The sequence below is a fragment of the Entelurus aequoreus genome, linkage group LG04, assembly GCF_033978785.1.
Source record: "Entelurus aequoreus isolate RoL-2023_Sb linkage group LG04, RoL_Eaeq_v1.1, whole genome shotgun sequence".
In the NCBI taxonomy this organism is placed as follows: Eukaryota; Metazoa; Chordata; class Actinopteri; order Syngnathiformes; family Syngnathidae; genus Entelurus; species Entelurus aequoreus.
The window spans coordinates 12,680,121-12,752,209 of NC_084734.1; the positions used below are offsets into that span (position 1 = coordinate 12,680,121).

Sequence of the window (72,089 nt, forward strand, 5' to 3'; positions counted from 1 at the left end):
ATGACAAACACATTTCGCACCGTAACACAACAGAAAAAATACAGAGAACCCCTTGCAGCACTAACTCTTCCGGGACGCTACAATATACACCCCCCCCCGCTACCTCCTACTCCCCACCTCAACCTCCTCATGCTCTCTTTTTTGCTGTTTTCCCATGTGTAGTGTTTTAGTTCTCAGTAAGTCTTTGCTGTCGTCCAGCATTCTGTTTTTTTTTACTTTGTAGCCAGTTAAATGTAAATAACAGCCATACAGGTCACACTGAAGGTGGCCGTATAAACAACTTTAGCACTGTTACAAATATGCGCCACACTGTCAACCCACACCAAACAAGAATGACAAACACATTTCGCACCGTAACACAACAGAAAAAATACCGAGAACCCCTTGCAGCACTAACTCTTCCGGGACGCTACAATGTACACCCCCCCCCCCCCCGCTACCTCCTACCCCCCACCTCAACCTCCTCATGCTCTCTTTTTTGCTGTTTTCCCATATGTAGTGTTTTAGTTTTCAGTAAGTCTTTGCTGTCGTCCAGCATTCTGTTTTTTTTTTTACTTTGTAGCCAGTTAAATGTAAATAACAGCCATACAGGTCCCACTGAAGGTGGCCGTACAAACAACTTTAGCACTGTTACAAATATGCGCCACACTGTCAACCCACACCAAACAAGAATGACAAACACATTTCGCACCGTAACACAACAGAAAATATACAGAGAACCCCTTGCAGCACTAACTCTTCCGGGACGCTACAATATACACCCCCCCCCCCCCCGCTACCTCCTACCCCCCACCTCAACCTCCTCATGCTCTCTTTTTTGCTGTTTTCCCATGTGTAGTGTTTTAGTTCTCAGTAAGTCTTTGCTGTCGTCCAGCATTCTGTTTTTTTTTTTTACTTTGTAGCCAGTTAAATGTAAATAAATGATAAATGGGTTATACTTGTATAGCGCTTTTCTACCTTCAAGGTACTCCAAGCGCTTTGACACTATTTCCACATTCACCCATTCACACACACATTCACACACTAATGGCGGGAGCTGCCACGCAAGTGACGTGTCTTGCCCCAAGGACACAACGGATGTGACTAAGTTGGTAGAAGGTGGGGATCGAACCAGGAACCCTCAGGTCGCTGGCACGGCCGCTCTCCCAAAATACGCCACGCCGTCCCTGAAAAACCTTGTCACATTGTTTAATGCATCACAACAACATTAGGCATAATAATGTGTTCATTCCACCACTGTATATATCTGTATCGGTTGATATCGGAATCGGTAATTAAGAGTTGGACAATATCGGAATATTGGCAAAAAAGCCATTATCGGACATCTCTAGTTGCCATGGCAACAGACGTACAACATGGCTACCTTTCTGTTATCCTTCTCGTGAAGTGACGCATCAACTTAGTGGATAAAGGGATCGTTATGGTGGTTAGTTTGCAGTGACCCCACATTTTGTGAGGAATTACCAAATGGTCATTTCTAAAAGGTTTTTTTTTTTGTTTTCTTTTGATACATTTTGGCTTGTAAAGCAAACGCCTATCTATCAGGGAGGTAAAAAAAAAAAAAAAAAAAAAAAAGGGGGCTTATGGACTGAAGCGAGATTTGAATTGGTCATTTTTGTACCCTCCACTCGTGCTGCGGTGTTGAGACTGAGGTGGGGGGGGGGGGGGGGGGGGGAGGTTTTTGGCTCAGAAGGCAGTCCAGAAGCCGCTTGATGCCCAGCTGTGCTGATCCATGTCGATCCTCGGGGGTGTCTCAACGAATGTGTGACGTTCACCTTGTTTGCACTTATGTACATATATGGCAAAATACTCCACATTTATTTTAAATGAATTGAGAGGAAAGAGTTGCTTAGAATGTCAAACCAGTGGATTGTTCATAATATGTCTGTTAAGCTTCATTTTTTTGGTTTGTTTTGCTTATAAAATGTTTTTTTTTGGGGTTAAAAAGCCATTTTTATTTCAGGAATGTGCACCAATGATGTCAAAGAAATATTATATGACTTAAAAACTATTGCATATACAGTCATTGTCCCCTTATTCTTTAGGGAAGCACTTCTGTTGGAAGTAGCGCCACTTGCTGACAGTGGAATGGCGCCCCCTGGTTGCCATCGAACATGGTGTTCCAAATAAAATGACATCGTTTCGTAGTCTAACAACTTAGACGGATCTTGTTCAAAAATACATGTTTGAACTAAAAAAAAACAACTTAAGTGTAAGTTTTAGAGCAAGGGTGTCCAAAGTGCTGCCTGCGGGGATTATTAGGGCCACAATAACAAGAGAAAAACTTCATTTCATAGTCTAATAACGTAGCCAGATCTCGCTCAAAAAGAGATGTTTTAACAAGATGTGTAAAAACTAACTTAAGTGTAAGTTTTAGAGCAAGAGTGTCCAAAGTGCTGCCTGCGGGGAATACTAGGGCCACCATAAAAAGAGAAAAACTTCATTTCATAGTCTAATAACATAGCTAAGTAACGCTCAAAAAGATACATTTTAACAAGATATGTAAAAACTAATTTAAGTGTAAGTTTTAGAGCGAGGGTGTCCAAAGTGCTGCCTGCGGGGAATATTAGGGCCACCATAAAAAGAGAAAAACTTCATTTCATAGTCTTATAACGTAGCTAAGCATCGCTCGAAAAGATACATTTTAACAAGATATGTAAAAACTAATTTAAGTGTAAGTTTTAGAGCGAGGGTGTCCAAAGTGCTGCCTGCGGGGAATATTAGGGCCACCATAAAAAGAGAAAAACTTAATTTCATAGTCTAATAACGTAGCTAAGTATCGCTCAAAAAGATATATTTTAACAAGATGTGTAAAAACTAACTTAAGTGTAAGTTTTAGAGCAAGGGTGTCCAAAGTGCTGCCTGCAGGGAATGTTAGGGCCACAATAAAAAGAGAAAAACTTCATTTCATAGTCTAATAACGTAGCTAAGCATCGCTCGAAAAGATACATTTTAACAAGATATGTAAAAACTAACTTAAGTGTAAGTTTTAGAGCGAGGGTGTCCAAAGTGCTGCCTGCGGGGAATATTAGGGCCACCATAAAAAGAGAAAAACTTCATTTCATAGTCTTATAACATAGCTAAGTATCGCTCAAAAAGATACATTTTAACAAGATGTGTAAAAACTAACTTAAGTGTAAGTTTTAGAGCAAGGGTGTCCAAAGTGCTGCCTGCAGGGAATATTCGACACATGAAATTAAACATTATTAATGGGGATTAGGGCCACGTTAAAAAGAGAAAAAATCAATAAATATTAAATGTTTGAACAAGATATCACACTAACAATAAAATTATTGGAATTTTTTTTTTACAACTTATCACATTTTAACCAATACTGGAGCGTTTTAGCCAGGAGAAATAAAATAAGGAAAAGTAAATAACACCATTAGTAGAGCTTTGTGGAGCTGGCGATACAATATTTGTCTGGTTTTGTTATTTGGTTGGAATGTTGATCAATAAATCTTAAATTTGTCAACATTCCTCCCTGGGTGAACAAAATAAATAGGTTTCAAATTGTTACAAAATAAAAAGGCTTCATATTGTTACAAAATAAATAGGCTTCATATTGTTACAAAATAAGTAGGCTTCAAATTGTTACAAAATAAATAGGCTTCAAATTGTTACAAAATAAATAGGCTTCATATTGTTACAAAATAAATAGGCTTCCTATTGTTACAAAATAAATAGGCATCAAATTGTTACAAAATAAATAAGTTTCATATTATTACAAAAAAAATAGGCTTCATATTGTTACAAAGTAAATAGGCTTCAAATTGTTACAAAGTAAATAGGCTTCAAATTGTTACAAATAAATAGGCTTCAAATTGTTACAAAATAAATAGGCTTCAAATTGTTACAAAATAAATAGGCTTCAAATTGTTACAAAATAAATAGGCTTCAAATTGCTACAAAATAAATAGGCTTCAAATTGTTACAAAATAAATAGGCTTCAAATTGTTACAAAATAAATAGGCTTCATATTGTTACAAAATAAATAGGCTTCAAATTGTTACAAAATAAATAGGCTTCATATTGTTACAAAATAAATAGGCTTTATATTGTTACAAAATAAAAAGGCTTCAAATTGTTACAAAATAAAAAGGCTTCAAAATGTTACAAAATAAATAAGTTTCATATTGTTACAAAAAAAATAGGCTTCATATTGTTACAAAGTAAATAGGCTTCAAATTGTTACAAAATAAATAGGCTTCAAATTGTTACAAAATAAATAGGCTTCAAATTGTTACAAAATAAATAGGCTTCAAATTGTTACAAAATAAATAGGCTTCATATTGTTACAAAATAAATAGGCTTCAAATTGTTACAAAATAAATAGGCTTCAAATTGTTACAAAATAAATAGGCTTCAAATTGTTACAAAATAAATAGGCTTCAAATTGTTACAAAATAAATAGGCTTCATATTGTTACAAAATAAATAGGCTTCAAATTGTTACAAAATAAATAGGCTTCAAATTGTTACAAAATAAATAGGCTTCCTATTGTTACAAAATAAATAGGCATCAAATTGTTACAAAATAAATAAGTTTCATATTGTTACAAAAAAATAGGCTTCATATTGTTACAAAGTAAATAGGCTTCAAATTGTTACAAAGTAAATAGGCTTCAAATTGTTACAAATAAATAGGCTTCAAATTGTTACAAAATAAATAGGCTTCAAATTGTTACAAAATAAATAGGCTTCAAATTGCTACAAAATAAATAGGCTTCAAATTGTTACAAAATAAATAGGCTTCAAATTGTTGCAAAATAAATAGGCTTCAAATTGTTACAAAATAAATAGGCTTAATATTGTTACAAAATAAATAGGCTTCAAATTGTTACAAAATAAATAGGCTTCATATTGTTACAAAATAAATAGGCTTTATATTGTTACAAAATAAAAAGGCTTCAAATTGTTACAAAATAAAAAGGCTTCAAAATGTTACAAAATAAATAGACTTCAAATTGTTACAAAATAAAAAAGCTTCAAATTATTACAAAATAAATAGGCTTCATATTGTTACAGACTAACTTAAAGTGGCTATAAAAAAACAAGTGAAAACTTGCTAAGCAGTGAAATATGTTTATTGGCTCCTTGGATGTATTTCACTTGGTTTTCGGACTATGCCGTGGTCTGGACCTTGGTCACCCTGGCCTTCCTTCTAGGAAATGATGTCATTAAAGTGTGGCCCCGTGTACGTGTGGACTCCATCCCAAACGCAGCTTGTCATTGTTGCACGTTGATGCTCTCCGGTTGTTGCTCCTACAGCCTGCCATGCTGTTGCCATGGCAGCGGTCCTCTCTGGCGTGAGTCATGCTGATCAACCAACTGCTCATAAAATAACCATCACCGGAGGATCAACAAACATGGCGGCTCCACTTTAACAACAAGCTAATGTTATTGTTTCAATGACAAAAAACTGTTGTAATCGTGCCTTTTATGCAAATATGATTTTCTGTTCATCCGTGTTTAATTTCATTTAAAAAAAAAAAAAAAAAGTTTTGTTGGTGAGCTTGAGGAAAAGCCATAATATGATAAACTCATGGAAAGAATCAAAAGTCTTTATTGTTTCTTTCCTTTTTCTTCTTGTAGTGCTTTCATGTGCTTTGTGCGACTTGCCAATTACTTTTCAGTGTATAGATAGCAGTATTATTACCAGTAAGGTACTGTGCCTATTATTCTGCAATTTATGTTTGACCTTTAATAAATACATCATTGTGATCTGGACTCTGGTCTTTTTCTCCATTGTTTACATTTTTTTTGTGTCCGGGTGTTGTTGATTTTTGGCGATTATTTTGTTTTATTTAGTTTTAAAAGATACACTTATTTTAAGTGCACAAAGTATGAATATCTACCGGTGCCAACAGGTTAAAATCCCCCAAAAAAGTATGTGTATTTCAGGCTGTAGCAGTTTTAAAAGATGCACTTATTTTAAGTGGACAAAGTGTGAATATATATTATTTTAAATTAGGTTATGGAAATTTCTAAAGTGTGAGTTTTTGTTTTAGATCTAAAGATGATATGTTTTGTCATTAAATGTGCGAGGTAAAATATAATGACACTGTGCTTTTATTGTGGAAAAAACATCCAGCCGGAAGTGACGGCGGAAGCTGGTTGTTGGCTCCCAGGAAATCGGTTAGGAAGCCAAATGGGTGTTTTTTACGCCATAAATTCTTCTCTTTGTCGTGTAACATTTCTTACTGGCGCCGACAGGTTAAAATCCCACAATTGTTTTATGTGTAACAGTTTTAAAAGATGCATTTATTTTAAGTGGACACAGTATGAATATATATTATTTTAAATTAGGTTATGGAAAAACCTAAGGTGTGAGTTTTGTTTTAGATCTAAAGATGATATGTTTTGTCATTAAACGTGTGAGGTAAAATATAATAACATTGTGCTTTTATTGTGGAAAAAACATCCAGCCGGAAGTGACGGCGGAAGCTGGCTGTGGGCTCCCAGGAAATCGGTTAGTAAGCCAAAAGTGTTTTTTACGCCATAAATTATTCTCTTTGTCTTGTAACATTTCTTACCGGTGCCAACATTTTAAAATCCAAAAATTGTTGTTTGTGTAACAGTTTTAAAAGATGCACTTATTTTAAGTGGACACAGTATGAATATATATCGCCAACAGGTTAAAATCCCACAATTGTTTAATGTGTAACAGTTTTAAAAGATGCATTTATTTTAAGTGGATACAGTATGAATATATATTATTTTAAATTAGATTATGGAAAAACCTCAAGTGTGACTTTTTGTTTTGTCATTAAATGTGCAAGGTAAAATATGATGACACTGTGCTTTTATTGTGGAAAAAACATCCAACCAGAAGTGACGGCGGAAGCTGGCCGTTGGCTCCCCAGGAAATCGGTTAGGATGCCAAATGGGTGTTTTTTACGCCATAAATTCTTCTCTTTGTCGTGTAACATTTCTTACCGGCGCCAACAGGTTAAAATCCAAAAATTGTTGTATGTGTAACAGTTTTAAAAGATGCACTTATTTTAAGTGGACACAGTATGAATATATATCGCCAACAGGTTAAAATCCCAAAATTGTTTTATGTGTAACAGTTTTAAAAGATGCACTTATTTTAAGTGGACACAGTATGAATATATATTATTTTAAATTAGGTAATGGAAAAACCTAAAGTGTGAGTTTTTGTTTTAGATCTAAAGATGATATGTTTTTTCCTTAAACGTGTGTGGTAAAATATAATAGCACTGTGCTTTTATTGCGGAAAAAACATGCAACCGGAAGTGACGGCGGAAGCTGGCCGATGGCTCCATAGATATATGGCTCCCCAAATGTGTGTTTTTTACGCCCTAAATTTCTTCTCTTTGTCGTGTAACATTTCTTACCGGCACCAACAGGTTAAAATCAAAAAATGGTTTTATGTGTAACAGTTTTAGAAAATGCACTTATTTTAAGTGGACACAGTATGAATATATATCGCCAACAGGTTAAAATCCCACAATTGTTTTGTAACAGTTTTAAAAGATGCACTTATTTTAAGTGGATACAGTATGAATATATATTATTTTAAATTAAGTTATGGAAAAACCTCAAGTGTGAGTTTTTGTTTTGTCATTAAATGTGCGAGGTAAAATATAATAACACTGTGCTTTTATTGTGGAAAAAAACATCCAACCGGAAGTTAGCCGTTGGCTCCCCAGGAAATCGGTTAGGAAGCCAAATTGGTGTTTTTTAACGCCATAAATCATTCTCCGTGTCTTGTAACATTTCTTAACCGGCGCCACTTTGCTCGTCGCTTGTTTTGAGATTAACTATTCTGCGGTATATCTACTGGCTGCGCGTCGATAGCACACACGGTGGTACCCCTGGCCGGAAACAGAAGCAGGCCCGGCCGGAAGTAGAAGTAGGCCCGGCCGGACAGCAGGAAGACAGGCAAGGCTGCGGTCGGCGACACTGGCGTGTGTTTATACGGGAATTAGTGTACTGCATGTCGGCTACATCTACTGCGTCACACCGTGTGTGTAACAAGAAGACATATTTTCCTAACTGTGTCCCGCTGCTTAATTAAGTCGGACCTTGGAAGTTTTAGCATGGCACTTAGCAACAGACCAGCTAGCTAACAGCGGATATCAACTTTTTACTAGCCGAGTTTTAACCTCATTTTGGCGGTGTGGCTGAAACAAATATGAGCGCCAGGGCCAATATTGTGAACGAATATATTTACTTTTAAGTCGCCCTCATTTGCTGTCACTTAAAAAAAAAAAAAGCGGTTAAATGTTTGGGGAGCGACTCTAGCGCGCTAGCAGTGTAGCGAAGCCTTTAGCTGCTAACGTTAGCAATGAAAGAATACAAAGTGGTGGTGTTGGGCAGCGGCGGCGTGGGCAAGTCCGCGCTCACCGTGCAGTTTGTCACCGGCACCTTCATCGAGAAGTACGACCCCACCATCGAGGACTTCTACCGGAAGGAGATCGAGGTGGACTCGTCGCCCTCCGTGCTGGAGATCCTGGACACGGCGGGCACGGAGCAGTTCGCCTCCATGAGAGACCTGTACATCAAGAACGGCCAGGGCTTCATCCTGGTCTACAGCCTGGTCAACCAGCAGTCTTTCCAGGTAAACAACACCTTGTCTGGGCTTCTTTTCTAAGTGTGGGCCTCCGCTTCTCAAAGACATCACAGCCCACGGGCCTGCCATGATCCTGAAAAACTGTTTGTGTGAAGTTTATGCCCACCAAAAACAATATTCACTCACTGGGTGAACTAAAAGTCCATTTATTAAAAGCAGCAGATTATTTTACTCAAGCTGCTGCACCGCCCATGAAGTCTTAGGCCCCGTTATCCAGGGTAAATCCCACCTAACCTTATCCGAGTCCACACCCAACAATGCCACCATTTAAAGGCCTACTGAAATGCAATTTTCTTACTTAAACGGGGATAGCAGGTCCATTCTATGTGTCATACTTGATCATTTTGCGATATTGACATATTTTTGCTGAAAGGATTTAGTAGAGAACAACGACGATAAAGTTCGCAACTTTTGGTCGCTGATAAAAAAGCCTTGCCTGTACCGCAAGTAGCAGACGATGTGCGCGTGACGTCACCGGTTGCGGAGCTCCTCACATCTGCACATTGTTTACAATCGTGGCCACCAGCAGCGAGAGCGATTCGGACCGAGAAAGTGACGATTTCCCCATTAATTTGAGCGAGGGTGAAATATTCGTGGATGAGGAAAGTGAGAGTGAAGGACTGGAGGGCAGTGGAAGCGATTCAGATAGGGAAGATGCTGTGAGAGGCGGGTGGGACCTGATATTCAGCTGGGAATGACTACAACAGTAAATAAACACAAGACATATATATACTCTATTAGCCACAACACAACCAGGCTTATATTTAATATGCCACAAATTAATCCCGCATAACAAACACCTCCCCCCTCCCGTCCATATAACCCGCTAGGGCTGCAACAACTAATCGATTAAATCGATTATAAAAATAGTTGGCGATTAATTTAGTCATCGATTCGTTGGAACTATGCTATGCGCATGCGCGGAGGCTTTTTTAAATTTTATTTAAAAAAATTAAAAAATTTTAATTTTTTTTATAAACCTTTATTTATAAACTGCAACATTTACAAACAGCTGAGAAACAATAATCAAAATAAGTACAAAAACAGTACAAAACAGCGCCAGGACGGCGCTGAGGCTACGTCTCATGAGGTGGAGGTAAGCTAGCCAATGATGTGTCATGTACAGCTCACGTGACCACGCCGTCTGGAAACATTCGAAAAATGGCGCAGGAAAACACTACCGATAGTTTAGCGGAGAAACATCTTAAGGTTATTGCTTCAATGGAGAAAAGTGTACAACCTAAGTTGTCAAAAGTGTGGGAACACTTTACTTTAAAGACTTCAAAGAAGACCGTTTCCTGCAAAATGGCACGGAAGTACAACATTGCTTCAGGAGCACCTGCAAAAGGAAACATGTTGGAGCCATGGATGAAGGGAACAACTCACAGTACGTAACTTTTTAAGTCCATAGTGGCAACAAGCATTCATGAGTTCAGCTTTTTTGTAAGCAACTTTAACGTTATGCCTTTGTTGCAACGCGGGGCTGATAATGTGTCTCCGGCACATTTGACTCCGTTTTGAGAGAGAAAACGCACGGTTACCAATTTGGAAATAAACATAACGGACAGAAATATCTCAGGTTGGTTTCATAATGGATCAATGTAGCCGGCCTGATAAAGCTATATAAATATATTTAGATTTGAGTGACGCTTTAGTATAACTAAACGTTATGAAGGTGCTGGAATATTTCATGCTATTATTCAGAGGCAGCCGAAAATGAATCCTTCATTATTCACAACAGGAACGTGTACGATATCTGATTCAGTTCTGATGAGTTACATTTCTGTGTTATTATTTGTGTATGCTGCACCCCCAATGTCCACAACATGGTGCCAGTATGCTGTTTTTTTTCAATAAAATACTGGAAAGGATAGAAATGTAGTTTGTCTCTTTTATCCGATTATTAATCGATTAATCGAAATAATAATCGACAGATTAATCGATTATCAAATTAATCGTTAGTTGCAGCCCTATAACCCGCCAATACAAATCAAACACCCGCACAACACACTCAATCCCACAGCCCAAAGTACCGTTCACCTCCCCAAAGTTCATACAGCACATATATTTCCCCAAAGTTACGTACGTGACATGCACATAGCGGCACGCACGTACGGGCAAGCGATCAAATGTTTGGAAGCCGCAGCTGCGTGCTCACGGTACCGCGTCTGCGTATCCAACTCAAAGTCCTCCTGTTAAGAGTCTCTGTTGTCCCAGTTCTCCACAAGCCTAAGGTAAAGCTTGACTGTCATCTTTCGGGAATGTAAACAATGAAACATCGGCTGTGTTTGTGTTGCTGCAGCCGGCCGAAATACACCGCTTCCCACCTACAGCGTTCTTCCTTGCTGTCTCCATTGTTCATTGAACAAATTGCAAAAGATTCACCAACACAGATGTCCAGAATACTGTGGAATTTTGCGATGAAAACAGACGACTTAATAGCTGTCCCAAAATGTCCTCTACAATCCGTGACGTCACGCGCTGGCGTCATCATACCGAGACGTTTTCAGCAGGATATTTAAAAATTTAAAATTGCACTTTAGTAATCTAACCCGGCCGTATTGGCATGTGTTGCAATGTTAAGATTTCATCATTGATATATAAACTATCAGACTGCGTGGTCGGTAGTAGTGGCTTTCAGTAGGCCTTTTAAGACCCCCGCATGCGCGGAAAATGCGCACATCATAGTCACCTCCTGTGTTGCTTTTTGTGCGACTTCTTAAATGTAACTTGTCTGAACAATATCCAGTGTTGTGCTATTTCAATGAACTGGAATCCAGTGTGCTGTGGGGCCCTATTGTAGTGAATCACACCTGAGCCATTATAAATTAGCACATTTTTCGGAGTGTAAGTCGCTCCGGAGTATAAGTCGCACCGGCCGAAAATGCATAATAAAGAAGGGAAAAAAACATATAAGTCGCACTGGAGTATAAGTCGCATTTTTTGGGGAAATGTATTTGATAAAAGCCAACACCAAGAATAGACATTTGAAAGGCAATTTAAAATAAATCAAGAATAGTGAACAACAGGCTGAATAAGTGTATGTTATATGAGGCATAAATAACCAACTGAGAACGTGCCTGGTATGTTAACGTAACATATTATGGTAAGAGTCATTCAAATAACTATAACATATAGAACATGCTATACGTTTACCAAACAATCTGTCACTCCTAATGGCTAAATCCCATGAAATCTTATACGTCTAGTCTCTTACGTGAATGAGCTAAATAATATTATTTGATATTTTACGCTAATGTGTTAATAATTTCACACATAAGTCGCTCCTGAGTATAAGTCGCACCCCCGGCCAAACTATGAAAAAAACTGCGACTTATAATACTAAAAATAGGGTAATCACATCTTTATTAGACACGTAAACAATGTGATAAAGAACATTTTACATCAATCAAACTCGGGATCTAGATATCTGGTCAGGACACTCCTCACTCTTTACCTTCATTTTCCATTCGTTTTTGGTGACTATATATACCCTGGACCTAGACGTTGAGTCGGCGACATACATGGCGGACAATAACTGATAGTCTGCTTTGCCAGTCCAAATGCATTCGCCGTTTTCCTCGACGGCCAGGTAATACAAAGCACACGCTACCTTCTTTATCACATCCACGGGAGCCCGCATTCTCATTGATTCTCCTTGGACAAATGGACAAAGTTTTCCGCTAAGTAGAATACCAGCTGACCCGACCGGACATTGGAAAGTTCTCTTGACGTCTGAGAAGTGTTGTATCCCAAATAGCTGCAATGGCTTTCTCTTAAAGTATTCATGTGTGATTTCCACAAGCGTCTGCACATGTAGAAAAAGGAGAAACACGGGCATGTCTGGATGACTTGCCTACATATTTCCAGTGGTTAGCTCCGTGTTACGAAATCGCTTTATTATGAAGCTGACTGTGTGGCGGTCTTTCTGGCGACACTTCCTCTCCGAACTCAGTTTGTAAACTATCAATGAGTCCATACAAAGCGAAGTGCCGGAGATTCAAGAAATACACGGCTCCCTTACCCATGTAACAGTTGTCCGAGGAGGGTTACCTTAAACGCTGGTTTAGTGTGGCTGAAAGGGGCTTAGGATAAACAATTATTAATTTAAGGGGTTAAACGACTTAGTGTAGACATGGCCTTATGCCCCGTTTACACTAAGCCAGATAAGGTTATCCAGGGTAAATCCCACCTAACCTTATCCTTGTCCACACACACACAATGGTCGTTTAAGACCCCCTCCCCCCTCTGTCTGCCGGCACAACACGACCTAATACGCATGCGCGGAAAATGCGAACGTCATTGTCACCTCCTGTGTTGCTTTGTGTGCAACTTCTTATATGTAACTTATCTGAACAATATCCAGTGTTGTGCTATTTCAATGAACTGGAATCCAGTGTGCTGTGTGGCCCTATTGTAGTGAATCACACCTGAGACATCATAAATTAATCAAATCTTTATCAGACACGTAAAAATCCGTCCGGACATTGGAAAGTTCTCTTGCCGTCTGAGAAGTGTTGTATCCCAAATAGCTGCAATGGCTTTCTCTTAAGGTATTCATGTGTGATTTCCACAAGCGTCTGTACATGTAGAAGAAGGAGAAACACGGGCATGTCTGGATGACTCACCTCCATATTTCCAGTGGTTACCTCCGAGTTACGAAACCGCTTTATTATGAAACTGACTGTGGCGCGGTCTTTCTGACGTCACTTCCTGTGTGGGGCGCGGTCTTTCTGACTTCACTTCCTCTCCGAACTTAGTTTGAAAACGATCAATGAGTCCGTACACAGCTAAGAGCCGGAGATTCAAGAAATACACGGCTCACTTACCCGTATAAAAAATTGTCCGAGGAGGGAGACCTTAAACGCTGGTTTAGTGTGGCTGAAACGGGGCATAGGCTAAATAATTATTCCTTTAAGGAGTAACATGGCCTTAACCACCTAACATTTTGTAAACCCCATTTTTGTATAAAAAGTTAAAGTCCCAACGATAGTCACACACACACACACTAGGTGTGGTTAAATTACACTCTGCATTTGACCCATCCCCATGTTCACCCCCTGGGAGGTGAGGGGAGCAGTGAGCAGCAACGTGGCCGCGCTCCGGAATTATTTTGGTGATTTAACCCCCAATTCAAACCCTTGATGCTGAGTGCCAAGCAGGGAGGCAATGGCTCCCATTTTTTTAAAATTGTCTTTGGTATGACTCGGCCGGGGTTTGAATTCACGACCTTCCAGTCTCAGGGCGGACATTCTAACCACAAGGCCACTGAGCAGATAAGGACACCTTATCTACTCTAAAAATCATCTTTTGGTATATTTTTAAAAAACATTGCAAACATCCATCCATTTTCTATCGCTTGTCCCTTTCGGCGTCGCGGGGGGTGCTGGAGCCTATGTCAGCTGCATTCGGGTGGAAGGCGGGGTACACCCTGGACAAGTCGCCATCTCATCACAGGGCCAACACAGATCGACAACATTCACACTCACACACTAGGGACCAATTAGTGTTGCCAATCAAGCTAATCATTGCAACCATTCCTGTTGGAATTTGATAGAATGACTTCCTTGGCAGATAGGCTTCAGCACCCCCCCACCCCCCACCCCCCCCCCCCCACCCCACCCCGCGGCCCCAAAAGGGACAAGCGGTAGAAAATGGATGGATGGACGGACTTCCTTGGCAGTATACCTACGTCTTTATATGTGCATAACTGCTTTGGAAATGGAATAATATGGGCTATACTGATTCAATTTAACGATTCGATTCAGAATTTTAGTTTGCCGTTACGATTCATGGGAGATATGTTCTTTTTACAACGTTATGACCAAAAACTATTCTGTGAGTTGAAATCAATTGAGTAACCTTTTAGAAAAAAACATCAACCAGTGTGACTGTGGAATAAACACTGGATACCTGACACTGCAGGTGAAGTCTTCGTTATATTGTGCTTGGTTTTTGTTCGGAAATTAGGTATAAATGAATTATAGATACAAACAAGTAAACAATGAATGATCAATACATTCACATCTTGTTTGAATAAAGTGCAACCAACACTGTAGGTTGAATTAACAAGAGGAAACATTTTCTGTTCACATTTTCAATATTCAAGACATGTTCAATAAAAGTACAGTCACCAACATTTTACAGTAGATTTAACTTCTGCTTTTGTTTTTCAACATAAAAAAAATACAATATTAACATAAAAAATAAAGTGCAATTAACAGTCGATTTCCCTGCTGATTTTACTGTTTTCGACCAAAATAATACAAATACAAAATTATATAAAATATTAATTGCAACCAAATCTCAGGTTAAACGAGCCGTGGTTTGACCTGCTACTGCTCTCATTTTAATAAACCGCTACGTTAGCAGAGAAGTCACAACAAATGCAAAAGCCACAACACAAAAACATAAAGCCACGACAACTATGAAAGAACACACAACAACATAAACACGTAACGGAATTGACTGTGCATACGTTTCGGCGACTTACTAAGGCGAGAAATTGAAAACGGTGTAGTGAACGAAGTAGGAAAAGTGTGACCTTTTTTTTTTTTCAGTCATTGATAACTTTTCCAATAATGCCAATATACCACGTCCGTTACACTGCTTTCAACCTTCCGTCGCCGTACCATTTTGTATGTCACGTTCTTTGTGGCTCAAAGTTGCGTTGTGGCTTTATATTATTGCGTTGTGGCTGTATATTATTGTGTTGTGGCTGTATATTATTGTGTTGTGGCTGTATAATATTGTGATATTATACTAGGGTTGTACGGTATACCGGTATAAGTATAGTACCATGATACTAATGAATCATATTCAGTACTATACCGCCTCTAAAAAAGTACCGGTCCCCTACAACCCCGACGTTGTCACGTCGTGACGTTGCTGGTTTTACGAGCAGAAGAGCATGTTGGGCAGCGCACACACACAGAGTACTTACAAGCAGACACAGTGTGTAGACAGAAAAGGGAGAATGGATGCATTTTGGTGTAAAAAGTAAAGATAAAGGTGAAGTTATAACACTGAAACACCCTCAGGAAGAGGTGCTTTATGACATGGCTAGCTAAAGTCCATCCACAGTCTGCAGTGTTTTAGCTACTTCTAAATCACGAATCCTCGTCTCCATGGCGACAAATAAAGTATGTTTCTTACATGTACCATTATCACTGGAGGACGAGGAATAGCTAAACATGCTTCACTACACACTATAGCTCACTGGCGTCACCGCTAATAGCGCCGTTCCTGAATGTAAACAAACGCCATTGGTGGATCTGCACCTAACAGCCACTGTAATGATACCAAGTACAAGAACGTATCTAGTCGATACTATGATACAAAATTTTGTTTCGGTTAAAAAAAATTCATATCATGTTTATAAACTCAGGAAATACGTCCCTGGACACAATGTAAACAAACGCCATGGGTGGATCTACACCTGACATCCACTGTAATGACACCAAGTGCAGGAGCGTATCTAGTCAATACTACTATGTTTTGAATATGACCAATGTATGATCCTGTAACTACTTGGTATCGGATCGATACCTAAATGTGTGGTATCATCCAAAACTAATGTAAAGTATGAAAGAACAGAAGAGTAAGTGATTATTACATTTTAACAGAAGTGTAGATAGAACATGTTAAAACAGAAAATAAGCAGATATTAACAAGTAGATTAATAATAATTTTTTACAGTTTGTACCTCGTAATGTAGACGAAATAATAGGTACCGGTAGATAAATGACACAATATGTTACTGCATACGTCAGCAGACTAATTAGGAGTCTTTGTTTGTTTACTTACTACTAAAAGACAAGTTGTCTAGTATGTTCAGTATTTTATTTAAGGACTAAATTGCAATAATAAACATATGTTTCATGTACCTTAAAATGTTTTGTTAAAATAAAGCCAATAATGCCGTTTTTATGTGGTCCCCTTTATTTAGAAAAGTATCGAAATACATTTTGGTACCGGTACCCGTACCAAAATATTGGTATCGGGGCAACCCTACATCCTACTCTTAGGTGTCATATAAAGGTAAAAGTTAATGCTTCATGTACCCTAAGATTTTTTGTTAAAATAAAGCCAATAATGCTATTTTTTTGTGTAACCCTTTATTTAGAAAAGTATCTAATAGTATTGAGATACATTTTGGTACCGGTAACGGTACCAAAATATTGGTATCGGGACAACCCTAAACGATACCTATCTTCCGGAAGGCAAACTTACAAAGCACAGACCGATGTGGTTCAATCTAAAATGTCTTAGATTTCTACAGACAATATGTCCATTCATGCAAGATATAAAAGAGTGGAGACACTATTCTCTCTCTCCTATAATCTGGAGCTATTTTCCCAAGCTCCGCCATACAGCTTGTTTTTTAAAAAACTGACATTAACGACATGTCCATTTGTCATTATCATTGTTCTATGCACTATTTTAATCTTTTTAAAATAACACACACGATATTGACTCTAACAAAATGTTTGAATGTCTTTCATTAGGATATCAGACCCATGCGAGACCAAATAGTGCGAGTGAAGCGTTTTGAGAAGGTCCCGCTGATCCTGGTGGGCAACAAAGTGGACCTGGAGTCGGAGCGCGAGGTCGCCGGCTCGGACGGTCGGGCGCTGGCTCAGGAGTGGGGCTGCCCCTTCATCGAAACGTCTGCCAAGAGCAAGACCATGGTGGACGAGCTGTTCGCCGAGATCGTGCGTCAGATGAACTATTCCACGCTGCCGGAGAAGCAGGAGCCCTGCTGCACGGCCTGCGTGGTCCAGTGAAGAAGAGGTACGGGGGTTCATTTGTTCCTTTTCACATCAAGCCAGGACCCAGCCCCTTTTTGCTGTGAATATGCCTCACAAGTTTGGGGGAAATGTGACACTTTGGTGTGTGCGTGTGTGTGTGCAATCGATTTAGGTGAAAGTGTGAAGGATGCGTGTGGGCGGTGCGGCGCAGTGCAAAAGCATGATGTTCTAATATGTCCTACACAGCACCGTAAAGAACGCCGCAGTTAGACCAAGCAGACCGTACAAAGGAAAAACGCGACATCCTGGAAAAGAAATTATGTTTGAAAACAGGAAGTGAGATTGTCATTGTCAGAGAAGTTGCCCTCTGTTGCAGAAACCTACACAGCCACACTTTTAAAGCCTGCTTGCGGTTGTTGCTGTTTTTATACAACGCTGTAAGTCGCTTACATTGCATAGCAGCACAACTACAGTAGGGCACTGCCTCTAAGGGCGCACTCATGGTTTAGGTCAGGGGTCGGCAACCCGCGGCTCCGGAGCCGCTTGCGGCTCCTTGACCACTCTGATGCGGCTCAGCTACATACATGCCGACCCCCCCGATTTTCCCAGGAGACTTATGGATCTCAGTGTCTCTCATAGACAACTCCCAGGGAAAATATAATCCTATTTACACTCGAATTACTAAATAAAGGGCGTGCCCTAATTGCACTGCAGTAATTGTCCTCTAGAGCATTTACATACAGCGTGCCAGTCCAGCCACATGTTGCATGTTGTTATTACTTGCACACACAGGAGACAGCAAAGCATACTTACTCATCAGCCACACAGCTTACACTGACGGTAGCCGTATCAAACAACTTTAACATTGTTACGTTACAAATATGCGCCACACTGTGAACCCACACCAAAAAAGAATGAAAAACACATTTCTGCAGAACATCCCACCGTAACACAACATAAACACAACACAATCATTACCCAGAATCCCATGCAGCCCTAACTCTTCCGGTCTACATTATACACCCCCGCTACCACCAAATCCCCCCACACATCAACACCCCCCCCCCCCTCTCCGTGCGTTGGTTGAGCGGAAGAGTTAGGGCTGCATGGGATTCTGGGTATTGGTACCGTCAGTGTAAGATGTGTGGCTGCTGAGTTAGTACGCCTTGCTGTCTCTTACGTGAGCAAGCTGAAACTGCATTCTACATGTGGTCGAGCAGGTACACTGTCAGGGCAGACTGTAGAGGGCGCCAAATGCAGTGTCATCACGCTCTGATATTCGGGAGTCCCCCGGGAAAAATGAGAGGGTTGGCAAGTATGACGCTATCAAGCGCCATTCATTCAGAACTCGCGGGCTGCACTAACATCAAATTTCCACATTAAAGTGCGTGCCGGTGCGTGTGTCGGAGACCACTGGTTAACATAGCACAAAGCATTTAAACTTTGTATGCGGGGTTTTTCATTTTAAATTTAAAACATTTTTTTGTGGCTCCCATTACTTTCTTTAATTTGTGAAACTTGCCAAAATGGCTCTTTGAGTGGTAAAGGTTGCAGACCCCTGGTTTAGGTCAAGGGGCAAACCATCGGTTTAGGTCAAACCCATGGTTTGAACTAAACCATGGGTGTCAAACTCTGGCCCGCCGTGTAGTTTCACTTGGCCCTTGAGGCGATATCATATTAAAACAAGAGCTGGCCCGCCGATTATATACAGCGGCGGTGCCGCGGTAACACCGCATTCACAGATAATTCTCATACTTGCCAACCCTCCCAACTTTCTGTGCCCCTCCCTCGAAAACCATCAAGTCTGCTTTTCATCCAGTCCAACAAGTGCTAGCCTAGTCACATATGTGCGGCTGCTGCACGCACACACACGTGAATGCAACACATACTTTATCAACAGCGATACAGGTCACACTGAGGGTGCCCGTAAAAAACAACTTTAACCCTTTTAGAAATATACGCCACACTGTGAACCCACACTAAACAAGAATGACAAACATATTTCGGGAGAACATCCGCACTGTAACACAACATAAACACAACAGAACAAATACCCAGAACCCTTTGCAGCACTGTTGTGTTTATGTTGTGTTACGGTGCGGATGTTCTCCCGAAATGTGTTTGTCATTCTTGTTTAGTGTGGGTTCACAGTGTGGCGTATATTTCTAAAAGTGTTAAAGTTGTTTTTTACGGGCACCCTCAGTGTAACCTGTATCGCTGTTGATCAAGTATGCGTTGCATTCACGTGTGTGTGCGTGCAGCAGCCGCACACATCTTGTGACTGGGCCGGCACGTTGTCAGAATGGATGAAAAGCGGACGTGACGACAGCTCTTAGAGGACGTTAAATTAAGGCAGTGCCTTTTAAGGCACGCCCCCAAGACTGTGGTCCGGGTGGACCACGAAAGTGGTCCCCAACAACCAGTCCGCGGACCGATTGGTACAGGGCCGAACAACAAATAAAACAAAAATGTTTTTTTTGTTTTTTTTAAATTAAATCAACATAAAAAACACAATATATACATTATATATCAATATAGATCAATACAGTCTGCAGGGATACAGTCCGTAAGCACACATGATTGTATTTCTTTATGAAAAAAATATGAAATAAAAATACCCCACCCCCACCCCAGGTCCGTGGGACAAATTTTCAAGCGTTGACCTGTCCGCAGCTACAAACAGGTTGGGGACCACTGGACTACGAGATATAATGACTGATGAACACCTTCGTTGGATAATGAAGGTTGCCTCAGCTCAAAGCCTGAGCCCCGACATTAATGAACTAGCATCCAAGAAAAGATGGCAGGTATCTGGCTTGGGCACATCAGATTAGATCAGTGTGTCGCAAACTGAGCAGTTTAAAGTCCAGAATGGTTGGTTTATTCATTGTTATTTTATTTTCAAATGTATTAGCCTGTGGAAAAAGTTAATGTTGATATTTACCTCAGAAGGCTGCAAATAGAAAAGAGGCATTCAATTTTTATTTAAATTGTATTTGATATGCCATTGATATTTTTTAATTATTATTATTTGAAACTGGATTTTGCGTGTCACTATAAAGTTATATAAGCCTTGCTTGGTCAATATTCAATGCAAAACTTGTTTGGGTCCCTATTAAAAGGTTAACTTGTTCAACCTTGGCCCGCGGCTTTGTTCAGTTTTAAATTTTGGCCCACTCTGTATTTGAGTTTGACACCCCTGACCTAAACTAAAAGTGTGCTACTAGGGGTGTAACGGTACGTGTATTTGTATTGAACGTTTTCGGTACGGGGGTTCTGGTTCGGTTCGGAGGTGTACCAAACGAGTCTCCACACGGACATATTAAGTAGCGTAACGCACGTTGTATAAACAATGCACACCGAGGCACAACACACGGCATGCTAGCAGCTAACGGGCTAGGATAGACTGCCCATATGTCCTCTTTTCACCGGACATGTCTTCTTTTGCGGAGCTGTCAGGGCGGAGTTTCTTAAATGCCTCAAATGTCCGGCATTTTGAGTTAGGGTTGCGTGTATTTTCAATGTACGTTCAGGGTTAAGAAGGGGTTGAAAACAAAACAAATTGTGCGCGCAGCAGCATTGGTGAGGGAGGGGCAGAGACAGAGAGAGTTATGATAAACGCGCATGCGTCGCCAGGCTCTGCTTTTTATCCATAGATTTATCAGATTTAATTTTTTATTATCTATAGCAGGGGTGTCAAAAGTGTGCCCCGGAGGCCATTTGCAGCCCACAGCTAATGTTTTAAAGGCCCACGGCACATTCTAAAAATACTATTAAAATAAACAAAAACGTAACAAAAGTGAAATAAAAAAGCTTAAAGGTTAAATGTAATTTAGAAAAAGTTGCAATGTTGACTAATAAAACAAAGCTGTTTTTTTTCTTTCAAACTGTCATTGCTCAAAACATAATATTGAATCGAAATCAATGTTATTATGAATTATTGACCTATCCAAGGTTCCCATTACTTCACATCAAATATTCCACTAAAAAATATATTTTTAGTGGAAGATTTTGCAAATTTGGTAAATAAATAACCCAAAAATGTATATTTTATTGTTTTCTTACTGTACCGAAAATGAACCAAACCGTGACCTCTAAACTGAGGTACGTACCGAACCGAAATTTTTGTGTACCGTTACACCCCTATGTGCTACACTGAATAACAGCCAGGTGCTCCATGCTTATTCTCTTTGGCCGCAATTGAAAGAGTTGGTCTAGGTCAGAGCTGGGCAAATATTTTGACTTTGAGAGAAAAAATGTGTCTGGGGCACATTTAGCTGTAAAAATCTGCTGTACAGTACGTGTGTTTGGGTCCCTTTTTTTCAGGAACACTAATACCAAAAGTCACAATGAACTGATAGAGTTCTAAAAACAGACCACCTCAAAAACGGGATGGGATTTTACAGTTTTTTACTGAATGGGACACCCAAAATGTACATGAAAATAAAGGAAGTGGGATCCATCCATCCATCCATTTTCTTCCGCTTATCCGAGGTGGGGTCGCGGGGGCAGCAGCCTAAGCAGAAAAGCCCAGACTTCCCTCTCCCCAGCCACTTGGTCCAGCTCCTCCCGGGGGATCCAGAGGCGTTGCCAGGCCAGCCGGGAGACACAGTCTTCCCAACGTGTCCTGGGTCTTCCCCGTGGCCTCCTGCTGGTCGGACGTGCCCTAAACACCTCCCTAGGGAGGCATTCGGGTGGCATCCTGAGCAGATGCCCGAACCACCTCATCTGGCTCCTCTCCATGTGGAGGAGCAGTGGCTTTACTTTGAGTTCCTCCCGGCTGACAGAGCTTCTCACCCTATCTCTAAGGGAGAGCCCCGCCACCCGGCGGAGGAAACTCATTTCGGCCGCTTGTACCTGTGATCTTGTCCTTTCGGTCATAACCCAAAGCTCATGACCATAGGTGAGGATGGGAACGTAGATCGACCGGTAAATCGAGAGCTTTGCCTTCCGGCTCAGCTCCTTCTTCACCACAACGGATCGATAGAGCATCCGCATTACTGAAGACGCCGCACCGATCCGCCTATCGATCTCACCATCCACTCTTCCCTCACTCGTGAACAAGACTCCGAGGTACTTGAACTCCTCCACTTGGGGCAAGATCTCCTCCCCAACCCGGAGATGGCACTCCACCCTTTCCCGGGCGAGAACCATGGACTCGGACTTGGAGGTGCTGATTCTCATCCCAGTCGCTTCACACTCAGCTGCGAACCGATCTAGTGAGAGCTGAAGATCCTGGCCAGATGAAGCCATCAGGACCACATCATCTGCAGAAAGCAGAGACCTAATTCTGCAGCCACCAAACCGGATCCCCTCAACGCCTTGACTGCGCCTAGAAATTCTGTCCATAAAAGTTATGAACAGAATCGGTGACAAAGGGATATACAATATCGACTATGAACAATAAACAATAAAACCCTGAACATTAACGACACATGAACATATTTTACTTCTCAGACCAGCTCCTCCATAGACATCTTTTACAATCAAGCAAAACACAACAAAAATGCAACAAACAGCAAAATATGAATGCAAAGTGTAATAAACACCTACAATATGATATTTTATTACTTTTATGCAGAACTTTTGTCATAAACATTTGCTGACACACGCGTTTGGGGCTGAAAACAAACCCCGCCCACTCTGCATTGTTCCTGGTCTGAGCTGCTGTGACGTAGATTAGCGTAGTGCTATAGCGGGATCTTTCTGTGTGGAGTTTGCATGTTCTCCCCGTGACTGCGTGGGTTCCCTCCGGGTACTCCGGGCCTCCTCCCACCTCCAAAAACATGCACCTGGGGATAGGTTGATTGGCAACACTAAATGGTCCCTAGTGTGTGAATGTTGTCTGTCTATCTGTGTTGGCCCTGCGATGAGGTGGCGACTTGTCCAGGGTGTACACCGCCTTCCGCCCAAATGCAGCCGAGATAGGCTCCAGCGACCCCGAAAAAGGACAAGCGGTAGAAAATGGATGGATGGATGGATGCATTTAAAATAAGCGACAGAAGAATGTTAATTTGTAGTTTTTGCTTTTTGTGTATTTTACTGGTTGTCTTTCTTATGTCTTTTGAAGGTTCCTCATGCTAATGCTTAACCTCTTAAGGCCCAAGGTGTTTGTTTACATGCTTTTTTTTATTTCTCTTTGCTATTTGGGCTTATTGGACCCTAATTAGAATAAAAACTAAGAATCATCTTTTGATATGATGTACTTAGTCCATAAGTACACAAACGTGTACTTCATGTTTAGTGACATGCTAATTCTTATTTTTACACTTTTTTTTTCAAATTCCATTGTATGTTATACTCTTCTGACACCACCAGATGGCATAAGACCCCAATTCAGTATTGTACACAATATTGGAAATACAAACCCCGTTTCCATATAAGTTGGGAAATTGTGTTAGATGTAAATATAAACGGAATACAATGATTTGCAAATCCTTTTCAACCCATATTCAATTGAATGCACTACAAAGACAACATATTTGATGTTCAAACTCATAAACGTTATTTTTTTTTTGCAAATAATAATTAACTTAGAATTTCATGGCTGCAACACGTGCCAAAGTAGTTGGGAAAGGGCATGTTCACCACTGTGTTACATGGCCTTTCCTTTTAACAACACTCAGTAAACGTTTGGGAACTGAGGAGACACATTTTTGAAGCTTCTCAGGTGGAATTCTTTCCCATTCTTGCTTGATGTACAGCTTAAGTTGTTCAACAGTCCGGGGGTCTCCGTTGTGCTATTTTAGGCTTCATAATGCGCCACACATTTTCAATGGGAGACAGGTCTGGACTACAGGCAGGCCAGTCTAGTACCCGCACTCTTTTACTATGAAGCCACGTTGATTTTTTAACATGTGGCTTGCCGAAATAAGCAGGGGCATCCATGGTAACGTTGTTTGGATGGCAACATGTGTTGCTCCAAAACCTGTATGTACCTTTCAGCATTAATGGCGCCTTCACAGATGTGTAAGTTACCCATGTCTTGGGCACTAATACACCCCCATACCATCACAGATGCTGGCTTTTCAACTTTGCGCCTATAACAATCCGGATGGTTCTTTTCCTCTTTGGTCCGGAGGACACGACGTCCACAGTTTCCAAAAACAATTTGAAATGTGGACTCGTCAGACCACAGAACACTTTTCCACTTTGTATCAGTCCATCTTAGATGAGCTCAGGCCCAGCAAAGCTGACAGCGTTTCTGGGTGTTGTTGATAAACGGTTTTCGCCTTGCATAGGAGAGTTTTAACTTGCACTTACAGATGTAGCAACCAACTGTAGTTACTAACAGTGGGTTTCTAAAGTGTTCCCTAGCCCATGTGGTGATATCCTTTACACACTGATGTCGCTTGTTGATGCAGTACAGCCTGAGGGATCGAAGGTCACGGGCTTAGCTGCTTACGTGCAGTGATTTCTCCAGATTCTCTGAACCCTTTGATGATATTACGGAGCGTAGATGGTGAAATCCCTAAATTCCTTGCAATAGCTGGTTGAGAAATGTTTTTCTTAAACTGTTCAACAATTTGCTCACGCATTTGTTGACCAAGTGGTGACCCTCGCCCCATCCTTGTTTGTGAATGACTGAGCATTTCATGGAATCTACTTTTATACCCAATCATGGCACCCACCTGTTCCCAATTTGCCTGTTCACCTGTGGGATGTTCCAAATAAGTGTTTGATGAGCATTCCTCAACTTTATCAGTATTTATTGCCACCTTTCCCAACTTCTTTGTCACGTGTTGCTGGCATCAAATTCTAAAGTTAATGATTATTTGCAAAAAAAAAAAAAAGTATCAGTCTGAACGTCAAATATGTTGTCTTTGTAGCATATTCAACTGAATATGGGTTGAAAATGATTTGCAAATCATTGTAGTCCGTTTATATTTACATCTAACACAATTTCCCAACTCATATGGAAACGGGGTTTGTAAGAGCCAAAAGGTGCTGTCCACGCATGTGGCCACTAAACCTTTAGTTAATGGCCAAATATGCAAATGTATAGCACTGAAAATACATATTTGTACTAACATGCTGTTGTTTGTTTGTGTCCTCTTGCAGACACCGTCTGTTTGTTTTGGATCACCACAAGCATTTTTTTGATGGAGTGAGGGCCACCGGACTTTGCGACACAACCTGCCGCGCCCTGGTAACATTTCTGTCTTTAACAGAGCATCTGGCAGCCAAGATGTCAGTCCTATTTTTGATATCCTAACTGTTTTAAAGATGTTTTTGCTGCAACTTATAAAGCATTTTTGTGGCGTGAAGTGACGGGACGACAGACTCGGGCAGCCATCTCGGAATTGTATTCTTACGTTTTCTCTCCCCGCCTTCCTTTTAGTCAGAAACGGCACTCAAGTGCAATAAACAGGTGTTGGTGAGGTTGCAGCTTCTTTTTTAAAGCTGCTTTAATCCCTCTTCTAAACTTTATTACTTGTATTACGTCACCGTTTTGGAAATTTTGAACAAGTGTTTCATAGTATGGAAACATTTCATTTGAAGCATGCCTACTTTTAAGTTAACTGCTGTTGAGTTACGCTGCAAGTGTAATTCCTCATTCTATTTTTACAAGTTGGTCTAGACTTACAGTATGTGCTGAAAATGCAGCTTTTGCTTCAGGAAATGTCGACAGGGATGTTTGACTGTGGAACAAACTCTTATTTCGCAGCAGCCTGTTAGAGGACATTTTTAAAGCTACAAATTTGCCTGCTCAGAATTCGTGACAAGAGGGATTTGACTGCTTTGAGCCTGACTCTTAGATACGTGAGTGAGGTGCACAGGGCGTGGGTCAATCTCCATCTTTGAGGAGGGGGCAACACGGGGACCACCAAAGAAAGTGCACAGTTTGTTGGACGACACGACACGTGTTGCTTTAAAGCTGCAAAGAGTAGCAGAAGTGGTTATGCTATGGCACAGTTAAGCAGATTTAACATTGCTTTGATTTTTTTTTTAATAGTAACATATTTATTGCAAACTAATGGTGTGAGTAGCCAGTTATAAACATTTAATTTTATACTAGTTTAATGCTTTTGTGACTTCAGAAAACATGGTATTTGTGTTTTGTTTTTTTTTATTAAGCTGAGAATTTAACAGAGCCTTAAAATAATTTCTGGTGCATCCTGGTGTCCTGTTTGTTTTTTTTCTCATCAAAAGCTACCACAGTAAATAAAACCTGACTTTCTACTTTCATCTTGTATGGAAACATAAAACACTTTACTCTTTCTGCAAAGCAAGAGGCGCTTAAAATTGTGAGCTGAAAGCCTTCTTGTTTGATGTGTAATGAAATGTAAACCTTCAATATTCCATCCATCCATCATCTTCCGCTTATCCGAGGTGGGGTTGCGGGGGCAGCAGCCTAAGCAGAGAAGCCCAGACTTCCCTTTCCCCAGCCACTTGGTCCAGCTCTCTCCGGGGGATCCAGAGGCATTCCCAGGACATAGTCTTCCCAACGTGTCCTGGGTCTTCCCCGTGGCCTCTTACCGGTCGGACGTGCGCTAAACACCTCCCTAGGGAGGCGTTCGAGTGGCATCCTGACCAGATGCCCGGACCACCTCATCTGGCTCCTCTCCATGTGGAGGAGCAGCGGCTTTACTTTGAGTTCCTCCCGGATGGCAGAGCTTCTCACCCTATCTCTAAGGGAGAGACCCGCCACCCTTCATTATAACACTTATATAAGACTTTTAAAGTCATTTTGATAGTAGGCTATTATGGACACATCAGCGGTAGAAAATGGATGGATGGACATCATGTGTTGTCTTCATTATAACACTTATATAAGACTTTTAAAGTCATTTTGATAGTAGGCTTATATAGACACATCATGTGTTGCCTTCATTATAACACTTATATAAGACTTTTAAGGTCATTTTTGATAGTAGGCCAATATAGACACATAATGTGTTGCCTTCATTATAACACTTGTATAAGACTTTTAAAGTCATTTTTATAGTAGTCTAATATAGACACTTACATAATGTGTTGTCGCCATAACACTTATATAAGACTTTTAAAGTCATGTTGATAGTAGGCTAATTTAGACACTTACATCAAGTGTTGCCTTCATTATAACACTTAATATAAGACTTTTAAAGTCATTTTGATATTAGGCTAATGTAGACACGTCATGTGTTGCCTTCATTATAACACTTATATAAGACTTTTAAAGTCATTTTGATAGTAGGCTAATATGGACACATAATGTGTTGCCTTCATTATAACACATATAAGACTTTTAAAGTAATTTTGATAGTAGGCTAATATAGACACTTACATCATGTGTTGCTGTCATTATAACACTCATATAAGACTTTTAAAGTCATGTTAATAGTAGGCTAATATAGACACATCATGTGTTGCCTTCATTATAACACTTATATAAGACTTAAAGTCATGTTGATAGGCTAATATAGACACTTACGTCATGTGTTGCCTTCATTATAACACATATAAGACTTTTAAAGTCATTTTGATAGTAGGCTAATATAGACACTTACATCATGTGTTGCCTTCATTATAACACTTATATAAGACTTTTAAAGTCATTTTGATAGTAGGCTAATATGGACACATAATGTGTTGCCTTCATTATAACACTTATATAAGACTTTTAAAGTCATGTTGATAGTAGGCTAATATAGACACTTACGTCATGTGTTGCCTTCATTATAACACATATAAGACTTTTAAAGTCATTTTGATAGTAGGCTAATATGGACACATAATGTGTTGCCTTCATTATAACACTTATATAAGACTTTTAAAGTCATGTTAATAGTAGGCTAATATAGACACATCATGTGTTGCCTTCATTATAACACTTATATAAGACTTTTAAAGTCATTTTGATAGTAGGCTAATATAGACACATCATGTGTTGCCTTCATTATAACACTTATATAAGACTTTTAAAGTCATTTTGATAGTAGGCTAATATGGACACATAATGTGTTGCCTTCATTATAACACGTATATAAGACTTTTAAAGTCATGTTAATAGTAGGCTAATATAGACACATCATGTGTTGCCTTCATTATAACACTTATATAAGACTTTTAAAGTCATGTTAATAGTAGGCTAATATAGACACTTGCATCATGTGTTGTCTTCATTATTTGTGGCTCCAGTATGGCTCCTTCAACATTTTGTGTCGTCGACCCTTGTAGCAATCTGTAGAAACGTTGGCAGACTTTTTTTTTCCCCAAAACGTTGCAGTTCTCCTCCAGGCCACAAGAGGCGCCAAAAGCCCGTGGAGATAGTGACGTGACGCACTCAACCCGGAAGTGACTTGTCAGACGGCGGCTGTGGACCGCGTGTTTTTGGTGACTTAAGCCACTTTTATAAGTTTAATTTGAGCATTTATTCTCATGAGCGGCGATGAAGTCTGTGTTTGTTACCGTGGGAACTACCAGCTTTGACGAGCTTATCGAGAAAATAACGTCCGTCCATGCTGTTAAGGTGAGTGGAAAGAGGTTCGCCATTATGTTGTACGTCTAATGAATGTACCAAGCAATATATAAAGTGAGCATTATTGTGACACAGGCTCTAAAAGACCGCGGATATGAGCGGTTAGTCCTTCAGGTTGGACGAGGATCCTTTCTCCCAGACGCCCACACCTGTCCACACATCTACCTGGAGGTGTTTCCCTTTAAAGACTCCATAGCAGAGGACATGGAGCAGGCTGACCTGGTCATCAGCCACGCAGGCAAGTTGGCATCTCTTTCTATTGACATGCTTCCACCCTGCAACATATACGCTTCTAAGAGTCATTTGCTGTCCTTTTCATCAAAATTGGCAAACAGCCATAGACATCCACAATGTATCCCACCAGGCGTCAGAATCAGAATACTTTTATTGTCATTGTATGGAAACAACGAAATTGAACAGCAATCCAGCTCAGTGCTTTTTTAAAAAAAACCTACATAAAATAGTACAAACAATAATTTAAAAAATGTAACATAATAAAATGTTAAAAACATATTGCACAGCAGGGGCCGTATTTATCAAGCGTCGACTTAGAGTGCCATTTTACACTTAAAGGCCTACTGAAACCCACTACTACCGACCACGCAGTCTGATAGTTTATATATCAATGATGAAATCTTAACATTATAACACATGCCAATACGGCCGGGTTAACTTATAAAGTGACATTTTAAATTTGCCGCTAAACTTCCGGTTCGAAACGCCTCTGAGGATGACGTATGCGCGTGACGTAGCCCGGCGAACACGGGTATGCCTTCCACATTGAAGCCAATACGAAAAAGCTCTGTTTTCATTTCATAATTCCACAGTATTCTGGACATCTGTGTTCGTGAATCTGTTGCAATCATGTTCATTGCATTATGGAGAAGGAAGCTGAGCAAGCAAAGAAGAAAGTTGTCGGTGCGAAATGGACGTATTTTTTGAACGTAGTCAGCAACAACAGTACACAGCCGGCGCTTCTTTGTTTACATTCCCGAAAGATGCAGTCAAGATGGAAGAACTCGGATAACAGAGACTCTAACCAATAGGACTTTTGACTTCGATACACAGACGCCTGTAGAGAACTGGGACAACACAGACTCTTACCAGGATTACTTTGATTTGGATGACAAAGACGCAGACGTGCTACCGTGAGTATGCAGCTTTGGCTTCTAAACATTTGATCGCTTGACCGTATGTGCGCAACTTTTTTTTTGCGTATGTACGTAACTTTTTTAAAATATATAAGCTTTATGAACCTTGGGTTAGGTGAACGGTCTTTTGGGCTGAGTGATTGTGTGTGTTGATCAGGTGTTTGAATTGTATTGGCGTGTTCTATGGAGCTAGGAGCTAGCAGAGGAGCTAGGAGCTAGCATAACAAACACGTAGGTGTTTTTATGCAGGATTAATTTGTGGCATATTAAATATAAGCCTGGTTGTGTTGTGGCTAATAGAGTATATATATGTCTTGTGTTTATTTACTGTTGTAGTCATTCCCAGCTGAATATCAGGTCACCCCCGGCTCTCACAGCATCTTCCCTATCTGAATAGCTTCAACTCCCCACTAGTCCTTCACTTGCACTTTACTCATCCACAAATCTTTCATCCTCGCTCAAATTAATGGGGAAATCGTCGCTTTCTCGGTCCGAATCTCTCTCACTTCATGCGGCCATCATTGTAAACAATAGGGAACTTTGCGTATATGTTCAATTGACTACGTCACGCTACTTCCGGTAGGGGCAAGCCTTTTTTTATCAGATACCAAAAGTTGCGATCTTTATCGTCGTTCTATACTAAATCCTTTCAGCAAAAATATGGCAATATCGCGAAATGATCAAGTATGACACATAGAATAGATCTGCTATCCCCGTTTAAATAAAAACAATTCATTTCAGTAGGCCTTTAAGAGACCTTCAGAGGTGTCCTGCAGGCAGCTACAACCCTAAACTAACACCCTCCCCGGATTGCTAATAATCAAATGTAAATAATCAAATGCAGATACTTTTTCTTATGCCTTCTGATCTCTCTCTCTCTCTCTCTCCCCACTACTTGCTGTCCATATCCTACCCCCCCCTCCGCACCCCTGATTGTAAATAATTCAATGTGATTATCCTGTGTGATGACTGTATTATGATGATAGTATATATCTGTATCATGAATCAATTTAAAGGCCTACTGAAACCCACTACTACCAACCACGCAGTCTGATAGTTTATATATCAATGATGAAATCTTAACATTGCAACACATGCCAATACGGCCGGGTTAACTTATAAAGTGCAATTTTAAAATTCCCGCCACACTTCCGGTTGAAAAACTCCTTTGGATATGATTTATGCGTGTGACGTCACAAAAGTAACGGAAGTGGTTGGACCCCATCGGACCCCATAGAAAAGCCTCTTGTTTTCTTCGACAAAATTCCACAGTATTCTGGACATCTGTGTTGGTGAATCTTTTGCAATTTGTTTAATGAACAATGGAGACTGCAAAGAAGAACGTTGTAGGTGGGATCGATCGGTGTCTTAGCGGCTAAGTACAATACTGTAATATCTGTGATATTTGCATTAGTGTACTGTGTCTTTAAGGGTTTGGGGAACGCGCATGCGCGAGTGAGTTGGCGGAGAACTTGAGTGTGTGTGAGCGTGAGTTTTGGCTAACAGCAGCTCGTGTATGTGTGTGCGTTACTTTTTGAACTACAACCAGTTACCGCTTGTTAATAAAGCGATTGAGCAATTTGTTTAATGGACAATGGAGACTGCAAATAAGAAAGTTGTAGGTGCGATCGGTGGAGCGGCGGACTACAGCAACACCAACACCAGGAGGTTGTGTTGTGTTTTGAGCAGGATAACAGACGCACTACGGTGAGTCTAGCTTTTTTTGATCGCTTGCCCGTACGTGCGTGTCTATGTGCATGTGACGTACGTAACTTTGGGGAAATATATGTTTCTTGCCGACTGATGGCGGCCGGGGTGTCGTCAAAAGCGTACAATGCCCGCCGCCGCATCTAAGTTAGCTTCTGTTTTTTTAGCCTCACCAAGCGGAATATTATAATCGTGTATTTACATGTTCATGGTTTAATAGTATTATTGATCTTCTGTCTATCCATCCAGTCAGGTTTTTTTTAAAATTTAGTTTCTATCTGCATTTGAGACTGACGCTACCACGTTGGCTACGCAGCTAGGTTAGCTTCTGTTTTTTTAGCTTCGCCAAGCGGAATATTATTAATCGTGTATTTACATGTTCATGGTTTAATAGTATTATTGATCTTCTGTCTATCCATCCAGTCAGGGTTTTTTTAAATTTAGTTTCTATCTGCATTTGAGACTGACGCTATCACGTGGCTACGCAGCCAGGTTAGCTTCTGTTTTTTTTAGCTTCGCCAAGCGGAATATTATTAATTGTGTATTTACATGTTCATAGTTTAATAGTATTATTGATCTTCTGTCTATCCATCCAGTCAGGGTTTTTTTAAATTTAGTTTCTATCTGCATTTGAGACTGACGCTATCACGTTGGCTACGCAGCTAGGTTAGCTTCTGTTTTTTTAGCTTCGCCAAGCGGAATATTATTAATCGTGTATTTACATGTTCATGGTTTAATAGTATTATTGATCTTCTGTCTATCCATCCAGTCAGGTTTTTTTTAAATTTAGTTTCTATCTGCATTTGAGACTGATGCTATCACGTTGGCTACGTAGCTAGGTTAGCTTCTATTTTTTTAGCTTCGCAAAGCTGAATTATTAATCGTGTATTTACATGTTCAGTCACTGTGAATGTCCATTTCGCGTTCTCGACTCTCATTTTCAAGAGGATATAGTATCTGAGATCTACAATAGAAAAAGGAGAGAGTGTGGAATCCAATGAGCCAGCTTGTACCTAAGTTACGGTCAGAGCGAAAAAAGATACGTCCATCACTGCCTCTCAAGTCCTTCACTGTAACGTTCCTCATCTACGAATCTTTCATCCTCGCTCAAATTAATGGGGTAATCGTCACTTTCTCGGTCCGAATCTCTCTCGCTCCATTGTAAACAACGGGGAATTGTGAGCAGCACTACCGCTTGTGACGTCACGCTACTTCCGGTACAGGCAAGGCTATTTTTATCAGCGAGCAAAAGTTGCGAACTTTATCGTCGATTTTCTCTACTAAATCCTTTCAGCAAAAATATGGCAATATCGCGAAATGATCAAGTATGACACATAGAATGGATCTGCTATTCCCGTTTAAATAAAAAACATTTCATTTCAGTAGGCCTTTAAGTGGACCCCGACTTAAACAAGTTGAAAAACTTATTGGGGTGTTACCATTTAGTGGTCAATTGTACGGAATATGTACTTCACTGTGCAACCTACTAATAAAAGTCTCAATCAATCCTAAGTGGTTAGGAGTTGCCAGCGGGGGATGGCACTGAGGCGAGAGAGACATGCGCGAACGTTCAGGGAGCGGAAGGATGTCCTGGCTTTGTTTGATGACGAGCAGCTGATCAAACAGTATCGTTTAGACAGAGCGGGTATTATTTTTGTATATATATATATTATATATATAGAGCCACCAACACCAGTTTCAAATTAGTTGCCTAATTAATGAATTGGAAAGAAAAGGAAACATTTATTTTTGATTCATTGCCAATATTGTTTGTTTGTTTTGTATTATTTTGTAGTTTATTGTCAAAATATACACTCCCTTTGTCCACTTAAATATTTTTAAGATATTTCTTTATTCTTAGACAAGGGATTCCCTTCCGTGATTGGTCATTTCTATGGACACAGAAATGACGTCACCTAAAATTCAGTTTACGGCACATAGTAATGTCGTAATTCAGCTCTGAGTGTGACACTTAAGATTCAGTCCTACGCTGAAAGTGTGAGTAAGCCGCTCGATAACTAACTTTTAAGTGCAGCTTTCAGCGAAGAATTTCATTACTCATAAGTCAACTCTTAGCAGACTTCTTAGGAGTAATTCTAAGAAGCTTGATAAATACGGCCCCAGATCTCTATCAGGGGTAAGCAAGTTAATAAAGTGGTGAGTGTTCAGGTCTGTGCAGAGTTTAGGGCAGACCTGGGCATTGTGCGGCCCGCGGGCCGCATCCGGCCCTTTGTACGTCCCTGTCCGGCCCGCCTGAGGCCAATTATAAATTACAAAATAAATTTTAAAAAGCATCTATTTCGAGTGTGCAATACAACGGTGCTGCTTTTGTTTTGAAAAGCGTTATTTGTATTACTTCCGTGTGGACGTATGCTCGTGCGCGCAGCGGCAATCTCAAATTACAAAATAAATTTAAAAAAACATCTTTGTCGTGCGTGCAATACAACTGTGCTGCTTTTATTTTGAAAAGTGTTATATGTGCGTATGTCCTGTGAGGGAAGGCGCACAGCGACAAGTGATGCCCGGTTATCCCCGAGACGCTAAAAAGAGAAAAGTTGATGACGAATGGCGTGTTTTCAACAAGACATGGACTGCCAAGTAAAGGTAAAGCCGTGTGCTTATTTGTGGTACACACGTTGCTGTGTTTAAAGAATATAGTGTAACGACCTGCTGAAGTAAGATGTTGTCTTCTTGAGTTGCGTAAATGAGGAGTGAGGAGACATGCGTGTGGAAGGAACGAGATATGTTGAGCTGTGTTAGTATAGCTTGCTCAATAAAAGTTTAAAAAGAGCGTCAGACTTGATGTGCACTTCTTCTGGACGCTACAATTGGTGGCAGAAGTAAAACTTTGCGCATACTGCACTGTTTGTGTGCTACGTCATCGGGAGGTACGTGCCACGTGAGGAGCTCGCCGCAAAGAGAGAGAGAGAGAGAGAGAGAGAGAGAGAGAGTTTACAGGTGCAGCCATGCTGCTTGCCACGGGGGGAATTCCGCCCTCAATGAAGACTCCCAGGTTTGATGGCAAGGCGAACTGGGAGGCATTTCATCCCACTTCTGACACCAATTGTAGCATCCAGAAGAAGTGCACACCAAGTCTGATGCACTTTTTAAACTTTTATTGAGCATGCTATACTAACACAGCTCAACTTATCTCGTTCTTTCCAAAAGGAAAACCATTCCTCACTCCTCATTTCCGCAACAGCAACGCTTACTCCTTCTTCGCCAATCACCTTACAGGCGTGCTACGTTCACAACGTTTTCTTATCTGGTTAAATAAAGGTTCTACAACAAAGAGGATGCAGGATAAAGTGACAGAAATTGACATTTTTGTATTGTAATATACATCAGGAAGTGTTGTGTAAGAAAGTGTTAAAAACAAAACCATCAAAAGCCATCTGCTTTTGTATAAAGATAAGTTAGGTTAAATGAAAATATTATTATTATTATTATCTATCTTACGGTATATCAAAAATAATTTGAGGAAAATTTAATTGAAATATTGTCAGTGTGGCCCTCCAGCAGTGCTCGGGTTGCTCATGCGGCCCCCGGTAAAATTTAATTGCCCACCCCTGGTTTAGGGCAATAACAGCTGTAGGATAGAAACTGTTTTTCAATCTATTTGTCCTTGCTTTGATGGTCTTATAGCGCCTCCCTGAGGGCAAGAGTTAAAGCCAGTGGTGACCTGGGTGGGATGAGTCCCTGAGGATGCTGTTTGCTCTCCTGCTGCAGTGTCTCTTATACAGGTCCTCTAGAGATGTAAGAGGACATGCAGTGATCCTCTGGGCCGCGTTTATGACCCCCTGTAATTTCTTTCTCTCTGCCAGCGTGCAGCTAGAAAACCACACGGAGATACCGTAGGTCAGTATTGACTCAACAGAGCAGCGATAGAAGGACAGGAGCAGGTTATCAGCAAAATCTATTTTCCTCAGCCTTCTCAGAAAATACAGTCTTTGCTGACCTTTTTTTCTGGAGTGCAGTGGTGTTGCTTTTCCAGGTCATGTTGCTTGAGATGTTCACGCCCAGGAACTTGCACTCTGAGACCCTTCCCACCTCCTCTCCCATGATGTAGATGGGCTGGATGAGCTCAGTGATTTTTTTTTTTTCCTGAAATCAACAATCAGCTCCTTGGTCTTTGTGGGGTCGAGAATGAGGTTGTTTTTGGCATAGTGGTCTGACAGTGCCTTCACCTCTTCTCTATAGGCAGTCTCGTCCCCTTCTGTGATGAGCCCCACCACTGTAGTATCATCCGCACAGTTGATGATGGAATTGCTCGGATGGATGGGAATACAGTCATAGGTGTAAAGACTGAAAAGCGAGGGGCTCAAAACACAGCCCTGTGGGGCACCGGTGCTGAGGGTTGAGGAAAGAGGGTGTCCGACGTTCACTCTCTGAGGGCGGTCCGTTAGAAAGTCCTTGATCCAGTAACAGATCTGTTGAGACAGGCCTAACTCCAGCAGCCTGGAAATCAGTCTGCTCGACAGAATTGTGTTAAGGGCATCCAAATGATCAATCACCTACCGTATTTTCCGGACCATAGGGCGCACCGGATTATAAGGCGCACTGCCTGTGAGCGGGTCTAGTCAGGTCTATTTTCATACAAAACGCGCACCGGATTATAAGGCGCATTAAAGGAGTCATAAATAATGATAAATGGGTCGTACTTGTATAGTGCTTTTCTACCTTTAAGGTAGGGCTGGGCAATATATGGAATATATTCGATATATCGCGGGTTTGTCTCTGTGCGATATAGAAAATGACTATATAGTGATATTGGAGTATACGTTGTCACGCAGTTGCTTTTAGCTGCGGCATTACACTACAGGCTCTTCTCACTCTTTCTTGTCTCTCCTTCTCACAGAGATATAAAACAAGCGCACCTTCTTACATACGTCACATACTGTCGCGCGTGCAACATCATACGCCCTCGCCGAGCAGAGAGGTAGTGGCATGGGTAACGTTAGCTGTGGTGCTAGCGGTGCGGTGCGAGTGGTAATACTAGAGAAAGAAGGTGCGAATCTGGTAACAAATGAAGGAAGAAGAATTAATTCACAAGAAAAACAGCAGGGGGTCCATCGTCTGGCGGTGGTTTGGCTTCAAGCGGGAAGATGTCGAACAGACATCAGTAATATGTCAAGTATGCGGCAAAAGCGTTGCTACAAAAAGTAGCATTACTGCTAATGTGTAGCATCATTTGAAAAGTCACCCGCTAGAGAATGAAGAGTGCTTGAAACTCCGCATGTCAACATCTCGGCCGGTGCCACACCCACAAAATGCAGAAGCAACCATTTCCGCATCAACACCGTATGAAAAAATAGTCAACAACAGAAGGAGATAACGTCCGCAGGAACCTACCACATAGCGAAGGACATACACTATTTGATTTCCTATTACGCAGCTCATTTTTATTTGACACTTATTGAAATATCTTGTGTGACATCATGCACAAAAGTGCACTTTTTTTGTTTTAAACTATTGTAGTGGCGTTCTGTACAAAAAGTGCACTTTAATTTAGTGTTGTTTTAATATGTCATCTTAGTGACATGCACAAAAGTGCACTCATAGCTTGTTTTAAAATGTCTCTGACAATCTTGCACTTTCTGTTTTGGAAATGACATGAATGTTTGTGCCACTGCTTAATAACTGTTTAATAAATACACTTTTGCTAAATTGACTTAGTTGTGATTTCCCTCTCTGCATGAAAGTTTAAAAGTAGCATATATTAATGCAGTATGAAGAAGAATGTTTTAATGTAGACACATAGAATCATCATACTGCTGTGATTATATGCATCAAGTGTTCATTCAAGGCTAAGGCAAAAATATGGAGATATATATGGTGTATCGTGACATGGCCTAAAAATATTGAGATATTAATAAAGTGGGCATATTCAACTGAATATGGGTTGAAAATGATTTGCAAATCATTGTATTTCGTTTATATTTACATAATAATAATAATAATAATGGATTAGATTTTATATCGCGCTTTTCTATTATTAGATACTCAAAGCGCTCACAGAGAAGTGAGAACCCATCATTCATTCAGTGTTTCCCATAAACTACCAAGATACCTGTGGCGGTAGGGGCGTGGCTATGGGCGTGGTCACCATGACATCATCGAGTAATTTGCATAATTTACTACATGATATGATTTTCTCTAAAAAGGCTCAAAACATGTATACTTACTAATTAATAGTAACAGTTTTGTTTTAAACGTCCATCTATCCATCCATCCATCCATTTTACAATATAATTACAACACTTTATGTACATATTTATATACAGATTTGAACAATAAGTTATTCACTGAAATATATTTATTAATTGTGGTTCATACAAAAAATATATCTTATAAAAGCTAAAATGTCTCAAAGCTCTGCCCCTTTAATTAGTGCATACTAAATAATTTAACTTTAGCCTACTACTACAACCATATTATTTACCAGCAACATAAAGTGAAACAGAAGCAGAGGTGTCCTGCCACAGTCAGTAACAAATAAACAGAAAACAGTAGTGGTGGTAGATAGACACAGAGCTTCATCAAACATCTGATCCACTGAAAAAAGAGCTCCAAAAATCTTGAACTTTAGACTGCCATCAGTTTTACTCCCTACACTTAACCATGTGTTTCCTACTGCCTGCAGACTTTGCACCCTTTGTTATATACACATGTTGTGTTTCTAATATAAATACATTTAATAAAGTCAAATACAAATAAGGCAACAAGAGAAGTATCCTACACTTCTCTTTTGTAAAGTAAATCTGAACAGCCGATATGGGCATCTACATCAACTATATGATTTGCCTGAGAAGCTGGAGAGGACAAAAAAAAAAAAAAAAAAATTTTTTCTTTAAATTTTTTATTTTTTTATTTTTTTTATTTGTGGCGGATGTAATTCTTTCGTGGCGGGCCGCCACAAATAAATGAATGTGTTGGAAACCCTGATTCACACCTGGTGGTGATAAGCTACATTTGTAGCCACAGCTGCCCTGAGGTAGACTGACGGAAGCGAGGCTTACCATTTGCACCTACGGCCCCTCCGACCACCACCTATCATTCATTCAACATTCATTCACCAATGTGAGCGGCACCGGGGGCAAGGGTGAAGTGTCCTGCCCAAGGACACAACGGCAGCGATTTTGGATGTCAAGAGGCGGGGAGCGAACCTGCAACCCTCAGGTTTCTGGCACGGCCGCTCTACCCACTACGCCATGCCGCCCCTATATCGAGTATATTCCATATATCGCCCAGCCCTAAGCACCAGTTATCAACTCTGTGGCCTTCCGTGTTTTTAAAAGGAGTTCCAAACACTGGGTTGGTGGTAAGTGCAAACCAGAAGTTACCCCGTTGGTAATCTGCAACCTGGTCTCTCTCAGGGGCGGGAAGCTGCTTGGAGGCCCTGGGTGCTGGCAAAGCCTTGCTGGTGGTGGTCAATGACAAGCTGATGGACAACCACCAGCTGGAACTGGCCAGACAGCTGCACCTGGACTCCCACTTGCTCTACTGCACCTGCAGGTAAGTCTGTGGGCTGCACACTACGGTAGAACCAGAGACAAAAGAATGTTTGTTTGCCTCTCAGCACTCTGACGGAAACACTCCGGACCATGGATCTGTCCGTCCTTCAGCCTTTTGTGCCCGGTCAGCCAAAGAAGTTTGCGGACTTTATGAAAAGAGCTCTAGGTCTCCAGTAAAGCTTCATGTTGATGATAACGTCGATCGCGAGCTTCCAGTCCATGGCGGAGGGTGTGTCAGTCCATCCATTAAAAAAATAGACCTAAAAATGAGCGATCATCAATCTCCACCAAGACGTGACTTTGGTCACTTGATTGACATTCACGGCACCCGAGGGTCTTGTGAGATGACGCTGGCTGCTGCCAGATCATTAAGAAAAAATGACCGACAAGAAGGCGAGAAACACTTTTTATTTGAACAGACTCTCGCGCCGCCTTAGGACCGACTGACCCATGTTCATCTGCTGTTCACATGGAACCCTTCTCCACTTAGGCCTTCAAAGTTCTCGTTTTAATATTTGCTACTACCACCAAGATCTGCACCCGCGACGGCTCCACCTGGGCTCGCGCCCGAGGCTTCAGCGCGCACCGTGGCGGCCATCCTACTCGTCGCGGCCGGGTATGGGCCCGACGCTCCAGCGCCATCCATTTTTAGGGCTAGTTGATTCGGCAGGTGGGTTGTTACGCACTCCTTAGCGGGTTCCGACTTCCATGGCCACTGTCCTGCTGTCTATAGCAACCAACACCTTTTCTGGGGTCTGATGAGCGTCGGCATTAGGCGCCTCAACCCGGCGTTCGGTTCCTCCCGCAGCGCCAGTTCTGCCTACCAAAAGTTAAAGTTAAAGTACCAATGATTGTCACACACACACTAGGTGTGGTGAAATTTGTCCTCTGTATTTGACCTATCCCTTTGTTCACCCCCTGGGAGGAGAGGGGAGCAGTGGGCAGCAGTGGTGGCCGCGCCCGGGAATCATTTTGGTGGTTTAACCCCCAATTCCAACCCTTGATGCTGAGTGCCAAACAGGGAGGTAATGGCTCCCATTTTTATAGTCTTTGGTATGACTCGACCCATCTCAGGGCAGACACTCTAACCACTAGGCCACTGAGTAGTAGATAAAAGTGGCCCACTTTAATCTTGGCACAACCTAGAACGGGGGTCTCCAGCCTCGTTCAAGCCAGGCAGCAGTTCAGAAGATATGTTGCGGGTGTGAAACTACTGGATTTGACGGAACAAGCCTGAACTGCTGCCTGGCTTATTTTGACATGAACGATAATGATTGCAAGGCATCCTCACTGCACCTGCGCCCGGGCTTTGAACCTGCCGTCAAAACTCTAAAGACCAACCGCACAGTTCTTGTCTTCACAATAAAAGCGCTGCTTCACTTTGCCTGCGCTAACAAAATAAGAGTCTCAGAAAGCTGGCGCGCACGGAGTTTGCCCCCATTGTATTTCTTGTAAAGTGTATAATCAAACCCCGGCCGAGTCATACCAAAGACTATAAAAATGGGAGCCATTACCTCCCTGCTTGACACTCAGCATCAAGGGTTGGAATTGGGGGTTAAATCACCAAAATGATTCCCGGGTGCGGCACCTCCCAGAGGGTGATCAAGGGTGATGGGTCAAATGCAGAGAATAATAGAATAGAATAGAAAGTACTTTATTGATCCCTGGGGGAAATTCAGCACCACAGTTCGCTCACAATAGACAAACATTTAGATATTTTTACATGTGAATAATATAAATACCGTCTATTATACAGCATTATTCACATGTGAATAATGTAAATACAGTCTATTATACAGAATTATTCACATGTGAATAATATAAATACAGTCTATTATACAGCATTATTCACATGTGAATAATATAAATGCAGTCTATTATATAGCATTATTCACATGTGAATAATATAAATACAGTCTATTATACAGCATTATTCACATGTGAATAATGTAAATACAGTCTATTATATAGCATTATTCACATGTGAATAATATAAATACAGTCTATTATACAGCATTATTCACATGTGAATAACAAATACAGTCTCTTATTCAGCATTATTCACATGTGAATAATATAAATACAGTCTCTTATACAGCATTATTCACATGTGAATAATATAAATACAGTCTATTATACAGCATTATTCACATGTGAATAATATAAATACAGTCTATTATACAGCATTATTCACATGTGAATAATATAAATAGTCTATTATACAGCATTATTCACATGTGAATAACATAAATACAGTCTATTACACAGCATTATTCACATGTGAATAATATAAATACAGTCCATTATACAGCATTATTCACATGTGAATAACAAATACAGTCTCTTATTCAGCATTATTCACATGTGAATAATATAAATACAGTCTCTTATACAGCATTATTCACATGTGAATAATATAAATACAGTCTATTATACAGCATTATTCACATGTGAATAATATAAATACCGTCTATTGTACAGCATTATTCACATGTGAATAACATAAATACAGTCTATTACACAGCATTATTCACATGTGAATAATATAAATACAGTCTATTACACAGCATTATTCACATGTGAATAATATAAATACCGTCTATTATACAGCATTATTCACATGTGAATAATACAAATACAGTCTATTATACAGCATTATTCACACGTGAATAACATAAATACTCTATTATACAGCATTATTCACATGTGAATAACACAAATACAGTCCATTATACAGCATTATTCACATGTGAATAACACAAATACAGTCCATTATACAGCATTATTCACATGTGAATAATATAAATACAGTATTATTTCACCACACCTAGTGTGTGTGTGACAGTCATTGGTACTTTAACTTAACTTAAAAGGAGTATGGAAGCTGGACAAACAGGATGGCAAAAAGCAAGCACTTTTATGTGGTATTGGACAGAAAGGAGGACTTTTTTCCTCCTCCATTTGAAAATGTGGATGTTATCATCACTACTGTCTGATTCCAATCAATGCAAGTCATCACAATCAGGTTATACACCAACTTTTATTCTTGTCCTCATGAAAGAAAAGAATGTTAAACATGTTTGTGTTATCATTAAACACATTTAACTTGTTAACAAAAATGTCTCTTTCATAAATAAATCAATATAAATGATATATATGAATGATCCCCTCCACTTGGTCCATTAAAGAGTAGCTGACCACCCCTGATGTACAGTAAGATACTGGGCTGCATGAATGGTCAACAGGTAAAGTGACATTTTAATCACCTGGTCCACCTCAAGCAGGTCAAAGTCCAGTTTCAATTCACTTTGTATCAAAATAATCTCAAACTTGCACGCTGAGTAGACTTTGCTCCAACGAACGGGATTTCCCTCTGGCTGCAGTTCAAGTCATGTCAGGAAAATAGGTTTATATTTATGGTTTGAAGACTTTATACCGGGTAATAAGGAAGGCACCATTAAAATGTTGTTGTGATTATTCTAGCGACCATTGTGCAAGTGGCAGGCGGTTCAGAACACACTGGGATATTTGCATGGTAACCTGATAGTCAGCTGTGTGTCTCAAGGTTACACACACACACCTGTTGATACTGAATTCACTCAGGGTGTTGACTTAACCTTTTCACTTACTTTAAGCACTTTCATCACCAGTGGCTAGTTCATTGAGCTAATTAAGACTAGTATTTACCAACTAGGAACTTCTAATTACGGTCATACTTATTACATTAGGTCACTTTTAATCGTGTCAAATCCAATTTTTCGTCATTAACGTTGCGGTTTCTGCACGGTGCAAGTTCTTTGCCCTCTTCCTGCGCTCAACTTGTTGGGCACGGGGAAAAAAACGGGTCGGTCACACCCTGAAGTGCTCGTTGATGGGCTGTCATGGTGTGACCACAAGCCGATTGATACGCCTTCTTTGTGAGAGGGCGATTGCTTACCACCGAAGCAGCTCAACCTCAGCCACAGAGCCAGAGCATTAGCTTCTCCCCAAACTAAAGGTGTAAGTAACTAACACGAGTCATGATGTCAGCAGAGCTACTTTGTCCATGAGCGTCAAGCACACCTGTGAAGTGAAAACCATTTCAGGTGACTACCTCTTGAAGCCCGTCGAGAGCATGCCAAGAGTGTGCAAAACAGTAATCGGAGCAAAGGCTGGCTACTTTGAAGAAACTAGAAAATAAAACATTCTCTCCATTAGCTTCAAGAGGTAGTCACCTGAAATGGTTTTCACTTCACAGGTGTCATACTTTTATGCCTTCAGTGACAATCTACAATGTAAATAGTCTTAAAAATAAAGAAAACACATTGAAATGAGAAGGTGTGTCCAAACTTTCGGCCTGTAGTGTAGCTCGGCTCCCGGTTTCACGTTTACAGCGTTAGGTCACGCCGACCTCACTCTCTCGGCTTCCGTCTGCGCCGACATTTCACCTCGTCTCTTCGTGCTCGCTTCTCCAAACCCCGTTTCCATATGAGTTGGGAAATTGTGTTAGATGTAAATATAAATAAATACAATGATTTGCAAATCCTTTTCAACCCATATTCAATTGAATGCACTACAAAGACAAGATATTTGATGTTCAAACTCATAAACTTTATTTTTTTTTGCAAATACTAATTACCTTAGAATTTCATGGCTGCAACACGTGCCAAAGTAGTTGGGAAAGGGCATGTTCACCACTGTGTTACATGTCCTTTCCTTTTAACAACACTCAGTAAACGTTTGGGAACTGAGGAGACACATTTTTGAAGTGGAATTCTTTCCCATTCTTGCTTGATGTACAGCTTAAGTTGTTCAACAGTCCGGGGGTCTCCCTTGTGCTATTTTAGGCTTCATAATGCGCCACACATTTTCAATGGGAGACAGGTCTGGACTACAGGCAGGCCAGTCTAGTACCCGCACTCTTTTACTATGAAGCCACGTTGATGTAACACGTGGCTTGGCATTGTCTTGCTGAAATAAGCAGGGGCGTCCATGGTAACGTTGCTTGGATGGCAATATATGTTGCTCCAAAACCTGTATGTACCTTTCAGCATTAATGGCGCCTTCACAGATGTGTAAGTTACCCATGTCTTGGGCACTAATACACCCCCATACCATCACACATGCTGGCTTTTACACTTTGCGCCTATAACTTTGGTCTTTGGTCCGGAGGACACGACGTCCACAGTTTCCAAAAACAATTTGAAATGTAGACTTGTCAGACCACAGAACACTTTTCCACTGTGTATCAGTCCATCTTAGATGAGCTCAGGCCCAGCGAAGCCGACGGTGTTTCTGGGTGTTGTTGATAAACGGTTTCCGCCTTGCATAGAGTTTTAACTTGCACTTACAGATGTAGCGGCCAACTGTAGTTACTGACAGTGGGTTTCTGAAGTGTTCCTGAGCCCATGTGGTGATATCCTTTACACACTGATGTCACTTGTTGATGCAGTACAGCCTGAGGGATGGAAGGTCACGGGCTTAGCTGCTTACGTGCAGTGATTTCTCCAGATTCTCTGAACCCTTTGATGATATTACGGACCGTAAATGGTGAAATCCCTAAATTCCTTGCAATAGCTGGTTGAGAAAGGTTTTTCTTAAACTGTTCAACAATTTGCTCACGCATTTGTTGACAAAGTGGTGACCCTCGCCCCATCCTTGTTTGTGAATGACTGAGCATTTCATGGAATCTACTTGTATACCCAATCATGGCACCCACCTGTTCCCAAATTGCCTGTTCACCTGTGGGATGTTCCAAATAAGTGTTTGATGAGCATTCCTCAACTTTATCAGTATTTATTGCCACCTTTCCCAACTTCTTTGTCACGTGTTGCTGGCACCAAATTCTAAAGTTAATGATTATTTGCAAAAAAAAAAAAAGTTTATCAGTTTGAACTTAAAATATGTTGTCTTTGTAGCATATTCAACTGAATATGGGTTGAAAAAGATTTGCAAATCATTGTATTCCGTTTATATTTACATCTAACACAATTTCCCAACTCATATGGAAACGGGGTTTGTACTTCAGGTTGAGGGCTTTTCTTATATTTTTTTTATGTGAGATTAAAAATAGATTAATTACAGATCATGATTGATTAATTTCCTTAATGGCTTGACTGCACTAGTTTGAGCCAACTTAACTTAACTCAGTTGTTTCCAGCCAATATCTCCACGAGGCAGCAAAGTAGTGTCATTAACTTTGTCACGCAGGTGTAAAAAGAAGTTAACCACTGTATAATAAAAGTAAAATAAAATAAAACTACTCACCCTAGAACAGGATGTGTATGAATACAGTCATTTATAGTGGCCCTTTATGTATGATGCCAAATGCTGTCTCCTGTTTGTGGTTCTATGGTTATTGTCACATTTCCCCCACTCCCGCTTTTTTGATGACTCGTTTTTTTTTTTCCTGTGCATTTTTGTTTGAACTTGAAATTCTGCCAATTGCAAATCACGAACTACAAACTAAATTTATTTTGGCTAAAAAATAGCAATAAATAGCCCGTTAACACACAAAATAATATTTGTTGTGCTTTAATCTCCCTCCCCTTCGTGGCAGATACGTGACAGATGTTGGTGACCAACTGATTTGTAGAAGTCCTCTTTAGACCGGTTCTGCCAGCTTCTTCAATAGGATTCACATGACGTTTGCACAAACCCAGAGGTAATTTAATAGAGGTGGACACTGGTGTTTGTGTGGTGGTTGTTTTCCACTCTACACAGCTCTTTCTCCCAGCTCCGTTTTACAAACCGTCTTGTACAGAATTGCTTTCATTTCTCAAAATGTGTTCCTTTATTTTATTATTTTTTTGGCATACAGTCGCGATCAAAAGTGTACATACACCAGTAAAGAACATCATGTCATGGCTGTCTTTGGAGTTTCCAATCATTTCTACAATTCTTTTTTTTTTTGTGATAGAGTGATTGGAGCACACACTTGTTGGTCACAAAAAACATTCATGAAGTTTGCTTCTTTTATGAATTTATTATGGATCTACTGAAAATGTGAGCAAATGTGCTGGGTCAAAAGTATACATACAGCAATGTTAATATTTGCTTACATGTCCCTTGGCAAGTTTCACTGCAATAAGGCGCTTTTGGTAGCCATCCACAAGCTTCTGCTTGAATTTTTGACCACTCCTCTTGACAAAATTAGTGCAGTTCATCTAAATGTGTTGCTTTTCTGACATGGACTTGTTTCTTCAGCATTGTCCACACCTTTAAGTCAGGACTTTTGGAAGGCCATTCTAAAACCTTCATCCTAGCCTGATTTAGCCATTCCTTTACCACTTTTGAGGTGTGTTTGGGGTCATTGTCCTGTTGGAACACCCAACTGTGCCCAAGACCCAACCTCCGGGCTGATGATTTTAGCTTGTCCTGAAGACTTTGGAAGTCATTGTCCCATTTACTCTCTGTAAAGTCAATCAATCAATCAATGTTTATTTATATAGCCCTAAATCACTAGTGTCTCAAAGGGCTGCACATGTCGAGAGCCCAGATAATGGCAAGGAAAAACTCACAACCCCAATGGGACGTCGATGTGCATGACTATGAGAAACCTTGGAGAGCACCGTATATGTGGGTGACCCCCACTCTCTAGGGGAAACCGGATGCAATGGACGTCGAGTGGGTCTGACATAATATTGTGAAAGTCCAGTCCATAGTGGATCTAACATAATAGTGAGAGTCCAGTCCATAGTGGATCTAACATAATAGTGTGAAAGTCCGGTCCATAGTGGATCTAACATAATAGTGAGAGTCCAGTCCATAGTGGGGCCAGCAGGAGACCATCTCGAGCGGAGACAGGTCAGCAGCGCAGAGATGTCCCCAACGGATGCACAGGCAAGCGGTCCACCCCGGGTCCCGACTCTGGACAGCCAGCACTTCATCCAGGGCCACCGAGTTATTTAGTTAGGGTTAGGGTTATAATAAGGCCATGCCGAATAAGGCATTAATAAGTACTTAATAACGACTAGTTAAGAGCCAATATGTTACTAATTTGCATGTTAATAAACAACTAATTAATGGTGAATATGTTCCCCACACTAAAGTGTTACCATGTTTTTTTTACTGGTGCACAAAATTAACCGTGCATGGACATCACCTTGTTCAAACAACAAAACCAACACAGTGCATAAACTCACAACAAATTACACACCTGCAAATCAGTCAGCTGTTGCCGTATCCGTAATACGCCGATAGGGAGAAGTTTGTATTTACACGATGAGTCGGGTGTGTTTTGATCTCCGCCGAACCCCTGAGGCCGACTCACCGGACCCCTAGGGTTCGATCAAACCCAGGTTAAGAACCACTGATTTAAAGGCTAGAGTATACAAATGAGTTTTAAGATGGGACTTAAATGCTTCTACTGAGGTGACATCTCTTAACTGTTACCGGGAGGGCATTCCAGAGTACTGGAGCCCCAATAGATAAACGCTCTAAGACCACAGAAGGTCTTATCTTTGTCCATGTGATGTCAGATCAAACAAAAATGGAGCTGTTTGGCCACAATACCCAGCAATATGTTTGGAGGAGAAAAGGTGAGGCCTTTAATCCCAGGAACACCATACCTACTGTCAAGCATGGTGGTGGTAGTATTATGCTCTGGGCCTGTTTTGCTGCCAATCGAACTGCTGCTTTACAGAGAGTAAATGGGACAATGACCTCCAAATTCTTCAGGACAAGCTAAAATCATCAGCCCGGAGGTTGGGTCTTGGGCGCAGTTGGGTGTTCCAACAGGACAATGACCCCCAACACACGTCAAAAGAGGTAAAGGAATGGCTAAATCAGGCTAGGATGAAGGTTTTAGAACGGCCTTTCCAAAGTCCTGACTTAAAGGTTTGGACAATGCTAAAGAAACAAGTCCATGTCAGAAAAGCAACACATTTAGCTGAACTGCACCGATTTTGTGGTCCAAAATTCAAGCAGAAGCTTGTGGGTGGCTACCTAAAAGTGCCTTATTGCAGTGAAACTTGCCAAGGGACATGTAAGCAAATATTAACATTGCTGTATGTATACTTTTGACCCAGCACATTTGCTCACATTTTCAGTAGACCCATAATAAATTCATAAAAGAAGCAAACTTCATGAATGTTTTTTGTGACCAACAAGTATGTGCTCCTATAACTCTATCAAAAAAACAAAAAAGAGTTGTAGAAATGATGGAAACTCCAGACAGCCATGACATGATGTTCTTTACAAGTGCATGTACACTTTTGATCACCACTGTATACCATTTTTGTCACAGATCCCCTTGGGTGTAAAACATTACTTCACAATATTGACTGCATGTTTGAATAATGAGGACATGAATTGTACATTAGAGGTCACCAAGTCCTCCATGCCGCATGGAAAGTGCCCGATTTAAAAGCAAACTAAAGAACAATCCTGATATTGTCTTCCAAAAGGAGTGGACAGAGTGTGACCGTACAAAGAGTAACAACAACAACAACTAGGTCCAAATGTTGGCTGACCTGCCGTGCCACCACACCATTGCCAACTTTTTACTGTCCTGCCCTTTTACTTTCACATTGCAGGGATATAAATTATACAGGCCCGACTCATTCTCATCTGACCTCATATACAGCTCAGCGCTGTTAGATTTTTTTTCATTTTTCCTCTGTGGGTGTTTTGATACTTCCTCTTTCAAGACTATATTGTAAATAGAGCAATGTAGAACTGAAAACCTTACACTCATAAAGAAGCAAAACAATACAAAAGCAGTGAAGTTGTCACGTTGTGTAAATGGTAAATAAAAAGAGAATACAATGATCTGCAAATCCTTTTCAACTTATATTCAACTGAATAGACTGCAAAGACAAGATATTTCATGTTCACACTGAGAAACTTTATTTTTTTTGCAAATAATCCTTAATTTAGAATTTAATGGCAGCAACACATTGCAAAAAAGTTGTCAGAGGGGCATTTTTACCACTGTGTTACATGGCCTTTCCTTTTAACAACACTCAGTAAAGGTTTGGGAACTGAGGAGACACATTTTTGAAGTGGAATTATTTCCCATTCTTGCTTGATGTACAGCTTAAGTTGTTCAACAGTCTCCCTTTTAGCCTTCATATTGCACCACACATTTTCAATGTCTGGACTACAGGCAGGCCAGTCTAGTACCCGCACTCTTTTACTACGAAGCCACGCTGTTGTAACACGTGGCTTGGCATTGTCTTGCTGAAATAAGCAGGGGCGTCCATGATAACGTTGCTTGGATTGCTCCAAAAGCTGTATGTACCTTTCAGCATTAATGGTGCCTTCACAGATGTGTAAGTTACCCATGTCTTGGGCACTAATACACCCCCATACCATCACACATGCTGCCTTTTACACTTTGACCCTAGAACAATCCGAATGGATCTTTACCTCTTTGTTCCGGAGGACACGACGTCCACACTTTCCAAAAACAATTTGAAATGTGGACTCGTCAGACCACAGAACACTTTTCCACTTTGCATCAGTCCATCTTAGATGAGCTCGGGCCCAGCGAAGCCGGCGGCGTTTCTGGGTGTTGTTGATAAATGGCTTTGGCTTTGCATAGTAGAGTTTTAACTTGCACTTACAGATGTAGCGACCAACTGTAGTTACTGACAGTGGTTTTCTGAAGTGTTCCCGAGCCCATGTGGTGATATCCTTTACACACTGATGTGGCTTTTTGATGCAGTACCGCCTGAGGGATCCAAGGTCCGTAATATCATGGCTTACGTGCAGTGATTTCTCCAGATTCTCCGAACCTTTTGATGATATTACGAAGCGTAGATGGTGAAATCCCTAAATTTCTTGCAATAGCCGTTTGAGAAAGGTTGTCCTTAAACAATTTGCTCAGGCATTTGTTGACAAAGTGGTGACCCTCGCCCCGTCCTTGTTTGTGAACGACTGAGCATTTCATGGAAGCTGCTTTTATACCCAATCATGGCACCCACCTGTTCCCAATTAGCCTGTTCACCTGTGGGATGTTCCAAATAAGTCTTTGATGAGCATTCCTCAACATTCTCAGTCTTTTTTTGCCACATGTGCCAGCTTTTTTTAAACATTGTTGCAGGCATCATATTCAAATGAGCTAATATTTGCAAAAAAAGTGAGTTTCTCAGTGTGAACGTGAAATATTTTGTCTTTGCAGTCTATTCAATTGAATATAAGTTGAAAAGGATTTGCAAATCATTGTATTCTCTTTTTATTTACCATAGTAATTAGGGCTCTATTTGCCAGCTAGCAATTTGCAGACTAGTTACCAGCTAGCGATTAGCACTCTAGTTGTCAGCTAACGATTAGCGCACCAGTTGCCAGGGAGTGATTAGCACTCTCGTTGCCAGCTTGTGATTTGGGGACTAGTTGCCAGCTAGCGATTAGCACTGTAGTTGTCAGCTAGCGATTAACATTCTGGTTGTCAGCTAGCGATTAGCACTCCACCTGTCAGCTAATGATTAGCACACCAGTTGCCAGCTAGCAATTAGCACTAGTTGCTAGCTAGCGATTAACATTCTGGTATTCAGCTAGCGATAAGCACTGTAGTTGCCAGCTAACGATCAGCGCACCAGTTGCCAGAGAGTGATTATGGCTCCAGTTGCAAGCTTGTTATTTGGGGACTAGTTGCCAGCTAGCGATTAGCACTCTAGTTGCCAGCTAGTGATTAATATTCTGGTTGTCGGATAGGGATTAGTACTGTAGTTGTCAGCTAACGATTAGCGCACCAGTTGCCAGGGAGTAATTAGCAGTCTAGTTGCCAGCTTGTGATTTGGGAACTAGTTGCCAGCTAGTGATTAGCACTGTAGTTGCTAGCTAGCAATTTGGGGACTCGTTGCCAGCTAGCGATTAGCACTTTAGTTGCCAGCTAGCGATTAACATTCTGGTTGTCAGATAGGGATTAGCACTGTAGTTGTCAGCTAACGATTAGCGCACCAGTTGCCAGGGAGTAATTAGCACTCTAGTTGCCAGCTTGTGATTTGGGAACTAGTTGCCAGCTAGCGATTAGCACTCTAGATGTAGGCTAAAGATTAGCACACCCATTGCCAGGGAGTGATTAGCGCTCTAGTTGCCAGCTTGTGATTTGGGAACTAGTTGCCAGCTAGCGATTAGCACTGTAGTTGCTAGCTAGCAATTTGGGGACTCGTTGCCAGCTAGCGATTAGCACTTTAGTTGCCAGCTAGCGATTAACATTCTGGTTGTCAGATAGGGATTAGCACTGTAGTTGTCAGCTAACGATTAGCGCAACAGTTGCCAGGGAGTACTTAGCAGTCTAGTTGCCAGCTTGTGATTTGGGAACTAGTTGCCAGCTAGCGATTAGCACTGTAGTTGCTAGCTAGCAATTTGGGGACTCGTTGCCAGCTAGCGATTAACATTCTGGTTGTCAGATAGGGATTAGCACTGTAGTTGTCAGCTAACGATTAGCGCACCAGTTGCCAGGGAGTAATTAGCACTAGTTGCTAGCTAGCGATTAACATTATGGTTGTCAGATAGGGATTAGCACTGTAGTTGTCAGCTAACGACTAGCGCACCAGTTGCCAGGGAGTAATTAGCACTCTAGTTGCCAGCTAGTGATTTGGGAACTAGTTGCCAGCCAGCGATTAGCACTCTAGATGTAGGCTAAAGATTAGCACACCCGTTGCCATGGAGTGATTAGCGCTCTAGTTGCCAGCTTGTGATTTGGGAACTAGTTGCCAGCTAGCGATTAGCACTGTAGTTGCTAGCTAGCAATTTGGGGACTCGTTGCCAGCTAACGATTAACATTCTGGTTGTCAGATAGGGATTAGCACTGTAGTTGTCAGCTAACGATTAGCGCACCAGTTGCCAGGGAGTAATTAGCACTCTAGTTGCCAGCTAGTGATTTGGGAACTAGTTGCCAGCCAGCGATTAGCACTCTATATGTAGGCTAAAGATTAGCACACCCGTTGCCAGGGAGTGATTAGCGCTCTAGTTGCCAGCTTGTGATTTGGGAACTAGTTGCCAGCTAGCGATTAGCACTGTAGTTGCTAGCTAGCAATTTGGGGACTCGTTGCCAGCTAGCGATTAGCACCCTAGTTGCCAGCTAGTGATTAACATTCTGGTTGTCAGATAGGGATTAGCACTGTAGTTGTCAGCTAATGATTAGTGCACCAGTTGCCAGGGAGTAATTAGCACTCTAGTTGCCAGCTTGTGATTTGGGAACTAGTTGCAAGCTAGCGATTAGCACTCTAGATGTAGGCTAAAGATTAGCACACCCGTTGCCAGGGAGTGAATAGTGCTCTAGTTGCCAGCTTGTGATTTGGCAACTAGTTGCCAGCTAGCGATTAGCACTGTAGTTGCTAGCTAGCGATTTGGGGACTTGTTGCCAGCTAGCGATTAGCACTGTAGTTGCTAGCTAGGGATTTGGGGTCTCGTTGCCAGCTAGCGATTATCACTGTAGTTGCTAGCTAGCGATTTGGGGACTCGTTGCCAGCTAGCAATTTGTGGGCTAGTGATTAGACTAGCTACTAACGGCCCCACTGCTATTATTTTAATATCTTAGTATTGCACAATAACAAAGCGCCTTAATGAGCATTTTAATATACAACTTCTTACAAGGTATATAAGTCGGGAGTCCTTGGCCTGGACAACATTGAAGACCCCCCGACTTAAGCGATGGAATAAAACGATGTCTGTCAATTTTAAAGATGATTTTAAGAAGAATTAATACAAAATGGAAAAAACTATAATATAAACTCACATTAGTTTCATTTTTGGCTTTGTTGAGGTACCATTAATTCGTAACCATTGCATGCGTCATTTTCTACAATTTATTATACACAAAATAAAGTAAAAAGTAGGAGGGCTTGAAGTTTCCTCTGGTTGGAAATGGTTCATTTATTCATGTTTTTTTGTTTGTTGTTGCTTAATTTGATTCAATTGTATTTACATGTTTTAAAATGTGTGCTATGTATCATGTTCGAAGACAATAAGTAAATAAAATAAATATATATTTACACACCAGCTCCTTTGTGTTTCCCCACTGCACTTGTTTGCAGAGGTTTATTTCACACTTCCGCCCTGCGTCACCCAATCCCCGCCTCCCCCCTTCTCGTACTTCCGATGTCGGCCAAGCCCCGCCCCCCTCCGCGCTCTGATTGGTCCGCGCTGTTACCGGAGTTGTCAGCTATCGTGGTGGAAGATTCCTCCGCCACTTGCGAGGCAGTCTCGCTCCAGCGGCGGACGGCCTCCCGCTCGTCTCCACCGGCTGCCTTTTGTTCGCCCTGTCCCGGGAGAAAAGCACCGCCGCCGCGTCCACGTCCCCGTCAAGCGCACACTGGCTGGAAAATGATCATCTGTGCGAATAAGATGGAGTACCCGCTCAGAAGCCAATGCCAGGTAGGTCGCCGCCGAGCTAGGCTAACTAAATAACGGACTTCATTCATTTCACAAAGGGGGGACATTCCTCTTAAACATTCATTAAACGACCTCGTACATTTATATTTGACCTTTCTTACACTTACGTTGTCAATTTTAAACTAGTTCAAATGAAGCTAGCCAAACTTCATATCGCACTTGCTAACTTTGCTAACATGGCTATTTTTGTTACATTCGGACAGAAATAGACTATCAAAAGTAACTTTTATGAGAACTTGCTTTAAAGCCTTGATTTTTTTTTCCTCCTCCCTCCCTATAATCGTCATGAATACTTAAAAAAACAAAGTGTTGAATAGTCTAAACATGTTAGAAAATCATCAACATTAGATGTGCGGTAGATGGGCGATGACGTCACCAGGCGAGGATTCGGGCTAAAAAAGTGTGAAGTGAAGAAATGCAGCTTGCCCACATCAACATCAACACAACATTGTTGTTTTCATAGCGTCTACATGTCGAGCGGTTTGTTTTGCTAAGCCTTTTTTTTTCCTTCTGATTCCTGCGAGCTGAACTGGACTGCCAATCAAACTTGTTTTTCTCCTCTCGCCGCTGCTGTTCGCTGGGCAGCCGAGAGGGGGCGCCGTCTCCAGGAGTCCTCTGAGGTGTTTGCTGCAGACTCACAGGGAGGACCAGCATTGAAAAATATAGCATCACTCTGCTGGGGTTTATTGTTGTTATTTAACCAGGGAAAAAAAATCCCATTGAGAGGGGAAAAACCTCTATTTTTCAAGGGAGTCCTGGCCAAGAGGCAGCAGAGTTACACATAAAATGACGGGATGGACATCAAGTCAAACACTTACAGATAACTGAGGCTCCTTCAAATGCTCCCAGTTTACTAGGGCTGTGAATCTTTGGGTGTCCCACCATTCGATTCAATATCGATTCTTGGGGTCACGATTCAATCAATCAATGTTTATTTATATAGCCCTAAATCACAAGTGTCTCAAAGCCAGTTTACTAGGGCTGTGAATCTTTGGGTGTCCCACCATTCGATTCAATATCGATTCTTGGGGTCACGATTCGATTCAAATCAATCAATGTTTATTTATATAGCCCTAAATCACAAGTGTCAAAGGGCTGTACAAGCCACAACAACATCCTCGGTACAGAGCCCACATACGGGCAAGGAAAACTCACCCCAGTGGGACGTCAATGTGAATGACTATGAGAAACCTTGGAGAGGACCGCATATGTGGGTAACCCCCCCCCCCCCCCCTCTAGGGGAGACCGAAAGCAATGGATGTCGAGTGGGTCTGACATAATATTGTGAAAGTCCAGTCCACAGCGGATCCAACACATCAGCGAAAGTCCAGTCCATAGTGGGGCCAGCAGGAACCATCCCGAGCGGAGACGGGTCAGCAGCGTAGAGATGTCCCCAACCGATGCACAGGCTAGCGGTCCACCCCGGGTCCCGACTCTGGACAACCAGCACTTCATCCGTGGCCACCGGACCTGTGCAACTCCCCCTCCATAAGGGAGAGGGGAGGAGAAAAGAAAAGAAACGGCAGATCAACTGGTCTAAAAAGGGAGTCTATTTAAAGGCTAGAGTATACAAATGAGTTTTAAGATGGGACTTAAATGCTTCTACTGAGGTAGCATCTCTAACTTTTACCGGGGGGGCATTCCATAGTATTGGAGCCCGAATAGAAAACGCTCAATTCAAAATCGATTTTTTTTTTTTCAATTCAACACGATTCTCGATTCAAAAACGATTTTTTTCCCGATTCAAAAGGATTCTCTATCCATTCAATACATAGGATTTCAGCAGGATCTACCCCAGTCTGCTGCCATGCAAGCAGAGTAGTAGATGTTTGTCAATGTTTTATCAACTGATTGCCATCCATCCATTTTCTACCGCTTATTCCCTTTGGGGTCGCGGGGGGCGCCGGAGCCTATCTCAGCTACAATCGGGCGGCAGGCGGGGTACACCCTGGACAAGTCGCCACCTCATCACAGGGCCAACACGGATAGACAGACAACATTCACACACTAGGGCTAATTTAATGTAAATTTGTTTTAACTATTAAATGAACCAAAAATATGACTTACCGTATATTACCAAATAAACGCCCATGTCCTAATAGCCGCCCGGGGTCTGACCCCATTTTGTGAATTAACAGCCTCTTCCTAATAACCGCCTATGTCCAAATAGCCGCCCATGGGCTGTTATTTGCATAATTTAGATGAAAATACTACTGGGGTTGCGTTTGCTGCAGTATTATTGTTTTGATGGTTTTATAGAGTACTTGGTACCATAATTTTATTTTTCCTGTATGCTGCTTTATTTAAAACTTGGAGTACTGTAGCCTTTATTTTATTTAAGTGACAGAATTATTGTTCTGTTTTGATGGTGGGTTTTATACTTGAGTACTAGGTACCATAATTTAATTTTTCCCGGTAGGCTGCTTTATTTAAAAAGTTTATTTATTTTAGTATTGGTATTCTATTTGACAATTGTTGCACTACTGCCATGTTGAGGCCTTGTTGATCTCTTGTCTTTTGATAGCCTACCTCATGTTGGTCTATTGTTTTTTTGTTTGTATGTTTACAATAGCTTTTACATTTAAAGTTTTTTGTACGAAAAAAAAATACTGGTCAGTAACCATTGTAACCAAATAATGGCCTGGTGCAGGCTGGTGCAAAAATAAATAAAAGCCTTGTGCAAATAACCGCCCATGTCCTAATAGCCGCCCGGGGTCTGACCCCATTTTGTGAAATAAACGCCCGGGCTACTATTTGGTAATATACAGTATTTTATCTTTGTGAAAATATTGGACACAGTGTGTTGTCAAGCTTATGAGATGCGATGCAAGTGTAAGCCACTGTGACACTATTGTTCATTTTTATTTTATTTTATAAATGTCTAATGATAATGTCAATGAGGGATTTTTAATCACTGCTATGTTGAAATTGTAACTAATATTGATACTGTTGTTGATAATATTCATTTTTGTTTCACTACTTTTGGTTTGTTCTGTGTCGTGTTTGTGTCTCCTCAATTGCTCTGTTTATGGCAGTTCTGAGTGTTGCTGGGTCGGGTTTGGTTTTGGAATTGGATTGCATTGTTATGGTATTGCCGTGTGTTGTTTTGTTGGATTGATTAATTTAAAAAATAAATTAAAAAGATTTTTTAAAAATGAGAATCGCGATTCGAATACGAATCGATTTTTTTCCCACACCCTTACTGCAGACTCACAGGGAGGACCAGCATTGAAAAATATAGCGTTGCTGTGCTGTTTTTTTTTGTTTGTTTGTTATTTAACCTGGGAAAAAAAATCCCATTGAGAGGGGGAAAACCTCTTTTTTCAAGGGAGTCCTGGCCAAGAGGCAGCATACTTGCCAACCCTCCCGAATTTTCCGGTAGACTCCCGAATTTCAGTGCATCCCCCCGGGACAACCACTCTCCCGAAAATCTCCCGATTTCCAGCCGGACAACTATATTGGGGGCGTGCCTTAAAGGCACTGCCTTTAGCGTCGTCTTTCACCTGAAAAGGAGACTATTATATATGTCTCCGTTATCCTTAGGTTTATCTATAACCCATAAAGTAGTCAGGCACGGAGCTATTTCTCACCGTCTGTTTATTCCAGCCGGCACATTAACACACTGACACACAACATCCGGATTCCCATCATGCATTGCTTCAAAACTACGGCAATTTCCAGCCAGACAAACAATATTGGGGGCGTGCCTTAAAGGCGCTGCGTTTAGCGTCCTCTCACCTGAAAAGGAGACTATTATATATGTCTCCGTTATCCATAAGTTTATCTATAACCCATAACACGGTGGCCGAATGGATACAGTCACTCATGAACGGTCAGAGAAGCACAAGGCGGCGGCAACGCAGTATTATGGGCCACCTTGCAAGCAACATCCCGTTCTCATTTGCGGATGTTTTCAACAAATCCGTGAAGGATATGTTCCCGGATTCAGAGATCGCTCGCCTGTACTCAAATGGCAGAACTAAAGCTACTCAAATAGTGAAAGGTGTTATTTTTTTTTAAGCCAGCAGCAAGTACAGTACAGTTAGTAGAACAACTGTGTTTTCATTACTGTTTACTGTACTATATATATATATATATATATATATATATATATATATATTAGGGCTGCAACAACTAATCGATTAAAATCGGTTATAAAAATAGTTGGGGATTAATTTAGTCATCGATTCGTTGGATCTATGCTTGTGCATGCGCAGAGGCAATTATTATTTTTTAAATATTTTTATTTTAATTTTTTTTTTAATTTAAATTTTTTATAAACTGCAACATGTACAAACAGCTGAGAAACAATAATCAAAATAAGTAAGGTGCCAGTATGCTTTTTTTCCCCAATAAAATACTGGAAAGGATAGAAATGTCCGATTATTAATTGAAGTAATAATCAACAGATTAATCGATTATCAAATTAATCGTTGGTTGCAGCCCTAATATATATATATATAAATAAATATAAGAAATATTTTAATTTCAGTGAATTTTAGCTATAAATATACTCCTCCCTCTTTTCTGACATGGACTTGTTTCTTCAGCATTGTCCACACGTTTTAAGTCAGGACTTTGGGAAGGCCATTCTAAAACCTTCATCCTAGCCTGATTTAGCCATTCCTTTACCACTTTAGACGTGTGTTTGGAGTCATTGTCCTGTTGGAACACCCAACTGTGCCCAAGACCCAACCTCTGGGCTGATGATTTTAGCTTGTTTTTTGATTGATTGAAACTTTTATCAGTAGATTGCACAGTTTAGTACATATTCCGTACAATTGACCACTAAATGGTAACACCCGAATAACTTTTTCAACTTGTTTAAGTCGGGGTCCGCGTTAATCAATTCATGGTACAAATATATACTATCATCATAATACAGTCATCACACAAGTTAATCATCAGAGTATAAACATTGAATTATTTACATTATTTACAATCCGGGGTGTGGGATGATAACAGCACACTTCAGTCATCAACAATTGCATCATCAGAGAAATGGACATTGAAACAGTGTAGGTCTGACTTGGTAGGATATGTACAGCGAGCAGAGAACATAGTGAGTTCAGAAAGCATAAGAACAAGTATATACATTAGAAATACATTTGGTTATTTACAATCCGGGGAGGTGGGATGTGGAAGGGGGAGGGTGTTAGTCAAGGGTTGAATTTGCCTGGAGGTGTTGTTTTAGTGCGGTTTTGAAGGAGGATAGAGATGCACTTACTTTTACACCTGTTGGGAGTGTATTCCATATTGATGTGGCATAAAAGGAGAATGAGTTTAGACCTTTGTTAGATCGGAATCTGGGTTTAACGTGGTTTGTGTAACTCCTGGAGAATTTGGAGGTCATTGTCCCATTTACTCTCTGTAAAGCACCAGTTCCATTGGCAGCAAAACAGGCCCCAGTGTTTCCCACACATTCATTTATTTGTGGCGGCCCGCCACAAAAGAATTAAGGCCGCCACAAATAGATTTTTATTTTTTTAATTTTTATTTTATTTTATTTTTTATTTTTTGGTTGTCCTGTCCAGCTTCTCAGGCAAATCATATAGTTGATGTAGATGCCAATATCGACTGTTCAGATTTACTTTACAAAAGAGAAGTGTAGGATCAAGATTTTTGGAGCTCTTTGTTCAGTGGATCAGATGTTTGATGAAGCTTTGTGTCTATCTACCACCACTACTGTTCTCTGTTTATTTGTTACTGACTGTGGCAGGACACCTCTGCCTCTGTTTCACTTTATGTTGCTGGTAAATAATATGGTTGTAGTAGTAGGCTAAAGTTAAATTATTTAGTATGCACTCATTAAAGGGGCAGTGCTTTAAGAGACATTTTAGCTTTTATATTTTTATAAGATATATTTTTTGTAAGAACCACAATTAATAAATATATTTCAGTGAATAACTTATTGTTCAAATCTGTATATAAATATGTACATAAAGTGTTATATTGTAAAATGAATGGATGGACGTTTAAAAAAAACTTATTATTAATTAGTAAGTATACATTTTTTGAGCCTTTTTAGAGAAAATCATATCATTGTAGTAAATTATGCAAATTACTCGATGATGTCATGGTGACCACGCCTATAGCCACGCCCCCACCGCCACAGGTATCTTGGCAATTTATGGGAAACACTGGGCCCAGAGCATAATACTACCACCACCATGCTTGACGGTAGACATGGTGTTCCTGGGATTAAAGGCCTCACCTTTTCTCCTCCAAACATATTGCTGGGTACTGTGGCCAAACTGCTCCATTTTTGTTTTATCTGATCACAAAACTTCCCCCCCCCAGAAGGTCTTATCTTTGTCCATGTGATGGACAGTCCGGTCAATCCAATTTTTTTTTGACCCGATGCGGCCCCCGAATCAAAAAAAGTTTGGGGACCCCTGGCATAGACAAATGCTCCCCCCCCCCCCCCAGCTCAGTGCGAGCAAAAGGGACAGAGAGCAACAGCTGATTGTTTTGATTTTGTTTGTCTTGAATCGGGACAAACTTGGCAGTGTTTCTTTTGCAAAGGCATGTGGAATGTTTGCGCCAAAGCCAAAATGTAGAAGTGAAAGTCATGTTTATGTCCCCTAAAAGGTGAAATCAGTCATCCTGTGCAAGTTGTGTTTTCCCAGCCTGCAGCACAGAGTTGTGTTTGTCTTGCTGGTGTTCAGTCTGCACCCCTTCTTCTCCTCTTGCTGCTCCCTCAGTTCAGGTTGCAGAGCCAAAATCAGCCTTGCCTGCCTCTTGCTTGCTTCCGGGGATTTTTTTTTTTTGGGAGTGGGCTAGTAGAGTATTCCTGGATGGAAGTAATTGGAATGCAGATTGAATGTCCTTCTCATCTATCTGCAGCAGCAACACATGACCCACAAAAAGACCCACACATGTCACGCTGACACATTTACCTTCAGCGTCGTTTTTTAACGCTTCATCCATAGTCCTGCTCTTTGTCTCCTTTTACCTTTCAGTGACGTCGCTCCTGTTTTTCATGCCGCCTCAAGCCCGGCTTCCTGGTCAATAAGCAAACAGCCACTCCATGTGGGGATTTGTTTTTGACCGGCAAATCATGGGGCACATTTTTATTTATTTTTTTGTGCATTGTTTTCCACTCACAAGATGTTTGTATCTTCCACAGTCTGACCACAAGTGGGGATTTCAATACAATACATAATAGCTTCACATTTAAGGGGAATCGTTCAACAAAAGTCCTTTATCGCATTACATTGCAGTAGGGTTGTACGGTATACCGGTACTAGTATAGTACCACGACACTAATGAATCATATTCGGTACTATACCGCCTCTAAAAAGTACCGGTCATCCAAACCCCCGTCGTCATGTTGTCATTGCTGTTTTTTTAAGCGCAGAGGAGCATGTTTGGCAGCGCACACACACAGAGTACTTACAAGCAGACCCAGTGTGTAGTCGGAAAAGGGAGAATGGACGCATTTTGGTGTAAAAAGTAAAGATAAAGGTGAAGTTATAACACTGAAACACCCTCAGGAAGAGGTGCTTTAAGACATGGCTAGCTAGCTAGCCGCTAACATCCATCCACAGTGTTTTAGCTACTTCTTAATCACTAATCCTGGCCTCCATGGCGACAAATAAAGTATGTTTCTTACAAGGAGCATTATCACTGGAGGACGAGGACTAGCTAAACATGCTTCACTACACACCGTAGGCCAGGGGTGGGCAATTCATTTTTTACCGGGGGCCGCATGAGCAACCCGAGCACTGCTGGAGGGCCACATTGACAATATTTCAATTAAATTTTGCTCAATATTATTTTTTATATATACTGTAAGATAAATAATAATACTTTCATTTAACCTAACTTAACTTTATACAAAAAGCACTGCTTTGGAAATCATTTGTACCCATTTCAGAGATCACATTTAGTTCCCCTTAAACATCCCCATGTTGCACAATGAAATGTAAGCATAGGATGAAGTGTGCATTCCTGTAACTTTCTCTAGTAACAGCATTCCATGATTAATATCAATAAATTACCATTAATAATAAATGACAGTAAAATAAGCACACGTATGACTGAGGAGTCATAGTGTAACTTTGTGTGGTGTTTGAGTTGTCCGACTTTTTGTGTGGCCATAAACGCACCAGTGGTTTAGTGGTATGCGTGTTGGTGACAGATGACAAGTTGGTTTTGGCCTGGTTTGTACGGCAGAAAATGACTAGTTTTTCGAGATAGAATTGTTTTACTCATGTTTTTGGTGTGGTTATGGCCGAATATAAACAGTTTTGCTCAATAAAGTGATCGATATAATTCCTGTCCTCGAAGCATCTCGATAGACGTTACAATAATTGAACGGTGTTCAATTGAACGGTGTTGACGAACACCCTTAGGGCCGCTTGTTGTCACTGTCACTCAAAGTTGCATTGCAAAATTACACAGAATAAATGTGTTTATTTTGTTTAGAATTCAGGTGGGATTTGATTTGGTGCGCGGCATATATTTGCTGTGCGCAGAGGACGCTTGAGCAGTGCGCAATTGCGCAGGCGTGCACCTTAGAGGGAACATTGCTTGGCAGTCCATGTATTGTTGGAAACACGCCATCAACTTTTCTCTTTTTAGCGTCTCGGGTGTAAACCGTGCATCACTTGTCGCTGTGCACCTTCACTTACAGGTTACACACGGACACACGCCCATAAATAACACTTTTCAAAATAAAAGCAGCACAGTTGTATTGCGCGCACGACGTAGATGTTTTTTCAACTTTATTTTGTCATTTGTGATTGCAGCTGTTCACATGCACTCACAATCACGCACGCGCATACGTCCACACGGAAGTAATACAAATAACGCTTTTCAAAACAAAAGCAGCACAGTTGTATTGCACACTCGACATAGATGCTTTTTAAAATGTATTTTGTAATTTATGATTGGCCTCACGCAGGTCTGCCGTAGGAGGATACAATAGCTCACCGGCGTCACAATGTAAACAAACGCCATGGGTGGATCTACACCTGACATCCACTGTAATGATACCAAGTACAAGAGCGTATCTAGTCGATACTACTATGATTACATCGCTATTTTTTAGCATCACAAAATCTTTTTTTCGTTTAAAAAAAATGTATATTACCGTATTTTTCGGTGTATAAGTCGCTCCGGCCGAAAATGCATAATAAAGAAGGAAAAAAACATATATAAGTCGCACTGGAGTATGTCACATTTTTGGGGGAAATGTATTTGATAAAAGCCAACACCAAGAATAGACATTTGAAAGGCAATTTAAAATAAATCAAGAATAGTGAACAACAGGCTGAATAAGTGTACGTTATATGAGGCATAAATAACCAACTGAGAACGTGCCTGGTATGTTAACGTAACATATTATGGTAAGAGTCATTCAAATAACTATAACATATAGAACATGCTATACGTTTACCAAACAATCTGTCACTCCTAATGGCTAAATCCCATGAAATCTTATACGTCTAGTCTCTTACGTGAATGAGCTAAATAATATTATTTGATATTTTACGGTAATGTGTTAATTTCACACATAAGTCGCTCCTGAGTATAAGTCGCACCCCCGGCCAAACTATGAAAAAAAACTGCGACTTATAGTCCGACAAATACGGTAATAGTACAATTGTGTTATTTAGGACATTTCATATTGTTCCTAGTTGTTTTCTATGCTACCATTTTTTTCTGTGCTACTCAATGTTTTCATTGTGTAGCACCCTTAACAATTTTAGCCTCTTTTGCACGGAAATTCCTCAAAATTGGCACATGAAAGCCGTGACTGGCACGTATCCACTTGTGCTTTTCACGCAGAACCAGACCAAGCAGCAAAATGGCCATACCAGCCAGGCTTTTTAATGATCAGTTAATCAACTAACGGGCTATAATGCACTTCCCTCGTCGCACAGAAATAGGTTCTAGCGGGAAGGAAACGGCCCCGCACCTTTTTCATTGTTTTCATTTTCTATGCGTGAAATGTTTTCATCTTCCGTAGGGCAGTGTTTTTCAACCTTTTTTGAGCCAAGGCACATTTTTTACGTAGAAAACATGCGGAGGCACACCACCAGCAGAAATAATTAAAAAAACGAAACTCAGTTGACAGTAAAAAGTCGTTGTCACAATTGTTAGATATGACTTGTAAATGCACAACAAGTGCAGAGATGGCCTTGAAAATGTATTTTAAAAAATAATATATATATGTATAATAATAAAACAAAAAATATAATTAAAATACAATAAGTGCAAAAAATACATTCTTAAAAAAATCTGACTATACTATAGAACGATATCAATGTTTTTTTTGTTTTTTTTACATAGTTCATATTATATCAAAAAATAGTTTAAAAAACTACTTGGGAAATGTTTTTTTTTTTCACACCTTTTATAGTAACATTAACAAAAAATGGCGCCTCTGCTGGTTGCTGCCAAGTAGTGCACTCTTGATTAATATTTGTTTTTACAACATATTAATCGACTATGGTGTCTTAATTGTGTAAATGCACAACAAGTGCAGAGATGGCTTTGAAAATGTATTCAAAAAATAATATATATATGTATAATAATAAAATAAAAAATATAATTAAAATACAATAAGTGCAAAAAAATACATTCTTAAAAAAATCTGACTATACTAGAGAACGATATTAATGTTTTTTTTGTTATTTTTTTACATAGTTCATATTATATCAAAAAATAATTTTAAACTACTTGGGAATCTTTTTTTTTTTTACACCTTTTATAGTAATATTAACAAAAAATGGCGCCTCTGCTGGTTGCTGCCAAGTAGTGCACTCTTGATTAATATTTGTTTTTACGACACATTAATCGACTATGGTGTCTTAATTATGTAAATGCACAACAAGTGCGGAGATTGAAAATGTATTTAAAAAATAATACATATGTATAATAATAAAATTGAAATATAAATAAAAAATAGTAATTGGAAAAAAAATACATTCTTAAAAAGTCAGACTATACTAGAGAACATGATCAATGTTTATTTTTTAGATATCGAAAAATAGTTTAAACTACTTGGGAAATGGGTTTTTTTCACACCTTTATAGTAACATTAACAAAAAACAGCGCCTCTGCTGGTTGCTGCCAAGTAGTGCTCTCTTGATTAATATTTGTTTTTATAATATATTGATCAACTATGGTGTCTTAATTATGTAAATGCACAAGTGCGGAGATGGCCTTGAAAATGTATTTAAAAAAATATTTATATGTATAATAATAAAATAAAAAATATAATTAAAATACAATAGGTGCAAAAAAAATACATTCTTAAAAAAATCGGACTATACTAGAGAACGATATCAATGGTTTTTTTTGTGTGTTTTTTTTACATAGTTAATATTTAATAAAATAAAAAATATAATTAAAATACATTCTAAAAAAATCAGACTATACTAGAGAACATATCAATGCTTATTTTTTAGATATAGAAAAAGTGTTTAAACTACTTGGGATTTTTTCCCCCCACACCTTTATAGTAATATTAACAAACAACGGCGCCTCTGCTGGTTGCTGCCAGGTAGTGCACTCTTGATTAATGTATGTTTTTACGATATATTAATCAACTAGGGTGTCTTAATGATGTAAATGCACAACAAGTGCGGAGATGGCCTTGAAAATGAATTTAAAAAATAATGTATGTATAATAATAAAATAGAAATACATTCTTAAAAAAACTACAGAACACTATCAATGTTTTTGTGTTTTGTATTGAAAAATTGTTTAAACTACTTGGGAAATGTTTTTTCTGCACACCTTTATAGTAACATTAACAAAAAAGGGGTGCCTCTGCATTTTGCCGTCAAGAAGTACACTGATGATTAACAGCTATTTTGATCATCTACTTATCAACTAAATCATCACAATGGCCATCTGTAGTCTGGATATACGATGGATGACCTGTTATTTTACAGATGTGCAAAAAAACAAGCAAAAAAACCTCTCTATTGTCGATTCTTTTGTTCGTAGTTTGACTGCCAAATGACGGTGCAGCCTTTTTGCAAATGTTTCTGCATCTGCAACATGACCACAAATTCACCCCCCCCCCCCCCCCATTTATTTGTATTAACATTAATCCTTTGTTCCTCTCTGGCTTGAAGACTAGTGTTTATGTTGCTGCTAGTCATGCCCGCCATCAGACTGTTTACAGCACAGAACAAAAACATGCTTCATAATGGCGCTCATCGCCTCCTAAATCATCATTTATTCCTCTCGCCGCCCACACGTGCTGCAGTTTTTTTTCTCTCCTTTTCATGCGGGTGTTTTTTTTCCTCCTGTGGGTGGACAATAAGGAGTCTCTCCTTATCAAGAATGCTGCTGCTGTTTTGCACCTTTTGTTTGTTTTTAGGCAGACACATGAAGCAATGCCACCCCATCCCCCGGCCGCTATATTCATCACATGCATTGATTTCTTCTTCAATACATAACTCCATGACGTTATTGACTTAAGTTGCTATTTTATTATTGCTCCAACTCTTAATATTGCACACACATTTAAAGAAAAGAGTAAGTGGCTTTGTCTCTTTTGCTTTCGTACGAAACCTATATGAAACTGAATCCTTAACCACGGCGTCAACCTCGGTTCCCTTTTCAGTCAGACTTGTTCTGACATGCTTGTTGAGTCATGAAGTGACACATTTCTTCTTCGCTTTCTCCCAAAATGCTTGTAATGACGGAACTGATTATTTCTCACAATACTGCTAGTCATGCTTTGTTGTTGGTTGCAGGCTAAGTTAAGTTAAAAAAGTACCATTGATTGTCACACACACACTAGGTGTGGTGAAATGTGTCCTTTGCATTTGACCCATCCCCTTGTTCACCCCCTGGGAGGTGAGGGGAGCAGTGAGCAGCAGCGGTGGCTGCGCCCGGGAATCATTTTTGGTGATTTAACCCCCAATTCCAACCCTTGATGCTGAGTGCCAAGCAGGGAGGTAATGGCTCCCATTTTTATAGTCTTTGGTATGACTCGGCCGGGGTTTGAACTCACAACCTACCCATCTCAGGGCGGGCCCTCGAACCACTAGGCACTGGCGCAGTCATTCTTTCATATACGGCAAACTTATTTTAAGCTCAACGGAGAAAAATCCATTCCCAAGTGGGTCGGATTGGTAAAATCATGGCGTTATCACTGAAAAATAAAGACAACTTCAGATTTGTTTGTTGAAAAATAGACCAAGGACTAGGGTTGGTACCGGTACCAAAATGTATTTCTAAATAAAGGGGTCCACAAAAAATGTCATTATTGCCTTTATTTCAACAAAAAAAATGTTAGGGTACATGAAACATATGTTTATTATTGTAATTTAGTCCTTAAATAAAATAGTGAACATACTAGACAACTTGTCTTTTAGTAGTAAGTAAACAAACAAAGACTCCTAATTAGTCTGCTGACGTATGCAGTAACATATTTTGTCATTTATGTACCTATTATTTTGTCTACATTATGAAGGACAAACTGTAAAAAAGGATTATTAATCCACTTGTTCATTTACTGTTAATATCTGCTTATTTTCTGTTTTAACATGTTCCATCTACACTTCTGTTAAAATGTAATAATCACTTATTCTTCTCTTCTTTGATACTTTACATTAGTTTTGGATGATACCACACATTTAGGTATCGATGCGATACCAAGTAGATACATTTCTAAATAAAGGGGACCACAAAAAATGGCGATATTGTCTTTATTTGAACAAAAAAAATGTTAGTGTACATGAAACATATGTTTATTATTGTAATTTAGTCCTTAAATAAAATAGTGAACATACTAGACAACTTGTCTTTTAGTAGTAAGTAAACAAACATAGACTCCTAATTAGTCTGCTGACGTATGCAGTAACATATTGTGTCATTTATCTACCTATTATTTTGTACACATTATGAGGGACAAACTGTAAAAATGGATTATTAATCCACTTGTTCATTAACTGTTAATATCTGCTTATTTTCTGTTTGAACATGTTCTATCTACACTTCTGTTAAAATGTAATAATCACTTATTCTTCTCTTCTTTGATACTTTACATCAGTTTTGGATGATACCACACATATAAGTATCAATGCGATACCAAGTAGTTAGATACTTTTCTAAATAAAGGGGACCACAAAAAATGGCGATATTGTCTTTATTTGAACAAAAAATGTTATGGTACATGAAACATGTTTATTATTGTAATTTAGTCCTTAAAAAAAATAGTGAACATACTAGACAACTTGTCTTTTAGTAGTAAGTAAACAAACAAAGACTCCTAATTAGTCTGCTGACGTATGCAGTAACATATTGTGTCATTTATCTACCTATTATTTTGTACACATTAAGAGGGACAAACTGTAAAAATTGATTATTAATCCACTTGTTCATTAACTGTTAATATCTGCTTATTTTCTGTTTTAAGATATTCTATCTACACTTCTGTTAAAATGTAATAATCACTTATTCTTCTCTTCTTTGATACTTTACATTAGTTTTGGATGATACCACACATATAGGTATCGATGCGATACCAAGTAGATATTTTTCTAAATAAAGGGGACCACAAAAAATGGCGATATTGTCTTTATTTGAACAAAAAAAATGTTAGTGTACATGAAACATATGTTTATTATTGTAATTTAGTCCTTAAATAAAATAGTAAACATACTAGACAACTTGTCTTTTAGTAGTAAGTAAACAAACAAAGACTCCTAATTAGTCTGCTGACGTATGCAGTAACATATTGTGTCATTTATCTATCTATTATTTTGTACACATTATGAGGGACAAACTGTAAAAATGGATTATTAATCCACTTGTTCATTTACTGTTAATATCTGCTTATTTTCTGTTTTAACATGTTCTATCTACACTTCTGTTAAAATGTAATAATCACTTATTCTTCTCTTTTTTGATACTTTACATTAGTTTTGGATGATACCACACACATAGGTATCGATCCGATACCAAGTAATTGCAGGATCATTACAATGGTCATAATTCAAGTCCTCATGTGTCCAGGGTATGTATTTCCTGACTTTATAAACATAATGTACATTTTTTTAAACAAAAAAATATTTTCTTATCATAGTAGTATCGACTAAATACGCTCCTGTACTTGGTATCATTGCAGTGGATGTCAGGTGTAGATCCACCCATGGCGTTTGTTTACATTGTGACGCCGGTGAACTACGGTGTGTAGTGACCTTGTGGCGACCCATCAGCGTGCTGAAAACAAAGACAATAAAGACCTACCGTCTAGCGAAGCATGTTTAGCTATGCCTCTTCCTCCAGTGATAATGCTACTTGTAAAAAAAACTTACTTTAGCCATGTCTTAATTAAAGCACCTCTTCCTGAGGGTGTTTCAGTGTTATGACTTCACCTTTATCTTGACTTTTTACACCGAAATGCGTCCGTTCTCTCTTTTCTGTCTACACACTGTGTCTGCTTGTAAGTACTCCGTGTGTGCGCGCTGCCGAACACGCTCCACTGCTCGCAAAACCAGCAATGTCACGATGATGCGCCGTCATGCCCGTTAAAAAATATGGTGCGGGGGGGGTAACCGGTACTTTTTAGAGGCGGTATAGTACCGAATATGATTCATTAGTGTCGCGGTACTATACTAGTACCGGTATACCGTACAACCCTACCAGGAACATTCTGAAAATGTACAAATCATAATGTATTTTTGTTCTCACTTACATGTTGCAGTTAATAGTATTCTATCTTCATTTATACTTTAATTACGTTCATTTTTAAATAATATCAAAATCAAATTACAGGATGTTATTCACTCGTTTTCCTCAACTGATACACATGATGTGGTTTATATGTAGCATCATCTACGACAAAACTTGAAATCATTTCATTAATCAGAAGGGGATACATATTATTTCAGCATATTTATGTGCGCCCCGAAAATGTGTCCCCAGTCCTCAGTACAACACAGAAGGTACAGATTATCAAAAGCATTAATTTGGGTATAAACGTCACAGGTGACATCACCAACAACTTCTTTGACTACAAGGCGTGAACGTAACAATCCACATTTTGTGTACGATCACTAATAAGTACGTAGTGCCCAAACAAGGAAGCGTTGCCTCTATCTTAGCTCCGCCCCCTCTGAAGTCACGTGGCTCTCACAGCAGAATTGCTATGGCGACATCCAGCGGACACATTTAGAACAGCAGGTTCTGTCATTCCAAAAATGTCATCTTGTTTTCGTACTTGGCAAACGCGTCTGGCGCCCATGATGTTTGTATATATTTATAGTCTGGTGAAAAACATGTGGCACATATCGCCTAAAAGTTTGCGGCGCCCCCTGTCGGTTGGTGCTCAGAATGCTTTTGAAAAGCATACATGCAGTACATATTGTTTTACAATCCTTAGTGCAGACTTGTTTTCATTGAGGGCCACATCGCAGAAATGGCTGCCTTTTAAAGGGCCTTTTTTTTTAAAAAAACAACATGCATGTTGGTAATAACTTGTGATTAATAATGTTCAGTGTTTCCCACACATTCATTTATTTGTGGCGGCCCGCCACGAAAGAATTAAGGCCGCCACACACAAAAAAAATGTTTAATTTTTTTGGTGTCCTGTCCAGCTTCTCAGGCAAATCATATAGTTGATGTAGATGCCCATATTGGCTGTTCAGATTTACTTTACAAAAGGGAAGTGTAGGATCAAGATTTTTGGAGCTCTTTGTTCAGTGGATCAGATGTTTGATGAAGCTCTGTGTCTATCTACCACCACTACTGTTTTCTGTTTATTTGTTACTGACTGTGGCAGGACACCTCTGCCTCTGTTTCACTTTATGTTGCTGGTAAATAATATGGTTGTAGTAGTAGGCTAAAGTTAAATTATTTAGTATGCACTAATTAAAGGGGCAGAGCTTTAAGAGACATTTTAGCTTTTATATTTTTATAAGATATTTTTTGTAAGAACCACAATTAATAAATATATTTTAGTGAATAACTTATTGTTAAAATCTGTATATAAATATGTACATAAAGTGTTGTAATTATATTGAAAAATGGATGGATGGACGTTTAAAAAAAACTGTTATTATTAAGTAAGTATACATTTTTTGAGCCTTTTTAGAGAAAATCATATCATTGTAGTAAATTATGCAAATTACTCGATAATGTCATGGTGACCACGCCCATAGCCACGCCCCCACCGCCACAGGTATCTTGGCAGTTTATGGGAAACACTGATGTTTCATTAAAATTCAAGTTTGATGCATCTGATTTGAAAATATATATCACTTGACAGCACTAATACTAATGTATAATTAATAGGGGTGTCAAAAAATGTTTTATTTCCAAATTAATCCTGATTAACTACTCTTTAATCTATTAAAACAATGTTTTTGTATCATATCATATAGTTGATGTAGATGATCATATCTACTGTACACATTTACTTTAAAAAAGAGAAGTGTTGAATACTTCTCTTGTTGCCTCATTTGTTTTTGACTTAATTAAATGTTTGGGTAAAAGTTTATTCAAGAAAACCAAGTTTCTTTTAAGTAATATATACATTTATCAGAGCTATGTGTCTATTTAATGGGGGAATGTAGTTAATCATAGAACTATCACCCAATGTAATTTAAAAAAAAGTATTGATTTTTAATCGAGGATCGTTTTTGAATCGAATGGTTATGAAGAATCGATTCAAGTCACATGGTGCCTAAAGATTCACAGCCTTAATAATCACCTCATGATATTCTACAATTGCCTATGCCAGTAGTTCTCCAACTTTTTTTTTTTTTAACTTTTACTCTTCAAGTACCTCTTCATTAACCAACATTAAAATACAGTAGCGATATTCGATATATATCCCGATATAAAAATTTTAAGTAGCAAAGGATTACATAACATAAATGAAATAGAAAAATATTCTTTCTACTTAACCCTTGTTTAGTGTTCGGGTCTATGGGACCCGTTTTAATTTTATATTAAAAGAAAAATGATGAGGAATTTGATGTTCTGTGCACACACACACACACACACACACACACACACACACACACACACACACACACACACACACACACACACAGCAGGCCTAGACAGGAGGAGGACAGAGTGTAGGTATACAGAACATCAGAGGGTCAAATGTGCGAGAAAATGAGAGCAGACAGTGTTGACAAACAATGTTGCAACCTTGTGTGGGAAACGCAGGTGCAGAAACACAAAAGAAGAATCCCTGTGGGATGCAGAAACTGGCAGAGAAATGTTCCGTGCAACGTTCATATTGTTGTTACTCATCCAGCGTTTGTGGGTCTGATGGACCCGTTGTATTTTGTGGCTTTTAATGCCTCACAATCAAACACTTTTATGTTAAAATACTGAACAGACGCTTACCTTATCCCAATAAACATCTGTTCAGTATTTTAACATAAAAGTGTTTGATTGTGAGGCGTTAAAAGTAGGGATGTCCGATAATATCGGCCTGCCGATATTATCGGCCGATAAATGCGTTAAAAAGGAATATCGGAAATTATCGGTATCTGTTTTTTTATTATCTGTATCGTTGTTGTTTTTTTTTGTTTTTTTTAAATTAAATCAACATAAAAAACACAAGATACACTTACAATTAGTGCACCAACCC

General features: G+C 40.0%; 3 protein-coding genes across 4 annotated transcripts in view; all 3 read left to right on the forward strand.

The window, feature by feature from the left end:
- The first annotated feature begins 7,642 nt into the window (after window positions 1–7,642).
- rap2c (RAP2C, member of RAS oncogene family) lies at window positions 7,643–26,465 on the forward strand. Its single transcript, XM_062044257.1, has 3 exons — window positions 7,643–8,586; window positions 17,106–17,391; window positions 25,410–26,465. The coding sequence occupies exons 1-2, from the start codon at window positions 8,314–8,316 to the stop codon at window positions 17,382–17,384; spliced, it is 552 nt and encodes a 183-aa protein (XP_061900241.1). The 5' UTR covers window positions 7,643–8,313; the 3' UTR covers window positions 17,385–17,391; window positions 25,410–26,465.
- A 2,115-nt stretch (window positions 26,466–28,580) lies between these two features.
- Window positions 28,581–39,639, forward strand: zgc:92907 (uncharacterized protein LOC436733 homolog). The gene is made up of 4 exons (XM_062043429.1): window positions 28,581–28,803; window positions 28,888–29,050; window positions 39,047–39,185; window positions 39,250–39,639. Exons 1-4 carry the CDS (start codon window positions 28,723–28,725, stop codon window positions 39,359–39,361), a joined length of 495 nt encoding a protein of 164 aa, XP_061899413.1. The 5' UTR covers window positions 28,581–28,722; the 3' UTR covers window positions 39,362–39,639.
- A 13,643-nt stretch (window positions 39,640–53,282) lies between these two features.
- The window catches only part of sesn4 (sestrin 4), a 56,848-nt gene continuing 38,041 nt past the window's right edge, over window positions 53,283–72,089 (forward strand). For both annotated transcript variants that reach the window (XM_062044260.1, XM_062044261.1), the window contains exon 1: window positions 53,283–53,488. In XM_062044260.1, coding sequence (XP_061900244.1) covers window positions 53,438–53,488 — 51 coding nt within the window. In that variant the 5' untranslated portion in view covers window positions 53,283–53,437. The remainder of the gene's footprint in view (window positions 53,489–72,089) is intronic.

Coding starts and splice junctions, on each gene's coding strand:
- zgc:92907 (XM_062043429.1), top strand. CDS start 28,723: ATGAAGTCTGTGTTTGTTACCGTGGGAACTACCAGCTTTGACGAGCTT. Junction 28,804..28,887: donor CGTCCGTCCATGCTGTTAAG/GTGAGTGGAAAG, acceptor ATTGTGACACAG/GCTCTAAAAGACCGCGGATA. Junction 39,186..39,249: donor TTGCTCTACTGCACCTGCAG/GTAAGTCTGTGG, acceptor TTTGCCTCTCAG/CACTCTGACGGAAACACTCC.
- rap2c (XM_062044257.1), top strand. CDS start 8,314: ATGAAAGAATACAAAGTGGTGGTGTTGGGCAGCGGCGGCGTGGGCAAG. Junction 8,587..17,105: donor TCAACCAGCAGTCTTTCCAG/GTAAACAACACC, acceptor GTCTTTCATTAG/GATATCAGACCCATGCGAGA.